At 34.9% G+C, this 72,089-nt stretch overlaps 5 protein-coding genes across 5 annotated transcripts; 3 read left to right on the top strand and 2 right to left on the bottom strand.

Annotated features, from left to right (window-relative positions):
* Nucleotides 1–66: 66 nt before the first annotated feature.
* LOC145087308 (Transducin/WD40 repeat-like superfamily protein) lies at nucleotides 67–4,419 on the bottom strand. Its single transcript, XM_079025245.1, has 11 exons — nucleotides 4,218–4,419; nucleotides 4,021–4,112; nucleotides 3,283–3,383; nucleotides 3,102–3,202; nucleotides 2,940–3,006; nucleotides 2,770–2,869; nucleotides 2,579–2,692; nucleotides 2,356–2,493; nucleotides 2,171–2,255; nucleotides 1,534–1,583; nucleotides 67–429 (listed from the first exon to the last, which is right to left on the bottom strand). The coding sequence occupies exons 1-11, from the start codon at nucleotides 4,222–4,224 to the stop codon at nucleotides 286–288; spliced, it is 999 nt and encodes a 332-aa protein (XP_078881371.1). The 5' UTR covers nucleotides 4,225–4,419; the 3' UTR covers nucleotides 67–285.
* A 143-nt stretch (nucleotides 4,420–4,562) lies between these two features.
* On the bottom strand, nucleotides 4,563–5,960 carry LOC145087309 (WEB family protein At1g75720-like). The gene is made up of 2 exons (XM_079025246.1): nucleotides 5,760–5,960; nucleotides 4,563–5,308 (listed from the first exon to the last, which is right to left on the bottom strand). Exons 1-2 carry the CDS (start codon nucleotides 5,898–5,900, stop codon nucleotides 4,829–4,831), a joined length of 621 nt encoding a protein of 206 aa, XP_078881372.1. The 5' UTR covers nucleotides 5,901–5,960; the 3' UTR covers nucleotides 4,563–4,828.
* Nucleotides 5,961–36,868: 30,908 nt separating this feature from the next.
* On the top strand, nucleotides 36,869–51,805 carry LOC145087307 (uncharacterized). Its single transcript, XM_079025243.1, has 25 exons — nucleotides 36,869–37,230; nucleotides 37,764–38,530; nucleotides 38,623–38,748; nucleotides 38,844–38,929; nucleotides 39,016–39,124; nucleotides 39,297–39,392; nucleotides 39,466–39,528; nucleotides 39,647–39,706; nucleotides 39,842–39,910; nucleotides 40,087–40,168; nucleotides 40,265–41,649; nucleotides 41,728–43,065; nucleotides 43,165–43,423; nucleotides 43,527–43,749; nucleotides 43,827–44,169; nucleotides 44,286–44,435; nucleotides 44,515–44,736; nucleotides 44,822–45,718; nucleotides 45,798–46,819; nucleotides 46,930–49,213; nucleotides 49,303–49,740; nucleotides 49,833–50,264; nucleotides 50,341–51,171; nucleotides 51,251–51,460; nucleotides 51,548–51,805. Exons 1-25 carry the CDS (start codon nucleotides 37,173–37,175, stop codon nucleotides 51,665–51,667), a joined length of 11,670 nt encoding a protein of 3,889 aa, XP_078881369.1. The 5' UTR covers nucleotides 36,869–37,172; the 3' UTR covers nucleotides 51,668–51,805.
* A 3,810-nt stretch (nucleotides 51,806–55,615) lies between these two features.
* Nucleotides 55,616–57,541, top strand: LOC145090568 (uncharacterized). Its single transcript, XM_079028718.1, has 5 exons — nucleotides 55,616–55,715; nucleotides 56,288–56,520; nucleotides 56,661–56,800; nucleotides 56,913–56,959; nucleotides 57,308–57,541. The coding sequence occupies exons 2-5, from the start codon at nucleotides 56,319–56,321 to the stop codon at nucleotides 57,396–57,398; spliced, it is 480 nt and encodes a 159-aa protein (XP_078884844.1). The 5' UTR covers nucleotides 55,616–55,715; nucleotides 56,288–56,318; the 3' UTR covers nucleotides 57,399–57,541.
* Nucleotides 57,542–66,277: 8,736 nt separating this feature from the next.
* Nucleotides 66,278–69,733, top strand: LOC145087306 (calcium-dependent protein kinase 28-like). The gene is made up of 12 exons (XM_079025242.1): nucleotides 66,278–66,820; nucleotides 66,991–67,121; nucleotides 67,227–67,268; nucleotides 67,531–67,642; nucleotides 67,716–67,794; nucleotides 67,905–68,074; nucleotides 68,149–68,275; nucleotides 68,383–68,498; nucleotides 68,572–68,679; nucleotides 68,764–68,826; nucleotides 68,942–69,115; nucleotides 69,209–69,733. Exons 1-12 carry the CDS (start codon nucleotides 66,425–66,427, stop codon nucleotides 69,437–69,439), a joined length of 1,749 nt encoding a protein of 582 aa, XP_078881368.1. The 5' UTR covers nucleotides 66,278–66,424; the 3' UTR covers nucleotides 69,440–69,733.
* Nucleotides 69,734–72,089: the final 2,356 nt, after the last annotated feature.

The following is a 72,089-nucleotide window of genomic DNA, read 5'->3' as shown; positions in this document are numbered from 1 at the left end:
GTTATCTAGTAATAAACTGGAGAAACTTGATGGCGTCACATTTGAAAGCCTTTTAAACCAAAGCTCTTGTATATAAAAAAAGAATTACCATTTTCATATAAACTTAAAGTACAAGTACACGTATGACTCCTTCCTGCCTTTTCTACCTTCACTTTGTCTACCCTTACGTAAGGTTAAAAAACATCGAGTGCAGTACGCTGTATCTTTTTTTTTTCTTTTTACAATCATAATATCTTTATGATTTTTTTAATAATTCACAAAGTCACACACGCTCAAATTTATGTACTACTTTCTTCCAATATAAGCTGCCAATTTTGATAAGTCCGGGATCCAAAACGACAATTCAGAAGAACCAGTAACAAACATTAGACTACCAGGAGCCCATTTTATTACCGGGGGGTTGTTTTCGGTGCTCAGCCAACTAGCCACCTGTAAATTACCGTAAAATTAAGTCTCATTAACTGTATGTTTCCAATGTGGACTGAACTCCTTCTTAAATACTAGTGTAACAGGTTTGGGTCTGATTTATATCTCATATGATGCTAGCCTTCTAGACTATTGGCTCTAGGTTAATTGAAGTGAAAGTGCACCAATATTAATATACCATTTTCGTAAGTTTGAAAAACAATTTTAACCATCATGTTGGGTTTAGCTCTTAAAATAACCATTTTACGTATAAATATTCCACAATTTTTGCAAGTGTCGCGGTTTCCCAAGTATTGTTTTTTTTTTGGGGATTTGTGTGAATAAAATGGTTTTTTATGGGATGAAGTGCTAAAATGACCAAAATAGGTGCTTAGTCTAACGACCATTTTTTGAACATTTATCACAAAATAACCGTCCATTTTAATTATTAAAAAATTTAAAAAAATTTAAAAAAAAAAAAAAAAAAAAAAAGACTTGCCGAAAATACTTTATGAATGATTCCCACTTCCCGCCACGAAACAAACTTTTTAGCAAAATCCCTTTTTTTTTGTGAAATTCATTTTTCTTTGATGATTTTTTCTGGCGGAAATTACCTTTTTTGCAGATATCTCATTTGTTTCTGAAATTCCTTTTTTTGCTCAATTCTAGTGGTAGACCATTCATGAGGTACTTTCGCAAAAAACAAAAAGTAATTTTGCAAAATCCTTTTTCTTGTAAAATTGATGGTTAGTTTGTGATAATTATTCAAAAGGTGCTCGATCACCTCCCGGTTGGTCATTTTAGTGATTATCCTTTTTTTTTAATATTTACGTTGTATACTCTTGTTAATAAAGATGATGAGTGTCCAAAACCCCCCAATAAACTACTTTTTTGTTTTATCAATTCTGAATTTTATGAAATTCCAGGAGATGGTTTTGCATTAAGTTAGGGCATAAAACCACGGTTTAATCATGGCAACGAGATAACACAGAATCCTGGACTGCAGCAATATGAAGTCTGAATTATACTTTTCCTTTCTAAGCTCAATTTTTTATATTATTATTATTTTCAAATTATGGGAGAGTGTGGAGAGAAGGTGCAATTTTTAAAAGAGTTAGTGAGTCATACTTCTTTGCCACTCCGAATGCTCCAAGCATAGACACTACCATCACCTGAACCTGCAAAACCAACAGTCTGATTAGTCCCTCCGACCTTGTAAAGTACAAGACATAACAAAATAGGTTGTACTGTGTTTGACATACAGTGGAACGGGATTGATGTTAGTAGGACAAAAGTAGCAATTTTTTGTCACACCTAAAAAAAGTGGAACAAGGTGGGGCATGGATTCGTTCTCGGTCTCTCATTTGTACAAAAGACGTAAATACCCTTCTCATCCTCATCATCAAAAATAGCCCTAGAAAACTTGTCTAATCCCGTCCAGTCTAGTCCCATTTAACAAACACAGCCGAAGGCTGTGTTTGTTATACATGGGACATGGGACTGGACGAGACAGTCTTTCTAGTGCTATTTCCGATAATGAGAATGAGAAGGGCATTTACGTCTTTTGCACAAACGAGAGATCGAGAACAAATCCATGTCCAATCTTGTTCCACTTTTTTTGGGTGTGTGACAAAAAATTGCAACTTTTGTCCTTCTAACATCAATCCCAGTACACTACATGTCATGTCAAACACAGTACAACCTGTTTTGTCCTGTCTAGTCCTTATGTAACAAAAGGGATGCTCTTGTAGAACTTCTGAACTACCTGATATAACAAACATTCCCTCGGGACTAAAAGAGGCCTCCAAGGTGGAATCACTTGACACAGGCTTTACATTATACGTGCCCAACTGCACAAAATATAAAAAATCTCATCAGTAAAACATCCACAATAGTTATAACTAGAAAGTGAAATAATCAATAACATTTCGATATAGTAAAGATACTCACAAGTGTGCCACGAAAAGAATCAAGCACATGAATCCGGCCATCTTTAGTTGTCAAAAGCATAAGTCTACCATCATTACTAAATTTCACAACATTTGCATCAGATACATCTCCACCAACAGAGAATATTTCATAAGGACCCTTCAAGAGACAAAAACTTAAGTCAATTACTCATCACTTCAAAATTTTAATTTCACAAAACAAAATACAACTTCCAATTATTAACCTTTTCATAGTTCCGAGAATCAAACATCCTTATAGATCCTCCAAAAGCAACTGCAAATACAAGCCCTTGATCATCATAAGCTGTAGCTGGTCTTCCTTTCACACGTAAAAGTCCCTAAATCCAAATCTTTAATCAGCATCAATCACATACATACATATATACATACATACATACATATACATTAAGACAACCTGACATTTATCAGCTCTTTGATCCCAAAGAAGAACAGTTCTATCAAGAGAGCCAGATATAAAACATTCTGTTCGAGCACATAAACTAAGAGATACAACCCTGGAAGAAACACCAACACAAAATATTGAGTAATATAATAAAAAAATTACATGAAAATAAAATGGCATACCTGTCATGATGACCTTTAAAGTAGCGCAAATATTTGTTGTCATGCAAGGAAAGAAGGCGTAAAGATTCTGCATTAGCGAATGAAATAAAGATAAATACTAGTAATTAGTAAATTGCACACCTGTAAAAACAATAATGATATAGAAATTATAGATATACTAACCATCCCATCCATTCTTAGAGGAGTATATAACAGTTGTGGGGTGTGAAGTGAAGGAAACTAGGTCAACACCATATTTTTTGCTATTGATTGTCTTTAAACATCTGTGAATGAGAGATTATTCAATGCAAATAAAAGAAACAGAAAATCAAGAAAGTTTATAGACATAAAACATATGACATACGTTGCATTAGATACATCATAGAGGCGAATGGATTCATCATCACTAGCAGTCACCAAATAATTTGATGTCCTGTGAAAATCCATTGAACTTATTCTACCATTCTGCAAGAAATGAAGGTTTTGTTTCAGTGTTTTGCTTAAAGGACATGAAAAAATGTAGTGCAAGTTTATGACCATAAATGAACTTATGTATCGAGAAAGTGTCATGGAAAACAGAAGCTACATACAACAATCATGATAACAAAAATGAAAACCACATTAAGCACACCTCAAAAGCAATAACCAGTTTCCTATATGAGTCTCAGCATGGCAACAGAAAAAAAGAATATGGAAAACAACGCATATAAACTTCAATTGCAATACAAATTCAGGAGGTTGAAAATGCATTCATTGATATGATTATATTGAACACAGTAATATGATAACACAGTTGCTGATATATGATAATATAGATGAAGATATGGTAGGTGTTTTTGCAATAGAAGTTTGACCCCCCCCCCCCCCCAAACACACACACACAGACACACAATTTTGTGTGAATTTCAACTACATGTTGCAGATGAAATGAAGCAGGCATTGAGCTATATATAGGTCTCAGTTATGGCATTGATTACGAATTGTAAATTAGTAAGGGCTCCAATCTCAACGCTATAATACTACATTCGTCGGAAAAGGCAAATTGCGTGAATTAACCATAGTTTTTTAGTTAGAAATGAAATCTATAGGGAGAGAGGTGTACATAATCACGGAAGGCCATGCCTACTTCCATGCTCTGAATGATTTCTTCTGTGAGCTCCAATGATACCTTGTCTTCTCCATCTGTTTGTCCACCTACACACAATACGAAGACGATCATACAACCCATTCCATCATCATTTCATCAACTAGACACTACTATCATGTTCAAGTTCAAACAAATTCGATTAAATTACTCACCTGCCATGGACAAGCTTCTTATGGAAAAGCGATCGGAATACCTCTATTCTCGACCTGAATTTTCTCAAAACATATAACGACGTCTTCAATTTTCGAAAACGAGGGCTATAGACGGAACAAGGGTTTTATCCGCCGGATTCCACCGTGTCGCCGTCGTTTGACGTCTCCTCCGTGGTTTGGAAAAAGTAGATGGGTCAAGTCGATAGCTTCATTTCTTGATTCAGATAGTTAAGGCTTCAGCCCATGTAAAATGTAGCCCAATAAAGTCTAAGAATTCACACTCTGTATAATGACCATAAGTGTGACTATTTTTATTGTTATTGACAACAAGATAATAAATGCATGTAAAATTTCTAGCAATGGTATTATATTAATTTTCATAAATTTCCAATACATTACAAAATGGGAATTGACATAGAACTCAAAGAGAATGAAAGAAAACATTCTGGTTGATTGGTTTGATTCGTCTCATTTTTGATTTTGCTTTGTAAATTCCAACATTTCTTATACGAGACCTACAAATGATAGAAAATAAATCAAACCAAATCGATTTTTCAAGTTGAAGTAACAAACTTGGGTGGAAAATCTTAATTTGACAACTTTCTTCTTGATCACCCTCTTTTGGAGAAAATCCCACTAAGTAATGGAATTAGGGTCTTCTTTTTAGCTTTCTTGGTCTTTAAGGGGGAAGGATTTATCTCTTGCATTTTTGGCACTTCAACAATCACTTTGGTTGGTGGAGAATCATCAAACTTAACCAAATTGTTTTGTTTGGATTCAAACAAATGTTGATCATCATGTGGTTCATTTTTGACATTTGTCGATGGTTTCATAGGAGTTGGTATTAGGTTTTCCATGAATTTGATCTCTTCTGTTTCAAGGTTAATGGGTGTTTGATAATTTGGATTGGATCCTCTTGTTGACTTTAGTTGGTCGAGTTCTGATTTTGTCTCTTCAAGTTGTTGTTTAAGCGATGTAAGATAACAAGTCATTAAATTTGGCTCGTCTTTTGCCTTTTCTAAGGTTTGTTTTACTTCTCCGAGTCCGACTTTTGTTCGTTGTTGGTTGTTTTCCCTTTCTACACTTTCCATCTATAAAAAAAATTATTATTCACAGCAATTATAACTTCCCAATTCAATGAATCATATAATGATCTGGCCAAGATACATTACTAATTCAAGTAAAATAAGTTTTGTACTATAAAAACAATTACATATCCAAGGATTAATTGTACTTACAGGTTTGCAAGTTACAATGTCAACCATTTTTTACTTGTTAACTTAACCTTTGGCAGATCAAGAAAATGATTTTATACAAGTCTTGTATTTATATTACACCCATATTTGTTTAAAAATGATATATAAAATGTCGACCTTTTGCTATTATGCAATAGTGAGCACAAAATAATCAAATAAAGTAAAATGACAAAAGATGTTTTTGAAGTACTTCAACAAATTACGTAGTTTAAGAAACATAATGCACAATTAGAATAAAAATACGAGAAAAAAAAACATATTTTTTTAATTTAGGGAACAAGAGTACCTCTTTGAGTTTGTGGGCGTAAACCTCGCCGACTAAAACCTTTTCTCCAAACAAAGAAACAGCCTCTTTTACTGAATTGAATGGTTTTCGTGTATCAATTTCCACCCTCCCTCTCACCACTAATCCCTCCTTCATGTCCATCTTCTGAAACTCAAGTTTTAGTGTTGTATAAACCTTAAAACAACATGCATGCAAAACACACAATACAAGATGTTTCATAAAATCAATGAGATAGTGAGAGACTTATAAGAGAGAAAAAAGATTAAATTAACTATGAGCATTTCTTGGCTTCCACTACACTAGAATTCTGTTAATTGAAGTTGATGTTTTTGTTTTTGGTTGTTGCACCATCTTATTCTTACTAATCATTTATATAATAATGTGATATAACTAAAATGTAACACATTTGAAAGGGAAATCAGACCCCCCTAATCTGTCCACCAGCTTGGTCCTTGGTCATTTATTTTTAATAATAATTATTATATGATACTTTTATATTAAAATAATCATCAGCGATAAAGTATATTGAAATAATTATTAATAAGAAATTATATTAAAATAATCGAAATAATAGTATATTTTATTTTAATTTTCTGGATTTCAGTTTTTAGCATAAGATTTTTTATTTGTAATACAACGTGTGTTTTTATAGATACTCAACATGGTATATTGCACAACGATAATGAAATGTAAATAGATTTTTATAGGGAAAAATAATACAATACATTATCATTATAAACAAAAATAAAAATATATATTAAATAGTCTATATTTGTTGCAAAATGAGCATATATAGTTATTTATAGCATTTCTAATAGGAACTTTTAATATCTTATTATGTTATAAACTAGTATATTATAAGATTAACAAATCAAAATAACATAAAAAAAAGTATTACATTCCTAATGTATTGTTAAATTTTTTAATTCAAATTAATTTCCAAATTTTATTATTCCTTAATGGAAAATTAAAAGTTTAAGCTCTTTAAAATATGAGATTTATATCAAATGAAATAAAAATAATAATAATAATAATAATAATAATAATAATAATAATAATAATAATAAATACTAAGAAAATGACATGTTATGCTTAAAAATATGACATTTAACATATTTAGGTTTCATGATAGATAGATTATTGTTAACTTTTTATATTAATTAATTATTACCATTTGTATGGTTGTAAATAAACCAAACATTTGATGAACCATTAGACAAAACGTTTGTTTATGTTTGTTTGTTATATAAACAAACAAACATGAACATGACTTTTTGTTTGTTTCGTTAAACAAACAAACATAAACAATGTTCTCGTTCGTTCAGTTATGTCCGTAAACGTTCGTTTATATTTGTTTGTAAACGTTCATTTACTTTTGTTCGAGAATATATTTGGATTAAGATCATATTTCATCTTTATATTTGAGGTCTTTCATGATTTTGGATGTTTTGTATTCTAGGATTTACATATAACTCTTTTAATTATGTATGATTACATGTTTGAATATTTATGTTATTTGTGTTTGTTTATGCTTGTTTGTTTATATTTGTTTGACATCTTAATAAACAAACATAAACAGTGTAATTTTTAAACAAACAAATACAAACAAGAAAATATGTTTGTTTATTGTTCGTGTTCGTTTGTTAGTTTGGTTAAATTTAAACAAACAACAAGAACAAGTTTTGTTTGTGTTCGTTTGGTTTGTTTACATCCCTAACCATTTGAACTTGTATTTATCGATGATAGTTTGAAGAAGAAAGCAATGGAGAATCAAGCATCGGGTTAAAGAGGATGTTCGAAGGGAGTCTGAAAGGCATTAAAAAACATTCTTTCAATAAGGCGAAATCATGACACATGTATTAAAAAACGATGAAGAAAGAGCAATGATCACCCTCGAGAGAGTCGAAAGAAATATAACTTTGAAAATCCATATAATGGTGCTCGGGTTGGTAAGCCCCATAATTGGTGCCCAAATGTGTGAACCTCCATAGAATGGTGCTTATGGTGTTATACCCAATGATTGGTAGATAAAGGTATAAACCTCCATATAATTGTTCTTAGGGTGTTATTCTATATGATTGGTGCCTAAAGGTGTAGATCTCCATAAAATTATGATCGGGGTGTTATTCCTTATGATTGGTTCCTAGTGGCATGGAGTTCCTTAAAATGGTGTTTGGAGTGTTATCCCCCATGATTGGTGCCTAGAGGTGTGAACCTCCATAAAATGGCGTATGGGTGTGTACTCCCCAATTGTTTACACTACATGGAAATCTTATGTGTTGCTGATGTTAGGAGAGATATAGGCCGCTGGGAGTAAGGATGACTTCAATGCCAAGAAAAACAGTGAAGATATCCAAGATATTTGATAGAGAAACGAGTGACACGTGTAGTAAGGAAGTGGGTGAGAAAGGCAAGATTATTGCTGGTGATAACTGTTGAGTTTTGGTCCTAAGAACATCCTATGTGCTCATACAAACCCTAATGCTTGGATCTAGGTTTCTCTATTGTACATGCAAGTTATCCAAGACTATAAACCCTAATTCTAGCATTCAAGTAATCATATTAACATGAGAATAGGTTTAAGATGTTACCTTGATTGTTATATAGCAATAAAAATCTCAAATCTCCTTGTATTGACTTTAGAAAGCTTAGAGTCACGAATGTCACTCCTCTAATGGTTCACAAACACCATAAGCAAGAGGATGAAGAGGAGAGAGGATGGAGGCTGCCCAAAAACGTCTACAAACCCTAGAGAAGTCTTGTCCACGTTTTTGGGTCATAAGGGATCCATATATATATGAGGCAATTAGGGTCATCTAACAAGGAAACCCTAATTGGATGCTTAAGCCTTAAGCAACCCATGGACTCCTTTAATTAGGGCCTTGGATGATTTCCTTATGGGCTTCCCATATAATTCGTCCACTCCTTAATTTAAGGCAATCCATGGCCCAAATTGCAATTATCTTATAATTACAATTTCAGTCCCTTAATTTTAATTAATCTCTTTTAGTCACAAAACTAATTACCAATTAATTATTGACTAATATTAATTAAAAAATATGATTTCTCCTTTAATATATTATTCCCATAATATATTAATAAATCATATTTAATCATTTCTCTCCATAATTCATCTTATCAAGTTGCTTTGGTGAAGGCAACCCAAAAGGACCATGCACCATCGGGTCAAGTACATACCAAAATAGTTATGGACTTAGAAACTAATCCAACAGTCTCCCACTTGGATAATTCTAATAACTATTCTGCGTATGACTTCAGATCCTGATCTGCAATCGTAGCTTTCCAAAGCCGCTGTCAACTCTGATCCTATCAGATACGCGTGTCCTTAGATAAGGGATCATATATTCCTCCATTCTAGATATCATATGAGACATGATTTCAAATCATTCTCTTTGTACTATATCTCGACTTCCGATTTATGACGACTGACTAATTGAACAAATCAAATTAGCCCTAGCCCGGCCGAGCATTTACGTTTGTCATCACTAAATCATCGAGGGGGCTCAAAGATATCGCTTTTATCCTACCTTGGATAAAAGGAACGGATAAACTTTGATACAATGCTTGCTTGCACTTACTCACCGAATCACACACAACAATATGTTTTATAACACCAAGTTACTAGTGTGTTTACATATTATCAATGTGTAACCGATTTGCAAGATACAACTCACACATCTCGGTTTCAAGAATATAAGATGTTATCGTCTCGCCAATCACTCGTGATACAATTCATGGAGTGATCCAAGTGAGCGTGGGTTTGATCTAATGCTCAAATCATATTCATAAGCACTCATGAACATTGCAGCAAACATTTGCTCATGTCTAATACTCTTTTAGACAATCCACGCACCAATTCACGACAGTCTTCTTTCATATCTACTTCCAACATATGAACGACTGTGGCCCGTTCGAATAATTCGATTATTCTTAATAAATTCAATTATTCTGGAAGTCAAAACATGTAAATGTGAAACACAAGAATAATACTAATCCCATATGGCCTCAAACCTTTGAGTATAAATAAAACTCTTTTTATTTATCACCATATCGATTACTCATTATTTGTCGTTTCGGGTAATCAACTTCTTACTTGAATTATTACACTTGTCCCATGCTCTTAGCATGCACACAATGTTTACCTATGGTTCTTACTTTTGTGAAATAGATCAAATTGAACACATTTCCAATCATTCTTATTTCACAACTCCAAATCTTTTTTCATAAGTGTGGGAATATCAAATTCTTGTTACTTATAATATATGATAGATTCTAACATTCTATGCAATGATCCTTTCGTAATGTCACTGCACCAAAGTCACAAAGACTATTGCCAATGATATTACAAAGTCCTCTATCGGACATTGTTACAAGACAATTCCTTAGATGTGATGTCTCTCACTCAAAGTACATTCCTTTGAACATCCTTTTGCATAAAAGTTTCTAATCTATACATAGATTTTCAATATTCAATTCCCAATATGGACACGCTTCCATATTTTCCATATGACAACTCATTCTTAATAGAATCTTATCTATTCGTAAAGATGTCGGTATGGTCCATCCAATATGGAAACATTTCCATAATTTCCATATGACAACTCATTCTTAATAGAATCTTTTCTATTAATAATAATGTCAATATAGTCCATTCAATACCATGCTTCCAACTACTCACAAGCAACGAATCCTCGTCGAACTTTGGATTGTCCTTTGATAGTTGTTTAATTATTTTAGTCAAAACCGATTCTAGTCCTTTTTCCCTCTAAATGCGATAGACATTTGGAAAATTTTAGAATGGTCAAATATTAAAGCATTTGCAATCGATCCTATACCCGAAGCGTATGAGACACGACGCATAATGTTTTATTTGCTATGTTCTCAAAATTCGAATTGTGAAGAGGAATGTCGTAATCATAATCGGAATTTTAAGAACACACTATGTACCCTTGACTAAATTTATTAACATTTCTCAACCTAATCCTTTAGATTTGAAATGAAGCATAATATTCTCTCCCTTAATTATAGCAAAACAACTTTACAAGCCTAACGACTTTGCAAGGTATAACTCTTGTTTTCTATAATTAATATTGCCAACTTGCAATACGTGCCTTAATAATCATACAATCATAACATTTATGCTCCCACTATCATGATGATTATTATAAAACATAACACTTATGCTCCCACTAGCTTTGACATGTATTCAGAAACAGCTTAACTTTCAGAAAAACAATGTTTATTGAATTTCTTAAGTTCATGTTTCTAATACTTAGTGCTTTGATAATCTTTTATCAAGGCTTAGTGAACTTATACACCTTTGCCTTAGATAGTTCATATGTGTGTCTAAACAATTAAGACTAATTGCCAAACCTCACAATTCAAATCATGGAAAGGGATACCATAACCATAATCGAATTCGAGAATGCAATTTTACAATCACTATCTTCTTAAAATATTTCTTAGTGAAAGCATTTCTTCACAATCATTTTCATGAAGGAGGAAATCTTATGACACTTAGATTTAAACGGTGTATTTGTTCCTATCCGTGTGAATTTGTCAAAAGCAAAGTTTACGACAAATTCAAACTCATATGGATCGAACTTTCTTAATCTCGATTTCTTGCCTTATGGTAGCACAGCTGCCCACCATGTCTTCCAAGTAGTTAAGCAGCTCACCTTTTCTTATCAATGTACTTTCCATTGATCAAGGTCCTTGCCTTTTATGCATTCAAATGAGAACTCACGGGACTCACATGCATAACTAACTTGATTGGATTGGCACAGAAACAAAATAATGTCAACACGATAGGTTGTAAACCTCAACTCGTGTTCTATTGATGATCGATAAGGTTTATTTTATTTGTTCTTGAAACCTTTCAAGACCATTAAGACTCCCACTTACTCCTTGACATATAAGATTCTCTTGTCAATAACCATTTCTTGACAAACAAATATTCAAGAGTTAGTGTAGTTTTTATCAAAACACTTCATAAATTAGTTCAAGTTGGTCTTTGTCTTATCCAAGACATTACAACTTTCCACATTTTGATGAATGTTATAAACCTTTCTAATTCTTATCACTCAATGTCACAATCTTAACTCTAAGACTTGTTTTGGAACGAAGTATGATTGACTTCTTGATTTAACCATTTCTTCAATTCTTGATTCCTCTTCTTAAACATACAATTGTACTAATACTCACTTAGAGGATCAATTGAGATATGGTTCTTAATCATTAAGACCTATCATAAAGCATAAAAGGTACTATCCCTTCTTCTTAGAATGGAGAAACTTTTATCTTTCTGCCTACTTGATTTTTCTTATTCGTTCTGCTATTGATTTAAACTTTTTCAATCAATTCATAATTACAATTAATCTTGTAAGTATAATCATATTTACTAAACCTTTAGTAAATCATGACGAATATCATTGTTACTCTTATGGTGGACTTGATCAACACGCAACTTTGTGTGCTCGATCTCCTAGTCCTTCACTTGACACTTTGTCAATGAATTAGTCTAATTTCCAAATATGAAATTTCTCATTCATCGTGCAACCAAGTTGCATGATTCCAAGTTTCTGTCTAATTGAAACTTGGGCGATGAGAAACTCTCCTTATTTGGTAAATTCTCGACATTTCCACAAATAATATAATTAAGAATCAAATCCATTATTGCTAATAATAGAAACATTCAAACATCAATTTTTCATATACGCCATTGCAAGGATAAATAAATAATATAAAATCAAAATTTATTTTATTGCGGAAAAATTTATCCTTACAATGCAATTCATTGAAAAACTATGCTAATACATCTTTCTTAGCAATCTAATTCTAACTCTAAGTAGCAGCTCGAGAATCTAATCTTCAAGTAATGCGATCGAAATCCATTCCTTCACGGTTAGATTCTGCTCACTTCTTCCCTTAAGCTTCCTCTCTTTTTCTTTGATCCTACAAAACATCAATTGTAATCTTATCACATTGTGTATTAAGAATCTAGAATAGGAGCTTAAAAAAGTTAGTTAATGGATTTTACCTAAAGCAGAGCCATACGTTTTGACTCTCCCATCTCTTAGATCTCTTAGGTAAATAGGGCACCTTCGTCTCCAATGCCCCTTCTCTTGGCAATAAAAGCAAATTGACTCTTTTGGAACAAGACATGGAACCAGTTCAGACATTGCCTTTCTCTTATGATCAAACTTTTCGATCATAGCATGTCTTTCTTTGCCATTGTCTATATCCATAGAGGTCTTGAAGGCAGATTCACCAATTAACTTTGCTTTTCTATTGCACCAAACCATTGTTGATTCAGCAGCAATAAGCATATAGGTGAGATCTATAAGGGTCACGTCGTGGTTCATCATATAGTACTCTCTTACGAACTCACTATACGAGTTAGGAAGTGACTGAAGAACCCAGTCAACATCCATCTCCTCACAGACAATGGATCCCAACATTCTTAACCTATCAATGGGTGACTTCATCCCTAGGACGTGTGCACACACCGACTTTCCTTCTCCATTTCGTCTTTTTGTTCTCATTTAACATATAATAATAGTAAAATACTTCTATCTATTTATGTTTACTTGCCAAAAGGGCTTGAGTGAGCTTGAACTTTTCAAGCCTTTAAACTTGTGGGTTAGGGAGAATAATTGGAGGAGGTGGAGGAAGAGAAGCATGATCTCTTGTTCCTCGATCAAATCATGGAATATCATCTTCATGCGGAATGTTTGTTCCACGGGATTTGGGAAGACCATAGTTGTCATACTTTGACATCTACAAAACGGGAGAAAACAAATTCAAGTTAGTTGATTGATTGAGTCCTTAATAAATCACCCAAATGAGATATTAAGGCTAGGACCCAACACAATACGCTACAACCTAGAAAAGGGATGTCGTAATCTAGTTGCAGAATATTTGAAGGTAAGTGAATGACGATTCACTAATTTCCACCATGAAAAACGAAAAATAAATTTAAGTTTTAAATCTATGAAAACTCCTAGATCCTTTGAGATTCATTGAACTTTTTAATGGCATGTTTAAATCTCGATATGTCCCTCTAGTTTGTGACTGGGATGCCGAGGATCACAAAGCGGGTGTGAATAACCATGCAAACTTACATGGTGCCCTCACATGTTACAGTCACCTATTCGATGTGCCGATAAACCACACACGCTCCACCGAACTATTACAAACATTGAGTCACCCTTTGCTACCTTTGCTTATAACCATTTAGTGTGCCGGTTAACCACACACGCTCCACTAACGTCTTCGCAAGGGCACAAAGTGTAATTTCATGGAATTGCATCAATTCACTTTTGCCTAAGTAACTAAGATTGGGAATTTGTAAAACATTTAGTTACTTTTGTACTTCATTATACTTATAATGGAAGGTTTTGTCCTATCCTACCTGTTCGGCTAACGACCCTCCACTAGTCAAGAGTGCGGTGGGTAAGAGTAGATACCCATTCAATCGCCATTTTATAGGCAATTTCCTTAAACAACCCTTATAGACCAGCTTCGTGAATGAGGTCTACTAACGGTAAGACTGACTTTTACTCATACATATATATAATGTTAGACTTTTAATGTTATATATAGTATAGGGTGTATTTTACACTTTTAAAATGCTAGGATGTCAAATTTAACAATTATACTTTTAATTCAATTAAATTGTAAACCTAAACTTTTATGGATTTATTAAACCTCTTTTAATTATACACCTTAATTAATTAATAAAACCATAAAGGTGTGATTTGAACTTTTCAAAACAATACCAGGCTTTTAGAATTTAACATTCCTAAATTAAACCTTTTAATCAACTTTTAAATTCCAAAACTTGAGGGCAAGTTTTGAAACATTTCAAAACATTTAGGTTTAGAATTTAAATATACATCAAAATTAAACTTTTAATCAAAATTTAAATTCCAAAACTTGAGAGCAAATTTTGAAACCTTTTCAAAACATTAGGGTTTCAACTATTTAAATTTCAAAACTAAACTTTTGAGTTTAAATTTAAACTATAAAACCTAAAGGGGAAAAATTGAAACTTTTCATAACACAAAGATCAAATAACAAATAATATAAATTAAACAATTAATTTCATCATTATCTATATTTGACCTAATTTTCAATTTCTTGCAAAATAAGTTACCCAATTAATACAAATAATCCAATCTTTATCATATAAGGAAGTTATTATCGAATCAATTGGTAATTATCTTGTGTTTTGGCAAGGATATTCTTTAAGAAACAATAAAATTCGTATTTTATAGGTTTGAAACGAATATGGTAATTATCCTTAAGCAAAACAGCAACAAAATCCGAAATTTCCTCTGTCTGACGCTTCGACTCGCCGAGTCAGGTCGAACAGTAAGCCAGAATTTGATTTTCAGCTACATAATGCATCAATACAATAGAAACCAATCAAGGCTCTGATACCACTGATGGGTTTTGGCTATAAGAACATCCTATGTGCTCATACAAACCCTAATGTTTGGATCTAGGTTTCTCTATTGTACATGCAATTTATCCAAGACTATAAACCCTAGATCTAGCATATGATAATCAATATAACATATAATTAGGGTTTAGATCATACCTTGATTGTTATGTAGCAATAACAATCTCAAATCCTCCTTGTATTGACTTTAGAAAGCTTAGAGTCACAAATGTCACTCCTCTAATGGTTCACAAACACCAAGAGCAAGAGGATGAAGAGAAGAAGAGAAGGAGGCTCTCAAAAACGTGTGGAAACCCTAGACCATTAGTTCACCACGTTTTTGAAGCATAAGGGTTCTATATATAGCGAGGCTATTAGGGTTATCTAACAAGGAAACCCTAATTTGGATGCTTAAGCCCTAAGCAACCCATGGACTCCTTTCCTTAAAGGCCTTGGACGATTTCCAATGGGTTTCCCCATAGAATTCGTCCAACCTTATAATATAAGGCAATCCATAGCCTAATTGCAATTATCTTATAATTACAATTCCAGTCCCTTAAGTTTAATTAATCTCTTTTAGCCACAAACTTAATTCTTATTAATTCTTGACTAATATTAATTAAACAATATGATTTCTCCTTTAATATATTATTCTCATAATATATTAATAAATCATATTTAATCCTTTCTCTCCATAATTCATCCTATCAAGTTGCTTTGGTGAAGGCAACCCAAAAGGACCATGCACCATCGGGTCAAGTACATACCAAAATAGTTATGGACTTAGACACTAATCCAACAGTAAATGTGCGTCGTCTATAGACGACGTGCAAAAGCGTGTCGCCTCTCATTATGACAGGGCCTTCCTTTACATGCATTTGCGCGTCGTCTGAGCGTTTTACGACACACATTGCGCGTTGTAAAAGGCTGTTTTTCTAGTAGTTCTCGTCGAGTCCAGCCGATAGCATTTGCCACTATAAGAGATAATGACTTGACATGGATATTCCACCATGTCATAGCTCGGTCCACGAAGGTGCAAGCGGCAAATTTTACCTTGCTCCCTTCCGGACAGAAGCAGATCTCAAAGATCGACTCTGTTTTCTTGAACCTTTGCGAGAGGGCAATGATTCCGCTAGTTCCATTAAAGGCCCTGGGTTTGCAGCTGGTGAAGTCTTTATACGAGCACTCCCTAGCATGTACTGGAGCATCGCCCTGAGCAGACTGGGTAGCTGCAGCACCACCACTAGTTCCACTATTGTTGAATTGCGCTAAGGCCGCCGTAATAGCCGCAGATACTGCCGCTTGGAGGGCTGCAGAATCGTATTGTGGAGGAGATGGTGGTTGACTTGGAGTTATTGGAATAATACGCCTCGCTGATCGACGAGGAGGCATCTTGTAGATATAAGATCACAAAGATGAAGATATTGATAATAATTTAATAGAGAGAATGATGAGAGTGACTCATGGACTAACTCTCCATAGCTCAACAACACAATGAAAGTATGATTGAATGTAGATCTAGTACTTGGAAAGATGAAAGCACTTGGATATTAATTTATATGAGATTAGATATTTGTGAATAATATTGGTATAACAGATGTAGCAAGTTCGGGAAAAATGACCTAGGAGTAGGTCCTACAGCACACCAAGATAGGAAAATTTTGACAGAACTAAGACCTAACAAGACTTAACAAGTTCAAAGTCTTATCATAGATAGGAAACTAAAACTAGAGTTTTTACATCGAATTAAGTTATATCCAAAAGATAAAGTTGAGTAGGCTCTATCTACGACGAGAACCACTGGAATGAGTCCTTGATTCTGACAGACGGCGCTCCATGTCTCTCATGCGCCTTTCATACGTTGCTTGACGAGCTCGAAGTTCCCTGACTTCAGCTTGGGTTGCAGTAAGATCTCTCTGCAGGGCCGTATTCTAGTTCTGAGTCCTTTCATAAGCAGACTCTAGATGAAGAATGTGTATGGTATTGACTCCCGCATCGGCATCAACTTCCATGATTCGGTTGATGGCCACTCTACCCTGCTCATCATTACAAGCAATCCTGCGGACCAGAATAGGCAGGACTCTGTCCGCTGAGCCTCTCCCGCTCAAGTTATAGAAGCTTCGATCCCCGTTGTAAGGTAAGGGTTGACCCTGTTCATGGCTCCATCTGTTCAAGTTTGTTGCCTACAGAGGTGTGGGGCCTTAAAATGTTGGACGGGGGTTAGGGTTCGGGATTTAAACCACTGGGGGTAGGTTATTGACTTCGGGTTCGGAGTCAGAATCCTCTGAAAAGTTCTCTGCGAAGTCATCATCCAAAGGGATTGGATGATTTTCTTCTGGCTCTGCATCGAGCCATCCTCCGTTACCTTGGTTGGGAAAGTACGAGTCGCCGTGGGGATGGAATCCAACCATGTTATCTACGCGAGAATAGGGATAAAAGAAATAATTAATAGACATACTAATTAAGGTATTTATAGGATGATCTTTATCAGTTACTTCAATACTTGCATCGTGCATACCAGTCACATGAAATCAAAATAGGATAGACCTTCGAATAAGTGACCCTAACTCCAAATCCTCAACCAAAAAAGGAACATGAAATAAAGCAAAGATCACAGATTCTAAGTCTATGACACCTTAATCACATATAACCTTAGCGTATCCACCAAGCAACTATTGACCTACAAATAAAGACCTTTAGTTCTCAAATAAGAATTATAGTAACACAAAATACTCCTATAGTATTTTAAGTTTATGTTATGTTCTAATGTTTTCATTGTAGTAGTGTTGGTAAGTTTTTAGACTTATTGCAACATCACAACCATTCCTAGGCACATGCTAATCACTTCTTGGAAAGATATAGTTGATCAGGCTATATCACTCCCATATATGATTATATGTCCCTAAGCCTACTTGTGCTTTCCAACAACTGCAATACTTTTGTTCTGTCTCAGTGACACTGATTTTAGTATGAATGCAAGTATGTATATATACTTAGTTAAATATTTTATTATTTAAAAGTATAAACTCTTGGTCAGAGTATTTTAATCCTGTTGTGTTTATAGTTTGTATATCTTTTATGGTTTGATATACTCGATCCACTATAAACAATGCTCTGATACCAATCTGTCACACCCCAGAACCTGAACGGCAGAAACGTTCGGGGGCGGAGGACGTCATGTACAGTATCACAACAGTACATAATAGTAAACAAGCAACAACATCAATAATTGCATTAATAATATAATTTTAATACAAGTGTGTTATGTATAGTTTCTAAGACACCAACAGTACATAATACTTGATTCTTCTTATTCGTCTGCTATTGATTTAAACTTTTTCAATCAATTCAGAATTACACTTAATCTTATAAGTATAATCATATTTTCTAAACCTTTAGTAAATCATGACGAATATCTTTGTTACTCTTATGGTGGACTTGATCAACACGCAACTTTGTGTACTCGATCTCCTAGTCCTTCACTTGACACTTTGTCAATGAATTAGTCTAATTTCCAAAATATGAAAATTTTCATTCATCGTGCAACCAAGTTGCATGATTCCAAATTTCTGTCCAATTGAAACTTGGGCGATGAGAAACTCTCCCTATTTGGTAAATTCTCGACATTTCCACAAATAACATAATAAGAACCAAATCCATTATTGCTAATAATAGAAACATTCAAACATCAATTTTTCATATACGCCATTGAAAGGATAAATAAATAATATAAAATCAAAATTTATTTTATTGCGGAAAAAAATTGTCCTTACAATGCAATTCATTGAAAAACTATGCTAATACATCTTTCTTAGCAATCTAATTCTAACTCTAAGTAGTAGCTCAAGAATCTAATCTTCGAGAAATGCGATCGAAATCCATTCCTTCACAGTTAGATTCTGCTCACTTCTTCCCTTAAGCTTCCTTTCTTTTCTTCGATCCTACAAACATCAATTGTAATCTTATCACATTATGTATTAAGAATCTAGAATAGAAGCTTAAAAGAGTTAGTTAATGGATTTTACCTATATTAGAGCCATACGTTTCGACTCTCCCATCTCTTAGATCTCTTAGGTAACTGGGGCAGCTTCGTCTCCAATGCCCTTTCTCTTGGCAATAAAAGCAAATTGACTCTTTTGGAACATGACATGGAACTACTTCAGACATTGCCTTTCTCTTATGATCAAACTTTTCGATCATAACATGTCTTTCGTTGCCATTGTCTATATCCATAGAGGTCTTGAAGGCAGATTCACCAATTAACTTTGCTTTTCTATTGCACCAAACCATTGTTGATTCAGCAGCAATAAGCATATATGTGAGATCTATAAGGGTCACGTCGTGGTTCATCATATAGTACTCTCTTACGAACTCACTATACGAGTTAGGAAGTGACTGAAGAACCCAATCAACAGCCATCTCCCCACAGACAACGGATCCCAACATTCTTAACCTATCAATGTGTGACTTCATCCCTAGGACGTGTGCACACACCGACTTTCCTTCTTTTGTTTACTTGCCAAAAGGGCTTGAGTGATCTTGAACTTTTCAAGCCTTCGTACTTGTGGGTTAGGGAGAATAATTGGAGGAGGTGGAGGAAATGAAGCATGATTTCTTGTTCCTCGATCGAATCGTGGAATATCGTCTTCATGTGGAATGCTTGTTCCACGGGATTTGAGAAGACCATAGTTGTCAAACTTTGACATTTACAAAACGGGAGAAAATAAATTTAAGTTAGTTGATTGATTGAGTCCTTAGTAAATCACCCAAATGAGATACTAAGGCTAGGACCCAACATAATATTCTACAACTCGGGAGAGGGATGTCGTAACCCAAATTGCAGAACATTTGAAGGTAAGTGAATGACGATTCACTAATTTCCACCATGAAAAACGAAAAAGAAATTTAACTTTTAAATCTATGAAAACGCCTAGATCCTATGAGATTCATTAAACATTTCAATGACATGTTTAAATCTCGATATGCCCCTCTTGTTTGTGACTGGGATGTCGAGGATCACAAAGTGGGTGTGAATAACCATGCAAACTTACATGGTGCCCTCACATGTTACAGTCACCTATTCGATGTGCCGGTAAACCACACACGCTCCACCGAAATATGACAAACATTGAGCCACCTTTTGCTACCTTTGCTTATAACCATTTAGCGTGTCGGTTAACCACACACGCTCCACTAACGTCTTCGCAAGGGCACAAAGTGTAATTTCATGGAATCGCATCAATTCACTTTTTCCTAAGTAACTAAGATTTGGAATTTGTAAAACATTTAGTTACTTTTATACTTCACTATACTTATAATGGAAGGTTTCGTCCTATCCTACCCGTTCGGCTAAGGACCCTCCACTAGTCAAGAGTGTGGTGGGTAAGAGTGGATACCCATTCAATCGCCATTTTATAGGCAATTTCCTTAAACACCCCTTATAGACCAGCTTCGTGAATGAGGCCTACTAACGGTAAGACTGACTTTTACTCATACATATATATATATATATATATATATATATATATATATATATATATATAATGTTAGACTTTTAATGTTATATATATATATATATATATATATATATATATATATATATATATATATATATATAGGGTGTATTTTACACTTTTAAAATACTAGGTGGTCTACTTTAACAATTATACTTTTAATTCAATTAAATTGTAAACCTAAACTTTTATGGATTTATTAAACCTCTTTTAATTATACACCTTAATTAATTAATAAAACCATAAGGGTGTGATTTGAACTTTTCAAAACAATGCTAGGCTTTTAGAATTTAACATTCCTAATTAAACCTTTAATCAACTTTTAAATTCCAAAACTTGAGGGCAAGTTTTGAAACATTTCAAAACATTAGGGTTTAGAATTTAAATATACATAAAAAATTAAACTATTAATCAAAATTTAAATTCCAAAACTTGAGGGCAAGTTTTGAAACCTTTTTCAAAACATTAGGGTTTCAACTATTTAAATTTCAAAACAACAAAACTTTTGAGGTCAAATTTAAACTATAAAACCTAAAGGGGAAAATATGAAACATTTCATAACACAAGGATCAAATAACAAATAATCTAAATTAACAATTAATCACATAATTATCCATATTTGATTTATTTAATGATTTTTTGCAAAACAATTTACCAATTTAATTAAAATAATTAATCAATTATCACATAAGGAAACAAATATTTTATTAATTGATAAATATCTTCAATTAGATCAAGAATATAGTCATATATATCAAAAAATCGGATTTATATTGATCTAATATGATAAGGCAACTATCCTTAAGCAAAAAGAGCAAGAAATCCCGACTTTCCCTCCTTCTGACCAGCCGACTCGTCGAGTCAGCATGGACTCGTCGAGTTTATCATGAACTCGGCGAGTTCATCTAAAAAACTCGGCAAGTTCAGCCCCCAGAAACACAAAAATTGAATTTTTTTGACATACAAAGCATCAATACAATAGAAACCAATCTAGGCTCTGATACCACTGTTGGGTTTTGGTCCTAAGAACATCCTATGTGCTCATACAAACCCTAATGCTTGGATCTAGGTTTCTCTATTGTACATGCAAGTTATCCAAGACTATAAACCCTAATTCTAGCATTCAAGTAATCATATTAACATGAGAATAGGTTTAAGATGTTACCTTGATTGTTATATAGCAATAACAATCTCAAATCTCCTTGTATTGACTTTAGAAAGCTTAGAGTCACAAATGTCACTCCTCTAATGGTTCACAAACACCATAAGCAAGAGGATGAAGAGGAGAGAGGATGGAGGCTGCCCAAAAACGTCTACAAACCCTAGAGAAGTCTTGTCCACATTTTTGGGTCATAAGGGATCCATATATAGGAGGCAATTAGGGTCATCTAACAAGGAAACCCTAATTGGATGCTTAAGCCCTAAGCAACCCATGGACTCCTTTAATTAGGGCCTTGGACGATTTCCTTATGGGCTTCCCATAGAATTCATCTACTCCTTAATTTAAGGCAATCCATGGCCCAAATTGCAATTATCTTATAATTACAATTCCAGTCCCTTAATTTTAATTAATCTCTTTTAGTCACAAAACTAATTACCAATTAATTATTGACTAATATTAATTAAACAATATGATTTCTCCTTTAATATATTATTCCCATAATATATTAATAAATCATATTTAATCATTTCTCTCCATAATTCATCCTATCAAGTTGCTTTGGTGAAGGCAACCCAAAAGGACCATGCACCATCGGGTCAAGTACATACCAAAATAGTTATGGACTTAGACATTAATCCAACAATAACAATGTCATCTATATAGACCATGAAGTAACATGTGACATCGTCATGATTGTAGATAAAAAGAGAAGCATCAGCCAGTTACTTACAAAAGCAAAGTTAAGCAGAAAATGTACAAGTTCCATGTACCAAGCTCTGGGATCTTGTTTGAGACCATACAATGATTTTCTGAGTTTGCAAGTGTGATTTGGAAAATGAGGATACACATAGTCGGGTGGTTGACACATAAATACTTCTTCATGTTGAGTGTCATTGTAACATCCCGAAAATCAAGGGTAAAATTTTTATTTTTATTATAATCAAACACTAATGTAACTTTATCCAAACGTTTAAAAACATTACAAAATAAAACAATTATCAGAGTTCATTCCCAAATTCACATATTGCGGAAAACATAGGTGTGTGCGTTGCGATCAAGTCGGGCCCTTCCCTTTCGAACCGGAAGTACCTGAAACCATAAACCACAAACTGTAAGCACAAATTTTAGTGAGTTCCCCAAATACCACATACCAAACATATCAAACGAGCCATACATATCATACATAACCAATCAATCAATAAAAGTGCTATGTGTCAACCATAGTCTTGCCATTATGCCACGAGCCGCCTCGTGGTCTTCCTTGCCAGGCCGGGGGCCAAACCCCTGGGTCTTACAAACAAGTGTCAGGAGCCACTTCCGGGTCTTCCATGCAAGCATCACAAAGACAACTAACATAGAAAGTACACTTAACTAATTAACTGCCAGAGTTCAGACTCTGGTCTTGCATACAATTTGTCAGGAGCCGGCTCCTGGTCTTTCATACAAAATGCCAAGGGATACCCCCCCGAGGTCTTCCTACCATACATAAATCAAATGGGCAGACATTGGTGCCTTAAACCCATACAACAGTGAGGAGACTCACATCTAATGCAGAAGCTCACTGAAAGAAATCCCTAGTTGTTGCCCTGACGACTTCCCGAGCTATCAATACGAAAATAACACCTAATTAGCAATTGGGTTCCAAACTATGATCCATAATTCATACTTGGGGTAAAATGACCATTTCATCCCTGGCCCAACTTAAAGCAAAATTAAGGCCCAAAACCCAAAACCAAAAAGGCCCATAACTAAATGTTCCACAAAGGCCCACTAATGGCCCAATTTTCCATATTGGGCTCAACCCCTATATGTGCCTTATCCTAAACCCAATAATTCACTTAGTCCAATAGTTAATCTTAGATGGCCCAAAAGGCCCAAAGTAACAAAGCCCAAAAGACACCACGAGGCTCAAGCCCAATGGGCCTACTAAGGCCCAAAACCACAATCATAGACCCAAAAATGCAAACCCAATAAATCACTTCAGATTTTAATGAAAAACCCCACTTCACGAAATAAGTCCGGACTCAGCCCAAAGATGTGAGGCCCAAAAACACAATAGGCCCAAAGCCCACACCGAACACGGGGCGTATGCTCAGCTACGCTGGGCGTACTCGATGAACCCTGGTCGCGACTTCAAATCAATACGTTAAGCGTATGGCCAGTTACAAGGGGCATAACCTGACATAATCCATAATTGATTTTCTGACTTAACCACTTAAGCCCTTTACACCCAAACTTCAGGGAACCTTAAAATAAAGCTTTGAATACATAAAGTCAACACATTTATGCATTTGCATGACTCTATGGGACCTAACAACCATCTCAATCTATTAAGACCCATTCAAATCCAACTAGAACATGCATGGACCATTCTTAAACATCAAGCAAGCATTTTTATGAACCAGAGACATTAGAAGAGGCAATATCTATCACTCCAAGCTCTTGGAGTGGCTCAAACTCACAATAAGAACTTAATACACCATAAAAACCCTTAATCTTGCCCTAAACTCAAACTAGCATAAGAAGAAGTCAAGATAAGAACTTTATACCTTGAATAAGCTGGAAATGAAGCCAAAAGTCTAGATCTAAAAGTCTTCCTTTGAACTACAAGCTAGCACCAAACACCCTTTTCTTGAAAATGAGCAAGAACACACCAAAATGTACACTTAGATCTCTCAAACACTCAAAATGAGATTAAGGTTTTTGAATGAGGCTAGAAGGCAATGGAGGCTGAGAAATGAAAGAGCCTTGAGCTCATAAAGGTGTTTAAATAGTGCCCGAACCCTAAAAATTAGGGTTTGGCACTTTGCTCATCACGTTGGGCATGCCCCCAGCTTACGTTGGGCGTACTCACCTAGGCACGTGCCTTTAGCCATGCACGCATGGGACTGAAATGCAAGCCTTTTCCATTAAGGGCAATTTCTGCCAATATCTTCAAATTGCTATACCTTCCTTATATTAGGTCCGTTTCCAACGAGCCTTATATCCACGGAAAGGTGGCAATAAGACCTACACTTGTAACAACACACCCAATCCTTAAAACTTTCCGAACAAAACCCAAAATCCATAAAAGACCGAGTTATCAAATTACGATTATACCCTTGGCCTCCAAAGACATCATTGAACACTTGGATCACTTAAACCATGACACCCACATCTGAACATGGCCAAATCCTTTCTTCCCCAAGGCCCTAAGCCTCATGACAACTGATGATTGGGCCGCAGCCCCGAGTAATGAAGCAAATCCAAAACTGAGTGTTACAATCATGTAGGAAGGCATTGTTTACGTCTAATTATTTGAGTTGCCAGTTTTTGGATAGAGCAATGGATATGATAGTACGAATGGTAATAATTTTAGTAACGGGACTAAAGGTCTCAAAGTAGTATTTACCAAATAAGTAAAGAAATCCTTTAGCAACTAGGTGTGCTTTGTATTTGTCAATGGTACCATCTAGGTTTCTTTTGACACGGAAAACCCATTTACAGCCAATAGTTTTTTGATAGCTTTGAGGAACAAGTTCCCAAGTGTCATTTTGCATTAAAGCATTAAATTCATGATCCATGGCTTGATGCCACATGGGATCTTTCATGGCTTGGTTGTGTATGGTAAGTTTAAGAGTGATAGATATAGGATGGAAAGGGGTAGTGTTGACAAAAATAAGGTTAAAATATTTAAGTTATGGTTTGTGAGCTCGTTTTGGAGGTGAATATGGTGGTTTTGGAAAAGGGGAACACATTGGGAGTAGGGGTAGGAAGATGGGCTCCAAGGAGTAGAAAGGAATGAGTAAGGGGAGGAGAAGTATGGTGGTTAGGTGTGATGTCAGATGTTAAAGTGGGAGTGAGAGAATGATATGGAGGAAGAAGATAGGTAGGTGGGTTGGTGTGATGTGGATGGGTAAATATGTAGTCACTGGTGAAGAGGGGGTGGTTGGTGTATACGAAGGCGTCAAAATAGAATATGTGGGTATGCAATTGGGGTGAAATTAATGAGCCATGGGTAGGGTTAATGAGTGTGAATGGTCATCAAATGGAAATTTGTCTTATATGAATTGGACATGACATGAGTGATATAGGCAACTTGTAGTTAGATCAAGACACTTGTAAGCAGATTCGGATGTGGAGTAGCTAAAGATGCATGGTAAGGAGTGTGGTTGAAGTTTGGAGGTAGTGTATCATTTGAGCCAAACGGTTTACGTTTAGAGTAGGTTGGTTGTTAATGAAAAAGCATTTGATAAGGGCTTTTGTTTTCAAGGGTAGTGGTATGGTAGACGATTTATACAATAAACTGCAATTTGGAAAACATGGGACCACTTTGCAATGGAAGTTGGGCATAATGGAGAAGAGTCATGTCAGTTTCAACCACATGTCTGTGACATCTTTCGGTTATCCCATTTTTCTCAGGAGTATGTAGTGGGGTAGTACAATGAGAAATACCGTAACATCCCAAAAATCATGGTAAAAAATTTCATTCTTCAAAAACCATAAGCCATACAAAACAATATTTCCAAGACATGGTCATAAAATCAAATTATCTAGAAACATCTCTCAACATAAATCCAAGGATGATGTGTACGATAACGCATACGCCTTTCCCCGGTCATCTGGTGTACCTGAAACCATGAAACCAAATTGCAAGCCAGAGCTTAGTGGGATCCCCCAATGTACCATACACAATAGAATATAAACAATGCACGCTCTTCGGGCCCATAGTATAAGATTGGATTGCCCCTGAGACCATAGTATCCCAAATGGATTACCCCTAGCCTAGGGGTGATCGCGGTTCGCTTTGAAACCGTGAAACCGGCCAAACCGGTCATCAGTTTGGTTTTACGGTTTGTATTTTTCTTAACGGTTTGGTTTGCGGTTTCGAACTTTTCAAACCATAAAGAACGGTTTGGCTTATGGTTTTTACAATTTCAAACCGTATAAAAACCGAACCGGATCGTATCTATATATTAATTAATTTTTTTATATGTAATTGTATTTTGTTGTATTATATATTAATTTTTATATATAAATAATAAAATTTAAAACCCACAAGCCCACAACATTTAATTATCACAGCCCAATCCTAATTTATTCTGTGAAGCCCAATCCCAAGTCCAAGAGGTGTTTCTCTTACCCTAATCCCAAAAGACGCGTTGTCTCAAACTCAGAAAGACAGAAACTCAAATTCCTTTCCCTTTCGGCAGTTTTAATAGGTTAATAGTGCAATTTTTTTTACTAAATTAGTTTAATGGACTCGACTAAAATGGACCTAAAAATCGCAAACCGTGAAACCAAACAGGAGCCAACCATTAGTAACGGTTTGGTTTGGTTCGGTTTTAAAATTTCAACGGTTCGGCTTTGTTTTTTGCTTGACAAAAACTGTTACTAACGGTTTGACTTCGGTTTGACCTAAAAACTGAACAAAGCGGACCGTGAACACCCTACCCTGGCCCACAGTCTCCCAACTGGGTTACCCTAGTCCACAGCCTCCCGACTGGATTGCCCCGGGTTTGTTAGCCTACATTACAAAGCATTACCGCCTCAACCCAACTGCACTATGTCAACATATGCAACAGATAAACAATAAACTTAAGTACAGGTAATAATACGTATCTACCAATCTAACATATTAATAGGTCATAGCAACATCCTTTACATAATGATACATAACACAATGTAGTGGGTCGATATTGGTACCTTCGACCCACGAGTACAGTGAGGATAACGAAGGTGTGGTTGCCTTGACCAAGGAACCGAGGGATCATGACAGATCCAGGCATATTGATAGAAAATATGATTTCATTAGACATCGGGTAGAATAGGGACTCTTCGTAGTAAAGAGGGTACCGTCAGAGGAGAACCTAACAAACCCCCTTACGAAGGGACCAAGTAGGGTTAAGCACTTGCAACACGCTAGGAGCATTGAGTTGAAGGAAGATATTGGTTTTAGTGATTAGCTAGCTTTTAGAAACTTGCAATAGATAAATTGTAATTAACAGTTGATGATTAAATAAATGAATTTTATTTATAAGTAAAGTTACTGTCTTGTGTTAATTATCTACTATTGTTTCACTTTGCATGTTTTGACTTCCTAAATAATAAGATTATTTAAAACTATCCATAGTCGATCTTATGTTGGAAGTAAGTATGAAAGAAGATTGTAAAGAATTGGCTTGTAGACTGTCTAAAGCGTTTAGACATGGCAAAAGTTTGTTGCAACGTTCATGAGTGCTTTTGAAATATGATTTGAGTATTGGATTAAACTCGCGCTCACATGAATCACTTCATGGAATTTAATCATGAGTGATTGTGAGACGATAATATCATATAGTCTTTAAACCTAGATATATGAGTTGTTGTTTGCGAGTTGGTTGTGCATTGATAATGCGTAAACGCATCAGTAACTTGATGTTATAAAACGTATTGTTGTGTATGAGTTAACGAGTAAATAATATAAGCATATAAGTCGAAGTTTATTTGTTCCTTTTACCCTAAGAGGTTAAAAGCGATATCTTGGGCCCCTCGATGATTTTGTTTTGACTTACGTGTCGGGCCCAGTCAGGACTTAATTGATGTGTTCAATTAAGTTATATGTCAGACAAATCAAATATCGAGAAAACAAACTGCTGGACAGTAAGTATGAATATGTTCCATGTATTTGTCCACACGATATCTTGAGAACGGAGGACTATACGATCCCTTATCTAAAGGACGTGTCAGAGTTCGACATCGGCTTTTGAGAGTTGCGATTGCTAATCGGATTTTGAAGTCGTACTTGCATTTATAGTTATTAGAGTTATCCAAGTGGGAGACTGTTGGATTAGGTGTCTAAGCTCATAACTATAATTGGTATGTACTTGAGCCGATGGTAGCATGGTCCGTTTGAGTTGCCTTCACCAAAACAACTAGATGGATAATGGAGAAAGATGATAGATGTGATTTATTAATATATTATGAGAATAATATATTAAAAGAGAAATCATATTATTTAATTAATATTGGTCAATATTTAATTTAGAATTAATTTTGTGGTCAAAATAGGTTAATTGAACTAAGGGGACTGATATTGTAATTATAAGATAATTACAAAATGGGCTGAGGATCTCTTGGATAAGAGGTGGATGAAATCTTATGGAAGCCCATAAGGATTTCGTCTAAGGCTAGGTGTTCTGGAAGATTCCTATGGGATGCTTAGGGCCTAAGCAACCAAATTATGTATTTGAATGAAACCCTAATTCTTCAGTTATATAAAGGACCCCCTGGGCACCTCAAATCGGCTACCTGAAACCCTAGAAAGATCCTAGAGCCGGTTTTGAGCCTCCTCCTCTCTTTCATATTCTCCAACTTGCTTCTTGGTGTTTATAATCGATTAAAGGTATTACATTTGTGATACTAAGCTCTCAAAGGCAAGGATCTTCAAGCTACAATTGAAAGGTAACATTCTTACTTGTTTGATTATGTTGATTTCGATTTCTATATGATAAATTCGGGTTTACAAGCTTTGGATGATTGTTGTATGTACAATTAGAAAAACCTAGATCCAAAGCTTTAGGGTTTGCATGTGCACCATAGGATTGATGTTTTGCTAAAAAACCCAACAATATTAATAGTATATAAGTAAGTTTTGCTTATATAAAACATTCATATGTTTCCATGGTGGTAAATGAATTTTGTAGGATGTGAAGAATGATATAGAAAAAAAAATGAGAATATGAAGCTCTATTTTGGGAAATTTTCAACTTCTAACTAATTGGTTATTTCTTTATATCTTAAGCTTATTTACAATTTTTCTAGGACATGTTAAATGCTATATAGAAAAAGAAAAAAAAATTGAGAATATGAAGCTCTATTTTGGAAAATTTCAAATTCCAACTAATCGATTATTTCTTTACACTGTAAGCTTATTTTTTAAGTTTAATATTAGTAACAAAATATAGTACATGTATTGATGGTGTTTCATTTTATTTATATTATATATTTTCAGTATATAATGCATATATATATATATATATATATATATATATATATATATATATATATATGTTATTAGATATGTCGTTGATGTCGATTATACTACTGTGTTGCAAACATTAGAAAAATATTGAAACTAAAAATATAATCGACCTCAAAAACATGATTATGATATTTTGTTAACGTTTTGTGACTTTATTATTGATAAATAATGTATATTATTCTGATGATATACTTCAATTTGCATTTAAATTATATCCAAAATCTATAGGTTCATATTTCATTTATAAATGTTTTTCTTTATCAAATTATATTAATCCAACGTAACGTACGGGTATACGTCTAGTTGACTATAATGAGACGAAAATGACCATATAAGCAACTACATATTTAATTTTCCGTCATAAATTTATCGAAATAAAAGGTTTGTTGATTTTTGGTAGATTAAAAATGCATAAAAGGACGACTTTTTTTTTTCAAAATAACAGTCAAAATTTCTTTTGTAACTATTAACCCAACATAAACGGTAATACAATAAAACAAAAATATTAACTATTAACTCACCATAAACTAGTAACATAAAAAACAAGAGTATTGCTAAGGTTTTGTTTAAGAAAGAGAAAATGACGCAACGACCCTACTATATATTTTGACTTTATACTTTTAGTCCCTAAAGTTTTTTTTTTTTCGTGCCCTTTAAGAGAACACAGTTGATGTCGACCTGCTTTTTTGGTCACCGTGACCTAATATATCAGGTTAAAGCTGATATGGGTTATGATTTGGAGTTTTTTAATAAAAAAATTAGGTCCACACACACACACAAACACACACACACACACACACATATATATATATATATATATATATATATATATCCCTATACTAATAAAAGAGTAGTCATTTTGCCATGTGTCATTATATTAGACCTCTTAATTAATATGATGCCACTTGTCAATCTATTAATTCTTCATTTTAAATTTATTAGACCTCCTAATTAATGTGATGTTATTTGTCAATGTATTTATTCTTCATTTTAAATTTTAAATTTTATATTATTGTTTTCATTAATTCACAAATAAAAAATGTCTAATATATATTAAAAATTAATTATATATATTTATTTAAATCAACGATTATAATTTCACAAAACTAATAAAAATATATCGTAATTAATAATTTATTTAAAATAATTAATTATTAATTTTGAGGTTTTACTATAAAATTTCAATTAATTTTATAACCATGGTTTCCACGGGTTATAAACTAGTATATATATATATATATATATATATATATATATATATATATATATATATATATATATATATCTCCTTGAAAGCTAACTGGGTAAATGAAGAAACCTGCTAAAATTTTCCCCTTCCTAATCAAATGGTGATATACACGAAAATGTGAAAAACTTGTTTCTTCCTTTTTGAATCTATCCACCACAAACTCCACCTTATATCCCCACACTACTTAGATTAATCAAACACCTAAAAACACCACCGCCACAACCTCCCTCTCATTCTTGGACTTGTGCCACCATAGAGCCACCGTTGCCACCATCTTGTTCCCCACCAGAACTCACCTACACCCACCATAATTGTCGCTGTCAGAGCTCCTTTATCAGCAACTTACAACCCCTTTTTCCTTCACCATCGAGAGGCACCACCCTCTCCATTCCCCTTCGTTTTTTTTCTGTTAATCAGAGCAAAATCTAAGTGTCAACCACCGCCTCCAGCCACCTGTTGTTGTTGTTTGCTTTGCTTAAGATCAACTGCTTGTCCATCCTTTCCCTTTCGTGTCGAGCTCACCGAAAACGAAGCAGCGGAAGCCGCCAGAGCAGCCCCTGCCAACACGTTGCCGCTGCTGTGAACCATCGCCAACACCAACTGCTGCTTCCGTCGACCCTATCTGGCCAACTATCACTCTCGCTCAAGGGTATTTTCTCCTCCTCCATTTTTGTTTCGTTCATTCAAGATCAGGAAGTGGGTCTCCAATTTCGTTCAAGCAATCTGTAAATACGATTTACGAATGAAGAAGATACATTGTACAAACTTAATTAGATTGCCCCGGGTTTGTTAGCCTACATTACAAAGCATTACCGCCTCAACCCAACTGCACTATGTCAACATATGCAACAGATAAACAATAAACTTAAGTACAGGTAATAATACGTATCTACCAATCTAACATATTAATAGGTCATAGCAACATCCTTTACATAATGATACATAACACAATGTAGTGGGTCGATATTGGTACCTTCGACCCACGAGTACAGTGAGGATAACGAAGGTGTGGTTGCCTTGACCAAGGAACCGAGGGATCATGACAGATCCAGGCATATTGATAGAAAATATGATTTCATTAGACATCGGGTAGAATAGGGACTCTTCGTAGTAAAGAGGGTACCGTCAGAGGAGAACCTAACAAACCCCCTTACGAAGGGACCAAGTAGGGTTAAGCACTTGCAACACGCTAGGAGCATTGAGTTGAAGGAAGATATTGGTTTTAGTGATTAGCTAGCTTTTAGAAACTTGCAATAGATAAATTGTAATTAACAGTTGATGATTAAATAAATGAATTTTATTTATAAGTAAAGTTACTGTCTTGTGTTAATTATCTACTATTGTTTCACTTTGCATGTTTTGACTTCCTAAATAATAAGATTATTTAAAACTATCCATAGTCGATCTTATGTTGGAAGTAAGTATGAAAGAAGATTGTAAAGAATTGGCTTGTAGACTGTCTAAAGCGTTTAGACATGGCAAAAGTTTGTTGCAACGTTCATGAGTGCTTTTGAAATATGATTTGAGTATTGGATTAAACTCGCGCTCACATGAATCACTTCATGGAATTTAATCATGAGTGATTGTGAGACGATAATATCATATAGTCTTTAAACCTAGATATATGAGTTGTTGTTTGCGAGTTGGTTGTGCATTGATAATGCGTAAACGCATCAGTAACTTGATGTTATAAAACGTATTGTTGTGTATGAGTTAACGAGTAAATAATATAAGCATATAAGTCGAAGTTTATTTGTTCCTTTTACCCTAAGAGGTTAAAAGCGATATCTTGGGCCCCTCGATGATTTTGTTTTGACTTACGTGTCGGGCCCAGTCAGGACTTAATTGATGTGTTCAATTAAGTTATATGTCAGACAAATCAAATATCGAGAAAACAAACTGCTGGACAGTAAGTATGAATATGTTCCATGTATTTGTCCACACGATATCTTGAGAACGGAGGACTATACGATCCCTTATCTAAAGGACGTGTCAGAGTTCGACATCGGCTTTTGAGAGTTGCGATTGCTAATCGGATTTTGAAGTCGTACTTGCATTTATAGTTATTAGAGTTATCCAAGTGGGAGACTGTTGGATTAGGTGTCTAAGCTCATAACTATAATTGGTATGTACTTGAGCCGATGGTAGCATGGTCCGTTTGAGTTGCCTTCACCAAAACAACTAGATGGATAATGGAGAAAGATGATAGATGTGATTTATTAATATATTATGAGAATAATATATTAAAAGAGAAATCATATTATTTAATTAATATTGGTCAATATTTAATTTAGAATTAATTTTGTGGTCAAAATAGGTTAATTGAACTAAGGGGACTGATATTGTAATTATAAGATAATTACAAAATGGGCTGAGGATCTCTTGGATAAGAGGTGGATGAAATCTTATGGAAGCCCATAAGGATTTCGTCTAAGGCTAGGTGTTCTGGAAGATTCCTATGGGATGCTTAGGGCCTAAGCAACCAAATTATGTATTTGAATGAAACCCTAATTCTTCAGTTATATAAAGGACCCCCTGGGCACCTCAAATCGGCTACCTGAAACCCTAGAAAGATCCTAGAGCCGGTTTTGAGCCTCCTCCTCTCTTTCATATTCTCCAACTTGCTTCTTGGTGTTTATAATCGATTAAAGGTATTACATTTGTGATACTAAGCTCTCAAAGGCAAGGATCTTCAAGCTACAATTGAAAGGTAACATTCTTACTTGTTTGATTATGTTGATTTCGATTTCTATATGATAAATTCGGGTTTACAAGCTTTGGATGATTGTTGTATGTACAATTAGAAAAACCTAGATCCAAAGCTTTAGGGTTTGCATGTGCACCATAGGATTGATGTTTTGCTAAAAAACCCAACAATATTAATAGTATATAAGTAAGTTTTGCTTATATAAAACATTCATATGTTTCCATGGTGGTAAATGAATTTTGTAGGATGTGAAGAATGATATAGAAAAAAAAATGAGAATATGAAGCTCTATTTTGGGAAATTTTCAACTTCTAACTAATTGGTTATTTCTTTATATCTTAAGCTTATTTACAATTTTTCTAGGACATGTTAAATGCTATATAGAAAAAGAAAAAAAAATTGAGAATATGAAGCTCTATTTTGGAAAATTTCAAATTCCAACTAATCGATTATTTCTTTACACTGTAAGCTTATTTTTTAAGTTTAATATTAGTAACAAAATATAGTACATGTATTGATGGTGTTTCATTTTATTTATATTATATATTTTCAGTATATAATGCATATATATATATATATATATATATATATATATATATATATATATATATATATATATGTTATTAGATATGTCGTTGATGTCGATTATACTACTGTGTTGCAAACATTAGAAAAATATTGAAACTAAAAATATAATCGACCTCAAAAACATGATTATGATATTTTGTTAACGTTTTGTGACTTTATTATTGATAAATAATGTATATTATTCTGATGATATACTTCAATTTGCATTTAAATTATATCCAAAATCTATAGGTTCATATTTCATTTATAAATGTTTTTCTTTATCAAATTATATTAATCCAACGTAACGTACGGGTATACGTCTAGTTGACTATAATGAGACGAAAATGACCATATAAGCAACTACATATTTAATTTTCCGTCATAAATTTATCGAAATAAAAGGTTTGTTGATTTTTGGTAGATTAAAAATGCATAAAAGGACGACTTTTTTTTTTCAAAATAACAGTCAAAATTTCTTTTGTAACTATTAACCCAACATAAACGGTAATACAATAAAACAAAAATATTAACTATTAACTCACCATAAACTAGTAACATAAAAAACAAGAGTATTGCTAAGGTTTTGTTTAAGAAAGAGAAAATGACGCAACGACCCTACTATATATTTTGACTTTATACTTTTAGTCCCTAAAGTTTTTTTTTTTTCGTGCCCTTTAAGAGAACACAGTTGATGTCGACCTGCTTTTTTGGTCACCGTGACCTAATATATCAGGTTAAAGCTGATATGGGTTATGATTTGGAGTTTTTTAATAAAAAAATTAGGTCCACACACACACACAAACACACACACACACACACACATATATATATATATATATATATATATATATATATATATCCCTATACTAATAAAAGAGTAGTCATTTTGCCATGTGTCATTATATTAGACCTCTTAATTAATATGATGCCACTTGTCAATCTATTAATTCTTCATTTTAAATTTATTAGACCTCCTAATTAATGTGATGTTATTTGTCAATGTATTTATTCTTCATTTTAAATTTTAAATTTTATATTATTGTTTTCATTAATTCACAAATAAAAAATGTCTAATATATATTAAAAATTAATTATATATATTTATTTAAATCAACGATTATAATTTCACAAAACTAATAAAAATATATCGTAATTAATAATTTATTTAAAATAATTAATTATTAATTTTGAGGTTTTACTATAAAATTTCAATTAATTTTATAACCATGGTTTCCACGGGTTATAAACTAGTATATATATATATATATATATATATATATATATATATATATATATATATATATATATATATATATCTCCTTGAAAGCTAACTGGGTAAATGAAGAAACCTGCTAAAATTTTCCCCTTCCTAATCAAATGGTGATATACACGAAAATGTGAAAAACTTGTTTCTTCCTTTTTGAATCTATCCACCACAAACTCCACCTTATATCCCCACACTACTTAGATTAATCAAACACCTAAAAACACCACCGCCACAACCTCCCTCTCATTCTTGGACTTGTGCCACCATAGAGCCACCGTTGCCACCATCTTGTTCCCCACCAGAACTCACCTACACCCACCATAATTGTCGCTGTCAGAGCTCCTTTATCAGCAACTTACAACCCCTTTTTCCTTCACCATCGAGAGGCACCACCCTCTCCATTCCCCTTCGTTTTTTTTCTGTTAATCAGAGCAAAATCTAAGTGTCAACCACCGCCTCCAGCCACCTGTTGTTGTTGTTTGCTTTGCTTAAGATCAACTGCTTGTCCATCCTTTCCCTTTCGTGTCGAGCTCACCGAAAACGAAGCAGCGGAAGCCGCCAGAGCAGCCCCTGCCAACACGTTGCCGCTGCTGTGAACCATCGCCAACACCAACTGCTGCTTCCGTCGACCCTATCTGGCCAACTATCACTCTCGCTCAAGGGTATTTTCTCCTCCTCCATTTTTGTTTCGTTCATTCAAGATCAGGAAGTGGGTCTCCAATTTCGTTCAAGCAATCTGTAAATACGATTTACGAATGAAGAAGATACATTGTACAAACTTAATTACATTTAAATTAAATATAACCCTAAAGTTTCTGACTTGTACGACTTTGGCCCCTCTTTCGAAATCAGTCAGATGTCTATGTGGCAAAGGGGTAACTCGGTTACCCCTTCATTTTGTCAAAAGTGACCAAATCGACCTGACAAAAAATAGTTTGTTCTCTTAAAAGGTATGAAAAAAACTTTAGGAACTATAAGGATAATATTGAAATACATAATAGGGTTGTTGCGTCATTTTCCCTTGAAGAAAAGTGCCCGAGTTACAAAAGTAATAAGTTTAAGGTACAAACTTAGAAAGCCTTCAAAAAGAAAGGACCTCTTATGCAAATTCCTCCCGAAATTTCAATACTATTTACAACCCCGTCGAAATCTAAACTTAGTTCGTTCTATAAATTTCGCGAGTGCATATGAAGTGTGTACGAGGTGGGCGAGAGCGAGACCTGCTTGAATGATCACGTAAATCAAGCCTCGGTTTCTAACCCAGCTCTTCTGATCAGTAGAATCAAGTTTCTAATTCCTTAAATTCACCCAGCAAAGCCCTAAATTTTGTACAGTTCTAATAAGTAGCAAGTAGAGAAGCAAAATTTCGCAGAAATTTAGCCCTAGAATCAGCAGGTTCAAGTTCAAGTTCAACTAGAAACGTTGTTTGGCGTTCGCTTCGAAATTTAATCAGAGCAAAACTAGGGTTCATCCAGTCATGAGTCCTATTCAGAATTTCGAGCAGCATTCTCGCCATCTCATGGAACCCGACATCCGTATGCATTCTACTTTACTTCTACACGCGCACACGAACACGAACACATTTTCGTTGTTGATATCAGTGAACTCTTTGTAAATTCTCTATTTTCGAACATCAGTTCTGTATGTGTATGGTAATTTTCGCTGATCATATCAAGCAGGGGTTCTCTCCACAACAAATTTATCGAGATAGCTTTTGTTTTGATGATTTTCTAGTGTAATAGCGCAACACTAGGAAGGATGAGATTAAATGAATATTTATTATCATAGTCTTGCTAAGAGGTTGAATTGCTATATAGGATAATCGTCATATGAACTCTATTGGTGGTCTTTAGAACTGTATTTGTTGGCAAGAAGATACTCTAGAAATCGATACCCAGTCTTTCACCCCAGCCAACCACATTTATGATTTTTGAACTAGAACACAACAAATTTTGTGTCATTATAGGTCTTCCTTCTAGATTTTTTTTACCTGTAATAAACTAGGATGCTGAAATATCAAAGCTTTTTGTTGTTTGGTCATTGATTATTGCTTTTCTTTCTGGGACAGCTATTCAAAACAGGCTTCAAATGGCGATGGAGGTCCGGGATAGTTTAGAGATAACACACACAGGGGAATACTTGAACTTCTTGAAGTGTTACTTCCGCCCCTTTTCTGGGATTCTCTATCAGATAACAAAGCCACAGTTTACTGACAACCCTGAGCATAAGCTGCGAAACATTATCATTGAAATCCTCAATCGCCTTCCTCACAGTGAGGTCCTTAGGCCTTTTGTTCAAGAGCTATTAAAAGTTGCAATGCATGTCCTTACCACTGACAATGAGGAAAACGGCTTGATTTGCATTCGCATCATTTTCGATCTTTTGAGGAACTTCAGACCAACCCAAGAAACTGAAGTGCAGCCTTTCCTTGACTTTGTGTGCAAAATTTACCAAAACTTTAGACTCACAGTTAGCCATTTTTTTGAAAGTGGGGCAGTTGTAGCTCCAGCAATGCCACCACCATCATCAATGTCAGCATTACCTTCCCTTGGCAATGAAGATGTTAAGCCCATGGAGATTTCTGATCAAGTTGGATCTTCCAGTGCCACAAGCACGGGGGCTGGGCAGCTTAATCCAAGTACTAGATCTTTCAAGATTGTGACAGAGAGTCCTTTGGTGGTTATGTTTCTGTTTCAGTTGTATAACCGCCTTGTCCAGACTAATATACCTCAGTTGTTGCCTTTGATGGTGGCTGCTATCTCAGTCCCAGGTCCTGAAAAGGTTCCACCTCATTTGAAGACCCACTTCACTGAGCTAAAAGGGGCTCAAGTTAAGGTAATTTTTATCAAGATCATTCTTTTATCATCCTTTTAAGTTTTAAATCATATTTGAAGATTATACATTTATACCCTATCTTGTTCTTGCAGACTGTCTCTTTCCTGACTTACCTTTTGAAGAGCTTTGCTGATTATATTAGGCCACATGAAGAAAGCATTTGTAAAAGCATTGTGAACCTGCTTGTTACTTGTTCAGACTCCGTTTCCATTAGAAAGGTGATAGATACTATGATACTAGATTTGTATATCCTTAGTTACCTATTCTGCCCATGTATGTAAAGTGGCTTATATAATTTACTTATTATGTGCAGGAATTGTTGATAGCATTAAAACATGTTCTTGGAACGGATTTTAAACGGGGTTTATTTCCTCTGATTGATACACTATTGGAAGAGAGGTAACATTGATATTATCTACATGGTTATCTTGCTAACTTCAATATAATGTCAAAAAAATCATTTGAGAATTTGTGAACTATGTTAGGGTTCTTGTGGGAATTGGCCGGGCTTGTTTTGAGACACTAAGGCCATTGGCTTATAGTCTCTTGGCAGAAATCGTTCATCATGTTCGTGGAGATCTCTCATTGTCACAGGTTTGAAAAGCTTTCTCTGAATTTCATCCCATACTTAGATATCTATTATTAGATATTCTATCAAGTGTCGTCTTTCAAATATCATAGATTACTTTTACTTCTATCAGCAAACTCAGACTTAAATCTCTCCTAACCTTCTTTTTGATATGTTCTCTTATCATCTTGATGCCAGCTGTCACGGATTATCTACCTATTCTCGAGTAATATGCACGACGCTTCATTATCTCTCAGCATCCACACCACATGTGCACGCTTAATGTTGAATCTGGTACAACTTTGATCTCTCTGTTTAAAGTGTCAAGAAAATTCCATCCCCTTATTCTCTGTGCTCTTTTTGTTAGGTGGAGCCAATTTTTGAGAAAGGTGTTGATCTGCCATCCATGGATGAAGCCAGGATTTTGTTGGTAAGTTTTTATGTGGCTTCTTTACTTCTTTCTGGAGATGCAACTACTTTCATTGGCAATTTGAAGATTGTACTCTTCCTTTCAGAATAAGGATAACCAATTGTTATTTCATGTGTAGGGGAGGATATTGGATGCTTTCGTTGGGAAATTTAGCACCTTTAAGCGTAGTATTCCTCAGGTATATGGCTACTTAACAAAAAAATAAATGAAAAAAAAGATAACACTCATGTGAGACATCTATATCAGTTGATTTTTCCCTTTTATATAACTCTTTCATCTTTCCACTAATTGCTTCGATTTTTTTTTATAACAGCTCCTGGAAGATGGAGACGAAGGAAAGGATCGGTCCACCTTAAAGTCAAAACTTGAGCTGCCAGTGCAGGTTATTATCTCAGTTAACTCAACCTTAAAAATCTGACTACTGATTTTATACTTTTTGGCATATTGTGTTATATAAATATGGGACTTATGATACATATATATATATATATATATATATATATATATATATATATTTAGCATACTGACACTAGAGTAAACATATAAACTATTTGGCAGGCTGTTTTAAACATTCAGGTTCCTGTAGAACATTCCAAAGAAGTCAGTGACTGTAAACATCTGATCAAGACCTTGGTTATGGGTAAATATATTTTTTTTCCATAATGTCTTTTAATAATTTTCTCTAATGATATCATACCAGTAAAATTCTTAATTTCTTATTTTGTTTTATTACCAGGAATGAAAACAATAATCTGGAGCATCACACATGCACATCTACCTCGATCACAGGTTTCACCTTCCACTCATGGGACACCACCACAGATGCTTCCAACAACCCCACCTAATTCATCCACAGGCCAACCATTCAAAGGTCTGAGAGAAGAAGAGGTATGGAGAGCTTCTGGTGTCTTGAAGAGTGGGGTCCGCTGCTTGGCTCTCTTCAGAGAAAAAGACGAAGAGAGAGAAATGATCCATCTCTTCTCCCAAATCTTAGCCATCATGGAGCCTCGAGACCTGATGGACATGTTCTCCTTATGCATGCCAGAACTTTTCGAATGCATGATATCCAACACACAGCTCGTGCATATCTTTTCAACTCTCTTACAAGCACCTAAAGTATTCAGACCATTTGCAGATGTCTTGGTTAACTTCCTTGTAAGCAGCAAACTCGATGTCTTAAAGCATCCAGACTCCCCTGCTGCAAAACTCGTTTTACATCTTTTCCGGTTTCTATTTGGTGCTGTAGCCAAAGCTCCTGCAGATTGTGAACGTATTTTACAGCCTCATGTCCCTGTTATTGTAGATGCATGCATGCGAAATGCAAGTGAAGTTGAACGTCCACTTGGCTACTTACAACTTCTTCGCACAATGTTTCGTGCCTTAGGCGGGGGTAAATTTGAACTTTTGTTACGAGACTTGATTCCTACATTACAACCGTGTTTAAACATGCTGTTAGCAATGCTTGAGGGGCCCACAGCTGAAGAAATGAAAGACCTTTTGTTGGAGCTTTGCTTAACACTCCCTGCTCGGTTAAGCTCATTGTTACCTCACCTTCCTAGATTGATGAAACCGCTTGTAATGTGTCTTAATGGAAGCGATGAGTTAGTGAGTTTAGGGTTGAGAACACTTGAGTTTTGGATTGATAGCTTAAATCCTGACTTTTTGGAACCGAGTATGGCAAATGTGATGTCTGAAGTGATTTTAGCATTATGGTCTCACTTAAGGCCTGCACCTTACCCATGGGGTGGTAAATCGTTACAACTACTTGGAAAGTTAGGTGGGAGGAATAGACGGTTTCTCAAAGAGCCTTTAGCACTTGAGTGTAAGGAGAATCCTGAACATGGACTTCGTTTGATTCTTACTTTTGAGCCTGAAACCCCGTTTTTGGTACCTCTGGATCGATGTATTAATCTTGCTATAGCAGCTGTTATGAACAAGAACAGTTCCATGGATGCTTTTTATCGGAAACAAGCTTTGAAGTTTCTAAGGGTTTGCTTGTCATCACAGCTTGATTTGCCAGGTCGTGTGAATGATGATGGATTAATATCTAGACACTTATCGACTGTTTTGGTCTCATCGGTTGACCCATCTTGGAGAAGATCTGAGGCATCTGATGTAAAGGTTAGTTTAGTTGCAAATTCCATTTTCATTTGTGTATAAAAACACTTTCATTTCGATACTTATAAAATTTCCTTGCAGACTGACTTGGGGGTGAAGACCAAAACACAACTCATGGCTGAAAAATCCGTATTCAAGATTCTTCTGATGACAATCATTGCTGCTAGTTCAGAGCCTGATTTAGTCGACCCAAAGGACGAATACGTCTCAAATGTTTGTCGACATTTCGCCATCATATTCCACTTAGAAAGTTCTTCCCAAAACGCCCCTGTTTCCGCCATTCCTCTCGGTGGTCCTTTACTCTCATCAAACACAAGTAACAGTCTAAAACCAAGAAACGGAAACAGTTCCAATCTAAAAGAGCTCGACCCTCTGATCTTCCTAGATGCCCTAGTGGAAGTGCTAGCAGATGAAAACAGACTCCATGCAAAAGCTGCTCTTAACGCGCTAAACGTGTTCTCAGAAACCCTTCTCTTACTAGCCCGCTCCAAACACGCTGATGTCATCATGTCAAGAACGGGTCCCGGTACTCCTATGATTGTCTCTAGTCCTTCCATGAGTCCAGTTTATTCACCTCCTCCTAGTGTCAGAGTCCCAATATTTGATCAGTTACTACCTCGTTTACTACACTGTTGTTATGGAAGTTCATGGCAAGCTCAAATGGGTGGTGTTATTGGTCTTGGTGCTTTAGTGGGAAAGGTGACAGTTGAAACTTTATGTGTTTTTCAAGTGCGTGTAGTACGTGGACTTGTGTTTGTTCTCAAAAGACTCCCGATTTATGCTGCAAAAGAATTGGAGGAAACTAGTCAGGTACTCACTCAAGTGCTTAGAGTGGTGAATAATGTTGATGAAGCAAACAGTGAAGCGCGGAGACAAAGTTTTCAAGGAGTGGTTGAGTTTCTTGCCTCAGAGTTATTAAGTACAAATGCAACTGTGAAAGTCAGTAAAATAGTACAATCATGTTTGGCTCTTTTAGCTAGTAGAACCGGTAGTGAAGTGTCCGAGTTGCTTGAACCGTTGTATCAGAATTTGCTTCAGTCTCTTCTAATGCGTCCTTTGAGGTCAAAAAACGTTGACCAACAAGTTGGGACTGTGACAGCTTTGAATTTTTGTCTTGCCTTGAGACCACCTCTTCTTAAGTTGACTCCTGAATTAGTCAACTTTCTTCAAGAGACATTACAGATTGCTGAAGCTGATGAGACTGTGTGGGTTGCTAAGTTTATGAACCCAAAAGTTGCCATGTCATTGACTAAACTCCGTACAGCTTGCATTGAACTGCTGTGTACAGCAATGGCATGGGCAGATTTCAAGACTCAAAATCACTCTGAGCTAAGGGCAAAAATCATTTCCATGTTTTTTAAGTCCTTAACAAGCAGGACCTCTGAAATTGTAGCTGTTGCTAAAGAGGGTTTGCGACAGGTTCTTTTCTTTTCTTTCACTTGACAATTGACATCTTAATTTTATAAAAAAAAAGACTAAACAATTCACTTTTACCTTCTGTTTGGTGTGGGCGATTAGGTAATTTTGCAGCAACGAATGCCTAAAGAGCTTCTACAGAGCAGCCTGAGGCCTATACTAGTTAACCTAGCACATACCAAGAACCTCAGTATGCCTCTTTTGCAAGGTCTGGCCCGTTTACTGGAGCTTTTATCCAATTGGTTTAATGTGGCATTGGGAGGCAAACTTTTGGAGCATCTAAAAAGATGGTTGGAACCAGAAAAGCTTCAACAGATTCAAAAATCTTGGAAAAGTGGCGAAGAACCAAAAATAGCAGCTGGTGGGTTATGTTTTTTTTAATACTGAAGCTCTCTTTTGAAATAAAACAAAAAATCAATACTAATACATAAATACTGAATTCACTTCTATTGACTTTAATGCAGCTATCATCGAGCTTTTTCACTTACTACCGAATGCAGCTGGGAAGTTCCTTGATGAACTTGTAACCTTGACTATTGATTTAGAAGGAGCCCTGCCACCTGGCCAGTTTTATAGTGAGATCAACAGTCCTTATCGTCTCCCACTTACAAAGTTCTTAAATCGTTACCCACAAGCTGCTGTTGATTATTTTCTTGCCCGATTATGCGAACCAAAATATTTCCGCAGGTAATTTTCATATAGTTTTTTCTTTGCGTATCTGTTGAATTCTTATTTAACTTTGTATCTTTTTGAGAATGATTCAGGTTAATGTACATCATAAGATCGGATGGTGGCCAGCCCTTAAGAGAAGAGCTTGCCAAGTCACCAGAAAAGATACTCTCAAGTGCATTCCCTGAGTTCATTCCCAAAACTGAGGCATCAGAAACTCCATTAGGGGGTGATGACAACAACACTCAACCTCAAGCTGCCCCAAGTGTACTACCAGATGCTTATTTCCAGGGTCTTGCTCTTATAAAAACATTGGTCAAACTCATGCCTGGCTGGTTACAGAGTAACCGTATTGTGTTTGATTCATTGGTTCTTTTGTGGAAGTCACCTGCAAGGATAACTCGCCTTCAGAATAAGCAGGAACAAAGTTTGGTGCAGGTGAGTATGATGGGCATTTTGGTAGCTTACTATAAACCAAACTTCTTCTACCTTGTTTTCTAGCTGTCATTTAATGTGTGAGATTCTGCTTTCTTCTTTATCATAAAAAAATACAGGTGAAAGAGAGCAAATGGCTGGTCAAATGTTTCTTGAACTATTTACGCCATGATAAGACAGAAGTCAATGTGCTGTTTGAAATCTTATCGATCTTTTTGTATCATACGCGCATTGATTTTACCTTTCTGAAGGAGTTTTATATCATTGAGGTAATGTTTAATCACTTTATGAACACAAAATTTTATGCTTGCAAATTGTCAACTTTTAATTGGTGTCATTTTGGTTTAGGTGGCTGAGGGGTATCAACCGAGTATGAAGAAGACCCTCCTTTTGCACTTCTTAAACATCTTCCAATCAAAACAAATGGGTCATGATCATGTGGTTGTCATCATGCAAATGCTGATTCTTCCAATGCTTGCTCATGCATTTCAGAATGAACAAACATGGGAGGTTATAGATACTGCTATCATCAAAACAATTGTTGACAAGCTTCTCGACCCTCCAGAAGAGGTGAACTATATTTTCCTTCATACATTATCGTTGCTAAATATTGTCTATGCTTTTAATTTTCTGATACAAATGATGGTATGCATAGGTCTCTGCTGAGTATGATGAGCCTCTGAGAATCGAGCTACTACAACTTGCTACATTACTTCTCAAGCATCTCCAGACCGACCTTGTTCATCATAGGAAAGAACTCATTAAATTTGGGTGGAATCACCTCAAACGTGAAGATAGTGCTAGTAAGCAGTGGGCCTTTGTGAACGTGTGCCACTTCTTGGAGGCCTATCAAGCTCCAGAAAAGATTATACTGCAGGTGTTTGTTGCCCTTCTCAGAACTTGCCAGCCAGAGAACAAAATGTTGGTCAAACAAGCCCTTGACATATTAATGCCAGCTCTTCCTCGAAGATTGCCACTTGGCGATAATTCCCGTATGCCAATCTGGATACGCTACACAAAAAAGATTCTCGTGGAAGAAGGCCACTCAATTCCAAATCTTATCCACATTTTCCAGCTCATCGTTCGCCATTCAGATCTTTTCTACAGTTGTAGGGCCCAGTTTGTACCTCAAATGGTCAACTCTCTCAGTCGCCTTGGTTTACCATACAACACCACTTCAGAAAACCGGCGTCTTGCAATTGAACTTGCAGGGTTGGTAGTCAACTGGGAGAGACAAAGACAAAATGAGATGAAAATAGTCAATGATGAAGGCACAAGTCAGAATAATGATGGATCAAACCTTGGCAACACTAATGCTGACACCAAGCGTCCAATGGATGGACCTGGAACAGCTGGACCGGGACCCGCATTTCCTGACGATCCAACTAAGCGATTAAAAGTCGAGCCTGGTCTTCAATCTCTCGGTGTCATGTCGCCAGGTGGCCCCTCTTCAATTCCAAATATAGAAACACCTGGATCCGCTGGACAACCAGATGAGGAGTTTAAACCTAATGCTGCAATGGAGGAAATGATAATCAATTTTCTAATAAGAGTAAGCATTATTAGTTTTTATAACTCAGATAACATAAAGTTTTGCAAACAGTTCTGTTGAATATGGTTTTTGTTAACAGGTGGCATTGGTGATAGAGCCGAAAGACAAGGAAGCAAGTCTCATGTATAAGCAAGCTCTAGAGCTTTTATCACAAGCTCTAGAGGTGTGGCCGAATGCTAATGTTAAATTCAATTACTTAGAGAAGCTTCTAAGCAGCATTCCACCAACTCAATCAAAAGACCCTTCAACAGCTCTAGCACAGGGTTTGGATGTCATGAATAAAGTCTTGGAAAAACAACCACATTTGTTCATCCGTAACAATATCATTCATATTTCTCAAATTCTCGAACCCTGTTTCAAGTACAAAATGCTAGATGCTGGAAAGTCGTTGTGTTCTTTGTTGAAGATGGTTTTTGTAGCTTTCCCTTCAGAAGCTTCTAGCACCCCACAGGATGTGAAAGCATTGTACCAAAAAGTTGAGGAGCTTATACAGAAGCATCTTGCATCTGTTGCAGCTCCTCAGACAGCTGGCGAAGATAACTCTGCTTCAATGATTAGCTTTGTGTTGTACATCATACAAACATTAGCAGAAGTACAAAAGAACGTAATCGACCCATTCAACTTGGGTCGTGTTCTTCAACGTCTAGCACGTGATTTAGCATCTGCACCTGGGTCTTATTCAAGACAGGGTCAAAGAACAGATCCAGATTCTGCAGTGAGTTCTTCTCGCCAAGGTGCTGATGTTGGAGTGGTGGTTGCCAATCTTAAATCTGTTTTAAAACTCATTGGTGAAAGGGTCATGCTTGTACCTGACTTCAAAAAGTCCATAACTCAGATTCTAAATTCTTTGCTGTCTGAGAAAGGAACTGAACATACAGTGTTGTTATGCATCCTTGATGTGATTAAAGGATGGATTGACAAAGATTTTGGCATATCTGGAATGGCTTCGAATTCTGTTTCTTTTCTTTCTCCAAAGGAAGTCGTATCTTTTCTTCAAAAGCTTTCACAGGTTGATAAACAGAACTTTTCTCCAACCTCTCTTGAAGAATGGGACAAGAAGTATCTCGACCTTCTCTATGGGCTTTGTGCTGATGCAAATAAGTAAGCATTTATTTTGGATTTAAATAAGTAAAGCATCTTTGTGATTTGCTTTTTTTTATTTATTTATATATAAAGTCAAAAGTTTAAATCATGATCTCACTGATTCACAGGTATCCAATTTCCTTGCGACAAGAAGTGTTTCAGAAGGTGGAGAGGCAGTTTTTACTAGGTTTAAGAGCGAAAGATCCTGAAATGAGGATGAAGTTTTTCTCCCTTTACCACGAATCTCTTCAGAAGACACTCTTCACCCGTTTGCAATATATTATTCAAGTTCAAGACTGGGAAGCTTTGAGTGATGTCTTCTGGCTAAAACAAGGCCTTGATCTTCTTCTTGCCATTTTAGTCGAGAATAAACCTATTACACTTCCTCCAAATTCTGCCAAGGTTACTTCTCTTCTGGCTGCAGGCTCTCTTCCAGAACATTCCGGACCACAACCTATGGTTACTGACACATCCGAGGTGTCAGAAGATAACACTCCGTTAACTGTAGATGCCCTTGTTTCAAAACATGCCAAGTTTATGAGTGAAATGAGCCGACTTCAGGTAGGTGATCTTGTGATTCCATTAAGAGAGCTTGCTCATACGGATGCAAATGTCGCATATCATTTATGGGTGTTGGTGTTTCCGATTGTTTGGGTAACTTTATGCAAAGATGAACAAGTAAAACTTGCAAAACCAATAATCTCTCTTTTATCAAAAGACTACCATAAGAAGCAACAAGGTAACAGGCCAAATGTCGTGCAAGCTCTTCTAGAAGGACTCCAGTTAAGCCACCCGCAACCTCGAATGCCTAGCGAACTCATCAAATACATCGGTAAAACCTACAACGCATGGCACATCGCGCTAAACCTTCTAGAAAGTCACGTGATGTTGTTCCTTAATGAAACAAAATGCTCTGAATCTCTCGCTGAACTTTACCGTTTGTTAAATGAAGAAGATATGAGATACGGATTATGGAAGAAACGTTCAATCACAGCTGAAACTAGGGTTGGGTTATCACTTGTTCAACATGGTTACTGGCAACGTGCGCAAAGTCTATTTTACCAAGCTATGGTTAAGGCAACCCAAGGTACTTACAACAACACTGTACCCAAAGCTGAAATGTGTTTGTGGGAAGAACAATGGTTGTACTGTGCGAGTCAACTCAGTCAATGGGATGTGTTGGCGGATTTCGGTAAACTCGTTGATAATTACGATATCTTACTCGATAGTCTCTGGAAGCAACCGGATTGGGCGTATTTAAAAGATCATGTAATCCCAAAAGCTCAAGTTGAAGAAACACCAAAGCTTCGTATAATCCAAGCGTATTTTTCCCTACATGAGAAAAATTCAAACGGTGTTGGTGATGCTGAGAACATTGTAGGAAAAGGTGTCGACCTTGCTTTGGAACAATGGTGGCAGTTACCCGAGATGTCAATTCATGCGAGAATCCCTCTTTTACAACAATTCCAACAGTTAGTCGAGGTTCAAGAATCGGCTAGGGTTCTAGTGGATATAGCAAATGGGAACAAACTTTCTGCAAGCTCTTCTGTTGGTGTACACGGAAGTCTATATGCTGATTTAAAGGACATTCTAGAAACATGGCGACTCAGAACTCCAAACGAATGGGATAATTTGTCTGTTTGGTATGACTTGCTTCAATGGAGAAACGAAATGTATAATTCAGTGATTGAAGCGTTTAAAGAGTTTGCAACCACAAATTCTCAACTTCATCATCTCGGGTATCGTGACAAGGCATGGAATGTGAACAAACTTGCCCATATTGCCCGTAAGCAGAGTCTTCATGATGTTTGCGTGTCTGTTTTGGAAAAAATGTATGGGCATTCCACTATGGAAGTACAAGAAGCTTTTGTGAAAATCAGGGAACAGGCGAAAGCGTATTTGGAAATGAAGGGGGAACTTACAAGTGGTTTGAATCTAATCAACAGTACTAATCTCGAATACTTTCCTGTGAAACACAAAGCGGAAATCTTCCGTATCAAAGGAGATTTTTTGTTGAAACTACACGATTGTGAAGGGGCGAATCTTTCGTATTCGAATGCGATTAGTCTTTTCAAAAACCTCCCGAAAGGGTGGATAAGCTGGGGGAACTACTGTGACATGGCGTTCAAGGAGACACATGATGAGATTTGGTTGGAATACGCAGTGAGTTGTTTTCTTCAAGGAATCAAATTCGGAATCCCCAATTCCAGAAGCCATTTAGCTCGTGTACTCTACCTTCTCAGTTTCGACACTCCAAATGAACCTGTGGGAAGAGCTTTTGACAAATACGTTGACCAAATCCCACATTGGGTCTGGCTTTCTTGGATCCCACAGCTTTTACTCTCTTTACAAAGATCTGAAGCCCCACATTGCAAACTCGTGTTACTAAAAGTTGCTACCGTATACCCTCAGGTACATATAAAACTCATTCTACTGATCTACTCTATTATAATTTATATCAATTAAACTAATTCTTTCTCTTACCTTTTTGAACTTTTTAGGCTTTGTATTACTGGCTGCGAACGTATTTACTCGAAAGACGTGATGTGGCGAACAAATCTGAATTTGGTAGAATGGCAATGCAACAGCAACAGCAAAGAATGCAACAAAACATGGCTGGACCTTCTTCAAACTCAGAAAACCAGATTCCTCAAGGAAGTCAGTCAGCAGGTGGTGGTGGTGTTCAATCCCATGATGGAGGAGGCAACTCTCAAGGTCAAGAACCTGAAAGAACATCAGTTCCTGAAGGCAATGTGCTAGGAGGAAACGAACAAAATCTCCAACAAAACCCTTCAGCCATGACTGAAGGTGGTCAGAATGCTATAAGGCGGAACTATGCCATGGGGTTGGTGGCTTCTGCCGCCAGTGCATTCGATGCTGCAAAAGATATCATGGAGGCACTCAGAAGCAAGCACACAAACTTAGCCAGTGAACTCGAGGTAAAAACAAAAAAAAAAACAAAAACGAATCTCTTCTACTTTTGTATTTGAATTTGATGTTAATTCTCATTATTACCCTTGTAATATCACAGAGTTTGCTAACGGAGATTGGTTCGAGATTTGTGACACTACCTGAAGAGCGATTACTAGCTGTTGTTAATGCTCTGTTACATCGTTGCTACAAGTATCCTACTGCTACAACAGCAGAGGTTCCTCAGTCTCTTAAAAAGGAGCTTTCGGGTGTTTGTAGGGCTTGTTTTTCAGCAGATGCTGTTAACAAACATGTTGAGTTTGTGAGAGAATACAAGCAGGATTTTGAACGCGATCTTGATCCAGAAAGCACTGCTACATTTCCAGCTACTTTATCTGATCTGACTGAAAGGTTAAAGCACTGGAAAAACATTCTTCAGAGTAATGTCGAAGATCGGTTCCCTGCTGTTTTGAAATTGGAAGAAGAGAGCAGAGTGTTGCGTGACTTCCATGTTGTTGAAGTCGAGGTTCCAGGACAGTACTTCACAGATCAAGTAAGTAAAAATATAATAGAAAATGTGAAATTTGCATCTTTTTACAGTTGATAATTGTGTCAATTTTTGTCTACAGGAAGTTGCACCTGATCACACTGTGAAGCTAGACAGGGTCGGAGCCGATATTCCAATCGTACGCAGACACGGAAGCAGTTTCCGTCGTTTGACTCTCATAGGCTCAGACGGGTCTCAGCGCCACTTCATCGTCCAAACATCTCTCACTCCAAACGCACGAAGCGACGAAAGAATCTTACAGCTTTTCCGTGTCATGAACCGCATGTTCGACAAACACAAAGAATCCCGCCGTCGCCACATCAGCATCCACACCCCAATCATCATCCCTGTCTGGTCTCAGGTTCGAATGGTGGAAGATGACTTGACATACAGCACCTTTCTAGAAGTCTATGAAAACCACTGTTCTAGAAACAACAAAGAAGCCGACCAACCAATTGCGTACTTTAAGGAACAGTTAAACCAAGCGATCTCGGGTCAAATATCACCGGAAGCTGTAGTGGATCTCCGTCTCCAAGCGTACACCCACATCACAAAAGACTATGTTTTTGACAATATATTCTCGCAGTACATGTACAAAACGCTTCTGAGTGGGAATCACATGTGGGCTTTCAAGAAGCAGTTTGCGATACAGCTGGCACTCTCGAGTTTCACTTCTTTCATGTTGCAAATAGGCGGAAGGTCTCCTAACAAGATTCTATTTGCAAAAAACACCGGGAAAATCTTTCAAACGGATTTCCATCCGGCTTATGACGCCAACGGTATGATCGAGTTCAACGAACCGGTTCCTTTCCGGTTGACAAGAAATTTGCAGATGTTTTTCTCTCATTTTGGTGTTGAAGGGTTGATCGTGTCTGCCATGTGTGCAGCTGCTCAAGCTGTTGTTTCCCCCAAGGTTAGTTAAACCCTGACTGTGACTGTGACTGTGATTGTGATTGTGAGTGTGAGGTTTGACTTTTATAATAATAATGCAGCAAAGTCAACATCTGTGGCATCATTTAGCCATGTTTTTCCGTGATGAATTGCTGTCATGGTCATGGAGGAGGCCACTTGGAATGCCATTGGCACCGGTTGTTGGTGGGGGGAGTTTGAACCCTGTTGAGTTTAGACAAAAGATTACTACAAATGTGGAGCATGTGATTCAGCGGATCAATGGAATTGCACCTCAGTTCATTTCAGAAGAGGTATGTTAATGTTTCTACCCTTTTTTGTATTTTTATTGTATATATATTTATTGGAGGGATTTTTGATTTTTGATGTTTGATGTTTAGGAGGAGAATTCGGTGGACCCACCGCAGTCGGTGCAAAGAGGTGTGACTGAACTTGTGGAAGCTGCACTTACTCCAAGAAACTTGTGCATGATGGATCCAACGTGGCATCCATGGTTTTGAATTTAGGATGGAGGGCTGTAATCTAATCTCGTATATAATAAAGCCTTCTGTACATATGCAACTAAAAACCCTTTGTTAGGGCTCATCTTACTTAACTCTATTATGATTGACTAATCTCAACAACACAATAGTTTTCTACATTCATGAGCATGCTATGTCGTTACTTACCTTATTATAGTTTCATGATAAAGTGATAAACTATGCTTACAGATTTTCCAAAATATGGTTAATTATTTATGCTATAGAATTGGTTTATGAAGTGCTACTTTGCTCAAGATTTGAGTTTAGGTTTGCAAACTAGTTGGTTAGGCTCGAACTTAAATTGATTACTTGAAAAAAAATGTTATAATGCAAGTAAAAAGCCCTTATAACACCACAATTGGAATTTGAATCATTTATGGTGGATGGAATCATGAATTGAATGGTTGGCTTAGACGTAATATTGTTTTTAACTTGTCAAATTAATTTCATTGATGATTTTAAGGTCGTTAGAATCAATCTAGTTGAGTTAATTTGTGATTATGTCTCAATTGTTGCTTCTTTTAAGTTTGTTGAGTTCCTAGTCATCTAATCTTCAATAGATTGATGTGAATAATCATGTTTACCTATCTTTATCTATTCTAGAAGTTTCGTAATCATTATCAAGTGTTTAAGAGTCTATTGGAACCATTCTTAAAACATTAAGACCCTACACAAAGTATAATGGCCAAATGGGTAAAAATCAACATTTTTGGCATTCTAAGTTGTACAGGGTTGGGCCGAGCAGGCTTGAGCTTTAGAAAACTTTGTAATTTGAGTTGGTACCTATATATGAGTATTTTGGTCATCTTGTGACCTTTAATCCATACTTATTAGGTGATGTAAAGGAGGTATAAATAAAGAAAATTGAACCTTAAAGAGTTGGGTATCATAGCATTTGGCTAAGGTGAGTTTTTTGAGAGTAAAAGTGGAATATACTTACTTTGATAATTGATTCTCAATTTTGATGTATTAATATTATATGATGGTTTTTGGTTTTATATAATATATTATGATCATGCTTGCTTTGTGTGTACCAATGGTACTTGTTTGCATTCATGAAACTCTTTTTGTGATATTTATTGTTTTAAGAAATTCTATGCATAGTTAGAAATGATTTTTGGAGCACCCTTCTATGTGCATTCATATTAGGATTGGGTTGATTTGAGTGGACAAATAACTTTGAGATCCCTTATTTGTAGAATACCCATCTAAAGAGTCATGGGCATGATTCTAGAAAATCCTCATGTGCACAAGCATGGTGTGCTACCCCTTGTGACATTATCTGATGGCATACATTGCCTAATTTGTAGAATGGATAAAATATGAGAGTGTGTGCTATGTGCTCACTATTCATGAGTCCAATTTTGGATGCCATAAATCGTTGAGACTTTAGTCTATGAGATTGATTCAGGTTGGGGTATATGTATATGCATCATCATTTTTGTTTGTTTGCAGAGTTATCCCATTTTATCCTATTGAATCTTTTTTTGAAACGGCAAATATAACCTAAACTACATCTTAAAACCACCTATGTTCATGACGAGACTTGAACCCTCAACCTCAAGGAGGGAGAATAATGCTCATCTTAGGGAGGAGGGAGTCCTTCTCTCTCAACCCACTTCCACATCAAATTTTACCTTTTCTTTCTCTTCCATCTTTTCCAACCTACAACACATGAAAACCCTATTTTTTCTCAACCCACCTAACTCATTCAATTTTTAATTTTAAAATAAACATAAACTAATAAAAATTATTCAAATTAATTCATAAAATTGAAAATTTATTTATAAAAACAAAATATTAGTTATATTTGATATTATTATACTTTTGTAAATTAAAAAAAATGTTATATATATATATATATATATATATATATATATATATATATATATATATATATATAGAGAGAGAGAGAGAGAGAGAGAGAGAGAGAGAGAGAATGAAAAAAAAGCACATGTTATCATCACATGCATGAAGACAATTGAAGACAAACTTAAACTCGTAAATTCATGGGTTGGTAAGCTTGTTGAGATGATGAAATGCAACAAACCGGTGGAATCCAGTTTTGAAGGGGACGTAAGCTAGCGGTACCGTCGGTACCTCCCTAAACCGCCGACAAACTTAACTTGGACTCCGCCCTCCCTTAGAAATGAGAGTCATTCCTTCTCAACCCATTGTCATATCAGTTTTTATCTTTTCTCTCTTCCATCTTTATGGAAACCCTATCTTTCTCACCCATCAAACCCATTCAATATTTAATTTTAAAATAAACATAAACTAATAAAAATTATTCAAATTAATTCATAAAATTGAAAATTTATTTGTAAAAACAAAATATTAGTTATGTTTGATATTATTATACTTTTGTAAAATAAAAAAATGTTATATATATATATATATATATATATATATATATATATATATATATATATATATAGAGAGAGAGAGAGAGAGAGAGAGAGAGAGAGAGAGAGAGAGAGAGAGTGAAAAAAAGGCTCGTGTTATCATCATATGCATGAAGACAAACTTAAACTTTATAAGTTCATGGGTTGGTAAGCCTCTTGAGATAATGAAATGCAACAAACCGCTAGAACCTATTTTTGAAGGGGACGTAAGCCGACGGTACCGCCGGTACCTCCCTAAACTGCCGTCAAACTTAACTTGGACTCCGCCCACCCTTAGTAGCTAAGTTCACTAACTACAATTCTCCGTCAAGCTGCATGCTCTTGTTCATTATTTCCCTATCAAATACATTATTAATAAGGCAACAATTGTGTTGGATTCCACGTTTCCACCAAATTGGTATCAATAAAACATGGATTATATTTCTTGTATCGGGTCCTTTCAATATACTATCCCCCATTAACTTGGATTGTATTTAATCATCTAATTTATACTAATAAATTAATTAGATGTAAAGTAATCAAAAATTACCTAATACATGTGCCTTAGTAAAGAAAACCCCAATATTTTCACCTTGATTGGACTCCATATTTTTGACTTATATGTGTGTATTACTATTACACGCGTATAAGGCTTGTATATATATTTGAAAGCATTCTTAGGTTTATAAAGCTGGTGAATGTATGTATACGTCTTTGTTTCTTTAATGCTTCCAATCTCAATTTACACGTTATAGACTTCAATCATGGAAGATCAAATTATGGACTCGTTTGCGACCTCAAGACCTTGAATTCAAAAGGTGGGCCCCAACACCAACTAGAAGCATCTTTGGCTTATGAAAGTGTTCTTGGATTGTATTCATTAAACTCTTATTTTATGTTCAAATTATATAATTACAAACAGTTGTAGTAGATTAATACCCAATTGGCATATATCTTGGCATATGAGATTGGTAAATGACTTAAGAGGGTAAACAATTCCAAATTTTGTTCATATTTGATATTTTTTTTATACAGCCATTAAAATCTTATTTTGTACAGCACATGAAATTATTTGGATTATCATTAATACTTGTTGAAATGGAGTTTGGCTCTTAAAAGTAGGGTGAGGTGTTGATCAAGATGACAAAAATACACAACCCTAAATGAGATTGAGACGAATTCGATTTCATGTTTATGTCTTATCAAGTATAAAAACACGTCGTTTGTATCGTGTTCATATTAAAACTTCAACACAAATTGAAATAGTATTAATATGTGTTTGTTGAATTTTATAAGATTAACTATGAACTAATTTGAAATAGTATTAAAACTATAAAAAGATAGCCTAATATTCTAAAATGTTTTAGAAAACCCGGCGACAAAAAATCAAAACCAACAATTATTTACACCGGGTTTCTTCCTTAAAAAGTTATGGCTGATGTGGCTAAATGAGTCCGGATAGGATGCTGAGTAGGATCTAATTTATGTAATAAACTAATAAAGACGGTAAAAATCAGTCATTTATCATTTGTACTGTGCGAAAGGTAAAAAACCCTAGTTCGTGTTTTCTCTTGAGAATGGGACGACGCAGTGTGGAACGCGGGAAGCACTGAAATCAAAACGAGAACGTAATCGATCAGAAGGTGTTGAAAGCCGAACGACTTCCTTAATCTACGATAAGTATTTCGTTTTTCTTTTTGGGTTTCAATCGGGATGAAGAACGATTTCAGAAGCTGTTTTCGGGTTCCAAATCGCGATTTTCTTTGTATTTAAACCATTTTCCTGTGCACATTTTAACACATTGCGTTTTTCTTAGTTATTTAACCATTTCATGTGTAAAAAACAGAACAACTGGATATAATAAGAAGTAATTGTCTAGTTCCTGATGAAAATGACTAGTTATTTGTTCCTGGTAGCAGCCAACAAGATCCAGTTACTTTGGATTGAATTGAATGTGTATTAGGGGGATATATTTTGTAACAACTATGGTCTGGTTTTTGTTTTGTTTGATGTAAATCCTAGGGAAAACTATTACACTCATTTGTGGTTCCTTAATAGCATTGAACTTGATAATTTGTTGAATGGAGGTTTTTCTAAGATGCAATCTGAGTTCACAAAGAATTGTTGATAGCGTTTTGCACATTTTTTGGCATTGCAAATGAAACAGTGATGGATTTTAACATATATGTTGCCATTGGAAATGGAATGTTAGCAGACTCTTGCACATTCATCAACGAGATTAGAAGATGGCAGAAGGAGGCGAAAAAGTGAAAGAGGCAAACCCTAACTCCAAAGATGGTGATATGGAAGCTGAAATACAGCGTTTAAAAGATGAAGGTTTTTTCAGAATGGGCAAAGCATGCACAGGGTGTTTGCTCTATTCCTCATTCCTAAGAAGATTCAATTCCGGTAACCCTGTTTGCCTCGGCTTCTCCCGTACTGAAATTGGTACTCTCTTTCTCTCTCCCTTCCTCTCTCTCATCGTGAATGCTTTGGAATTCAGATTATTGGTCTGTAAATCATAGAATTGTGAATGATTTCAAAGTTGAACATACATTTAATGAATTAATTTGAACTTTTATGATTAGTTCCTGGCAATTACTATGGAAAACCAGAGATGGACGCTACAGAAGGCTTTCATTTCATATACGCTTGTCTTGGTGAGTCCCTGTTTGTAGATGATATGCAGCATCAAAGGGAGGCGCCAATCTGTATTGCTGGATACCAGGTTCTCTCTCTCTCTCTCTCTCTCACACACACACACACACACACACACAAATTGGATATGGATAAGTGGATAACAAGTTCTCTTACAACACAATCAACTGTTTAATTTTCAGGCTTACTATGTTAGAGAAAAAGCCACTGATTCTGATGCCTTTAGCAGGCAAGTTTTTGTGTTATGTATCTATTTATTCAATAAATGTTGCATTTTAAATTTAATAAAGAAGATAGATTACATTTTTGGTCTCTGAGTTTCTTCAAAACTTTCTGTTTTGGTCGAAAGTACTTTTCTTCTTCAGTTTTGGTGTGGTGTGAGTCCCTAATCTCTGAAGGCACCACAATTGCAAAAGAAGTAACTGTTTTTGAGCAAACTCAGAGACCAAAACTGAAGTTTTGAATAAACCTAAGGGACCAAAAATGCAAATTACTCGTTTTATGACAAACCCATATCAGGTTATCTCGATGAAAAGTGATGGGTTCTTTTTGATTTTTTTTAATAAATAAAAAACAGGTTTAAAAGAAATGCAAATGTAGCTGCATCAGAAGTAGCGCAGAATGTGCGGAAAGTTGGGAAACGAATCAAGGAAAAAATTGACAAATGATGTAAAAAGTTACATTGGTTTTGTTAATATGCAACATCCTAGTGCTACTACTATTTTTGTACATCTACTGGCTACTCATATAAAAAAACCAAAAGTAGGATTGAGTCGCTATAAAATTTGAAAATAATGGTTTTCCTTGGTTTTATCATTGCGAAGATAGTCTCATTTCAAAGAGTTTCTCGCTGGGCCTTTTACGATCCATTTGCAAATAGAGGGCTTTGACCCCACTCACTCACCAATGGTTCCGTGTTATCATTTAATAAATTTATATGTAAGAACCATGAACTACCATATAATAATTCTACCATATAATAATAATTACCAATGTTCGTAATCGAATATATATATATATATATATATATATATATATATATATATATATATATATATATATATATATATATATATATATAACCGATCTCTTTTTTTTTTCTCTCTCTCTCTATATATATGTGTGTGTGTGTTTCTATGGTTCTAGATTGATCTTCATACATCTTTTATATAGTCCATGCAAAGTAAGGCATTTTGATTAAAATATTTTAAAATATTTCTAGCATTTAGAAGCATAGGAGATAAAGCATAGAGGTTGACAAGCAACCCCATACTTTAATATTTTTGGCCATAACTCTTGAAAAGAGGATGCTTTTTTAAATTTATAAACTCTAAGTTTATAAAATATAAACTTTGTTTTTAGGTAAAAGACTAAAGAATTCAATTAGTCCAAAATATTATGCATGACTTATTAATTCATACCACATTAAATAATAACTAGTTATACTCTCTTATAATTATTATTTTTACAAAACAATAATTATTCCCTAATTAAAATACAAGAATTGATATTATTTATTAATAATCATATTTATAATAAATATACAAAATGTGCCAACTTGATAAAGGTGTGACCCTATATGATCATATATTATTAGCAATATCACTCCATAATGATTTTTGGGCATATAGATTCAACATGTTTACCAATCGTTGCCAATTGATCACATAGGGCATGAAATTTTCAACCAAACTCTACAAAAGAGGATGAACCCTTGATGATCTGTCGAAGTTGATCACGTAGATTCTAAATGCGCTCGACGTAGGAGTTGCTGTAAGCATCTTCTAAGGCCAACCAGATGTCGTGTGTAGAGGACATACCAACAATTTCGGAGAAAACTTCTTTAGATTGGGAGGCTTGAAGGAGAATAACAACCCTTTGATTAGCGGATTTCCAAGCAGCAAAATCAGGGCTTGGAGTCGATTTGCCATTAATGATTAATGTAGGCGACGACGCATAGGAGGTGCCATCAACGAAGGGCAACAAGTTCTGATAAGAGAGAAGGGGAAGAATTTGATTCTTCCACAACAAGTAGTTTGAAGGTGTGAGACGATTGGAGATGAGATGTAGAACTGTATTCATGGAGATGAGGGAATCAGAAGATGAACTAGCCATGAAGAAGATGAAGATGAGAAAAAAAGAACGGAAGAGGGGAAGAGGATCGGTTAACGCTCTGATACCATATGAGCGTAACTCACAAAAACTATCTTATGCCCAATTAGGCAGGGAGAAATTGAATAAATAGAATAAAAAATTACAAATACACCATTGGATAAATACAAAAAGACACAACTAGCTAATATTTTCTAATAAATTCCACGTAAGTTTCAACTCTACATATATACAAACTAGGAAAGGGAGGAAGATCTGGTGAAAGAGAGAAGCAGACGAGGAACAATGGTGATGACGTGGTGCATGGTCATCGGGAACCAATAAAGAGAAGAAGGTAGGCGACATAGGTAAGGGGTGGCAACGGATGTGGGTTCCGACAACGGATTGTGGTGACTTGGTCGTTGAAACTGTTGTCGTTGTTGAAGTTATTGTCGACAATGGAGGGAAAACATCAAATGAGCTGTTTTCAATGGAGAGACAAAGAAACATGAAGCTCCATGAAGGAGCCATGGCTTTAGAACATTTTCTTAATAGTTTATAGAAAGGATCCCTCACATATTAAAAAAAAGAGGCATTTTTGTCATTTTACACCCATTTAATGGATTTCCATTGACATAACTACTTTAGAACATACGGTATGGGCACGAGAAGTGATGCTTTTGCTGATGTGACATCTCATAACATGGTCATAAAAACATGAACACCATTTCCCCCTCGGTGTTATGACATATTTTGTTGGCGTTATGACATATTGAAACAGAAACATTGATTGACTGCACATTTATTCTCTCTCTATTTTTCTGTTCTTAACCTCTTCATAACATGGTAATAACATCATAAACACCATTTCTCCCTTGGTGTTATAACACCACCTCAACGGTCCTATACCTAATGCTCTTAGAGACCATAAATGCAACTTTTGTAAACCACAATGCCAGCCATATAAAAAATTAGACTAAAAATTAAGATAGGCGTAAACCACAAGGACCAAAACTGTAATTTTCTATTGTATTTATAGTTTGGTCGATGCATAATGAAAAAGATACATGAAAAATCTTTTGCTAATCATAATAGGGTTTTGCATTATCAAGGAGATTAGGGAGTGAAACAGATGTCAGAAGTAGGCGAACAAGTAAAAGGGGCAAACGAAGGAAACCCTAACTCCAAAGATGTGATGTTCAAGCTGAAATATAGCGTTTACAAGAGGAAATCTTTTTAAGAATCGACAAATCATGTGTAGGATGTTTGCTCTATTCATCATTGCTTAGTAGATTCAATTCCGGTAACCATGATTTGTGTCGGCTTCTCCATTCCCGAAATAAGTTCTCTCTCTCTCTCTCTCTCTCATACATACACAAATTGGATATGGATAACAACCAACAAGTTCTCTTACAACACAATCAACTATTTAATTTGCAGGCTTGCTATGTTAGAGAAAAAGTCACCAATGCTAACTCAGATGGTTCCTTTAGGGCATCTCCAACCCACCCCCAAACTCTATTTATTCCCCCATTCTTTTCCAACCCTACCCCATTTTCACCTCCATTTTTGGAGATATGAATAGTATTCCCCCATATATGGGGGAATACTATTCATATCTCCAAAAATGGAGGTGAAGTTTGGTTGTCAATTTTAGTCCCTCTCATTTTTATTTTATATATTTCTAGTTTATTTTATCTACTAATAATAATTTAAATACAGTATTTAATATTTATAATATAATGTTATATACTAATTTATATTAATTAATCATAAATATAGAGTTTAATTAGTAGATGAGTGTATTTGACAATATATATAAGTTATAAAAATGGAATATTCCAAGAATATACTTTTTGAGGTAAAAAATGGGGTAGAAAATGGAGTAGGGTTGGAGATGAAACACTGTTTACTCTATTTTTTACTCCATTTATGGGGAAAAAAATAAAGATGGGTTGGAGATGGTCTTAGCAGACAAGTTTTTGTGTCTATTTCATGCATTGAGTAAATTGCATTTTTGGTCTATGAGTTTGTTCAAAAGTTTCTGGTTTGGTCCAAAATAGTTTTCTTCTTCAGTTTTGGTGCCTATTTTCAACTGTTGTAAGGATCAATCAGGGCATCAGGCACCGCAATTACAAAAGAAGTAACTTTAAAGAATACTGTTTTTTGAGCAAACTCATGGACAAAAGTTCAAAATAGGCATCAAAATTGAAAAAGGAAACTATTTGGGTCCAGAACTGTAATTTTTGAATAAACTAAGGGACCAAAAATGTAATTTTCTCATTTGATGTGAAACACATTTCAAATTATCTCAAGTGATGGGTTTGATTATCTTTCTACTAATTTATTGTTTTCTTAAAAAAAAAACAGATTTAAAAGAAATGCAAATGTAGCTAAATCAGGTGTTGCAAAGAATGTGCGCGAAGTTGGGAAACAAATGAAGGAAATAATTGATGATATTTTGCATCCTTCTCGAAGACCGCCAAAGTAAAAAAAATGGACATATTATTTTTACCATGATAATTACAAAAATTAGTTCCATATGCTTACTTTTGTAGATGCAAAAAATTTAGAATTGCAGAAATTAGTTCCATGTTTACTTTTGTAGATATTTTGAATCTGGATGAGAATTTAGAATTTTGTTGTTAAACCAAGATACATGAACGACAACTGAACAAACCAATTTTGGCTGTTATTCTCATGCTGCTTTTGAAGTAAATTTCACTTTGATATCATATGTCACGTAATGCTTTTGTGGATCAAAATCAACCTGTCACAATTTAAAGTTTCTACTCCATAAGGTCGATGACTTGATATAACACGAGAGGTGCACAAAACCCGAATCTGATCCGATCCGGTTTCGCTTCCGTCATCATCAATCTGGTTTGCCTTTAATCCGATCCTGTTTTAAACCGGTTTTGACTGGTTTCCAATGGAAGATACAAATCGGTTTGATCTAGTTTTTGTTGGGTTAGAACTAGGGATGAGCAATAGGCCAGACCCAGACCAGCTCGTAGACCGAAAACCGGAAGACCAAATATCATGAATTGCCTTACCCGAAAACCAGATCGTTTTTTGGTGTATCGGGTTCGGGTTTGGTTTGGTCCTGTTTCAGGTAGTAAACTGGGTTTCGGGTTTTGGACCGAATTAGACTTTAGCAATGTTGTTTACGGTTTCTGTCCGGTCTTGTGTCGGGTACCAAATTGGATTTCATATCTTTCTTGTTTATGTTTTCGAGTTTTGTTTGTCGTGTTACTCTCTAGTCTCTAGTAGGGGTGTGCAACAAACCGCACACACCGCACCGCATAATACGGTTTTCAATGTTCGCGGTGCGGTTTGTAGTTTTTGTAAACCGCAATATATAGTGCAGTTTGCGGTTTATGATTACTAAACTACGGTATAAACCGCACCGCATTTTATATATATATATATATATATATATATATATATATATATATATATATATATATATATATATATATATATATATATATATATATATATATATAATTTTAAGAACCATTCAATCATTCAGAATATCAAGTTATATTTCAAAAACGTTTTGTGATTCATCATAAATTTTATACTTAAAAATGGCATCATTGCAATTTTATAATTAAGAATGTATTAGTTCGCATGTATAAACATTCTAAACTCTTTTTTGAATTAAAACCATTCTAATTTCTTGAATTAAAAACATTATATTTAATATTAACAAATGTATTCTATGAATTTTTTCATTTCACTTCACGATTGGTACATAAAGAAAAAATAATTGTAGATTTTAAACATCATGTGTCCTTGATTAAGCACTACATGGACCAAAAAAATTAGTTTTTCTAATTATGTTTTTTTAGATAGTAAGCAACACATAAATATAAAAAAAACTAAAAAAATATTCTCCAACCACGAACCGCATTAAAACCGTCCGCACCGCAAAACGCGGTTTAGAACATTCGCGGTGCGGTTTGTGGTTTTCGTAAATCTCAAACCGCACATGCGGTGCGGTTTGCGGTTTTCACTCTAAACCGCACCAAACCGCACCGCGTACACCCCTAGACTCTCTAGTATATTATTTTAAACTATAATTTTACTATGTAACATCTACTATTCGTATCTTTGTTGTTCATACAATGCAACTAAAAAAATACATAAAAGATAAGTATTATTTGTGTCTTTTGTTCGAAAACATCCTGTAACAATTTTTTTTAATCGTAGGTGTATGTATAATTTTTACTTTTTGAGGAATGTTTGAATTCAATTAAATTCTTCCATTCTTAAAGTATGGAGGATTTAAACACGTTGTTTTCACGAATCATTAAGCAATTTTAAAGATAAGTATTATTAGTGGCTTTTGTTTGAATTCTAGATATATGTTGGGTTGGTGAGGTATTTAGTATTATAAAAAGTCATTTATGAGCTTGATATGGTATAATAATAACATTTTGATTAGTTTTTAACGAGATGAAATATTTTGAAGATTACATGTCTATAAGCTTTTCATGTAAGATAGTAAAGTAAAATGTAGAGATTTTAACTACGAATTTATAATGAAAACATGATATAAATGTATGTAATGTTAAATGAATTTCAAACATAATTTGATTGGATTATTAAAACACGTAACATTTTAGAAATCTTGCAATATAACATGAATTAATAATTCAATATCTAAATCTATATATTTTAAAATTATGATGATATTTATAAAAGAAATTAAGGTGAAAATGTTTTCTGATTTTGTCCGGGTTAAATCCCGTATTTCGGGTACGGTCCGGTCCAAACCCGAAACCTGATTATTGGTTAAAACAAAACCCGAAAACCGGTCACTAATATGAATACTCAGTCCGGTCTCAATTTTTTTCGGTCCGGTCCGGACCAACGGGTCGTATGTTCATCCCTGGTTTGAATGGATTTTTGAGCGGTTTTCAAACCGGTTTTTGGAAAATCCAGTTTACGATTTCTGGTATTAAATCCGATTTATAATGTAGGATTATGATCTGATTTACAATCTGGTTTTAAATATGATCCGATCCGATTTTGACCAAACTGGTTTTGACCCAATCCGGTTTCGGATTGGATCCAATTTTTGAATAGTGAAATCGGTTTTTGTATGCATCTCTATATAACAGACAATTTAAGTAAAAATATTGGTGTTAACTACATAAAAGAGAAAAATGGTTCTTATAACAAAAATGACAGACTTTTAATAATTCAAATTAGTGACATCAATATCATAAATGTTACAATGGAAAAATGTTATCTTAATTTAATACTTCTAATATTTAAAACTAATGATCTTTACCAGTGTATCATGTAAGCATATATATGACTATGACATTCAATAATTATGTAATAGTAAGTTTTTTTAAAGGAAAAATGGAGTCTTTAATTTACTGATGAATTATACACATAAACAAACTTGAATCCTAAGCCATATAGCTGAGGGCATCATGTCAACACTAGGGGTGTTGATCGGATAATATTTTTAGGTTTCGGATAATTCGAGTTTTTCATGTTAAAAAAAATTACCCGTTACCCGATCCAAATTAAGTTCGTGTAATTCAGGTAGTGGGTCGGGTTTGGATAATTCGGGTATTAACCGAAATATATAATTTTTTTTAAATGACACCTAAAAATAAATTTAATGAAATAAATATATCGTGCTCTATTAGTCTTGTTTATATAAACAAACGAGACATAAACGAAATTACTCAAACTTTGAACATTGATATTTTTTAGTCAATAATAATTGAGATATCAAGTAATCTTTTAACAGTTTAATCTAATCTAATAAGATGTTAAAAAAATAAATAATTAAAGATCTTAGTTTAAAAGTTTAAAATGTTTAAGGTAATTGTAGCCATAATTTTGTCATGTTATGAAATTTGATCAATATAATGAGTTTGTTAGTTGTAATAAAAACTATAATCTACAAAATAATTTAAAAAAATGTTTTTAATATTGTTGGTGTCATACTTCCATAATAAAGAGATTCATCTTTTACAATAATGATAGTTAGTTTAAGCATTAGCAAATACCTGCTACAAAGTACAAACTACGAAAGAAATTTTTTTTTTTTTAAAATAATTTGGGTATACCCGAAACCTAACAAACGTACCCTATACCCGGCCTGAAAAAAATCGGGTTACCCGAATACCTGAAAAAATTTACCCGATACTCGATATACCCGATACCCAAAAAAATCGGACGGATAATTCAGGTAACAGGTATTTCGATAGGGCTAGTCAACACTAACTAACATATATGTCATTTGGTATGAAAATCATGACTTTTAACCTCAAACTAATTGATGAAAAAAACCGAAACATTCAAGTTTTATATGTTATTCAAGTATTTCAATACCAAAAGGCTTGTAACCTAGAGATATTATATGTATTGAAAAGGCACCCATCCCCTAAGCGGTCAAGGGTTCACTTCTCATATGAATAAATGGTGTTGAATTAGGAGTATGACCGGTGGATATGTGTTGTTCTAAAATCATTCAAGTATTTTAATACAATTAAATGTGTTTTCGAAGTTAACCTTTGAAAGAAAAGAGACCCCAAACGTTACATCCTTTAAATGAGTTGCAACACCCGTCCTCCTCCATCGTCTCTAATCTTTACAAATATTTTTTTTTTCTTTTGCCTAATCTTTTTAGGTTTTGATTTGGTTTAGAAATCAGAAATGTTATATGAGAAGTTGAAATCGGCAAGGTTTGGCTTTTAAGCATCTCAAGAACACCATTTGCCTAATCTTGATAGTAGGGTTTTAGGTTTGATTTTGGTTGATTGTGGGTTTTGATTTGATTCCGTTTGTAGGTTTTGATTTGATTTGGTTTTAGTTTCTTTTGACTTGGTTAATTGGTCATGGTTTTCGAAGGTGACTGGTTGTGGTTGTTGGGACAAACTCATCATAGTTGTGAGAGTTGAAGAGTTACAAGAAACTCCATAATCGATTCCATTTTTATTATTTTAATTTATAAAAAGCAAAAAGTTAATAAATAAATTATAAAATAAGAGAAATTAAATATTCTTCTATTTTTTGTTTCTAAAAATCTTCCTATCCAATTAAATGATAACATATGTTACATTTAATATTTATTTATAATAATTTTGTTTGAGAGATTAAACCAAACCATAGTAAAAAAAAATTATAAATCATTTACGTAGATTACATTAAACGATAATTTATGTAATTTACTTTAACTTTAAATTTTAACCAAACACCAACACCAATGAATGTTAATAAAAAGAAGTTTACAAACGTGAGTGTCACATTCAAAATCATTTTTATTTCCTCGAGTAATTTTCATTGCAAAACAGATGATATCAAAAAAAATAGATGGACCAGATCAAGATGGGTCCCAATCTCAGTCTCCTTTTTTTTTTTTCGTGGGAAAGGTCTCCTTTGACCACCATCATCTCTCCTCCTTCCACCCGTTTACTTCACATTTTCTTAATAATTGTCCTATTCTCACTGTATATTCTCTACCTTATATGTATGCATTTAATAATCAACCTCAATGAATTTAATCTTTATTCCGACAAAACCCTTGTCAAATATGCGATTTTGATTCACTTTGGTTGAGTTCCAAGACATGGGTGCCTGTTTGTCAACCACCAAGATCAGTGGCTCCAACAGCACCACCCCCTCCAACGCCGATCACCGCCGGACAGCAACAGCCACCGGCAAGCATAATGAAGGTGGGTCTAATGTCAAATCCCATACACCCACAGAGATCCACAGGAATCAAAAACAAAAGCAGAAGACCCAGCAGCAGAATAATCATAAAAACAAGAGGAAAGAAAAGTCTACTTCAAGAAAAGGGGTGATTCCATGTGGGAAAACAACAGATTTTGGGTATCTAAAAGATTTTGATAGTCACTATTCAACTGGGAAATTGTTGGGTCATGGTCAATTTGGGTACACCTACGTTGCTATAGATAAATCTAATGGAGATCGTGTAGCTGTCAAGAAAATTGACAAAAATAAGGTAAAATTTGACGTTTTTCTTGTTTTCCGAAGGTGTCTTCAGTTCCTAAAATGAACAGATGTGTGTGATCCAAAGATCGGAGATCTTGAATTTGATAATTCGATTATTCTCGATGCAAGAGTTGACCAATTGTTTGACTCATGACTCTTTGGTATTCCATTTTTCCACAGATGATCCTTCCGATTGCTGTGGAAGATGTTAAGAGAGAAGTGAAGATATTGCAAGCCTTAAGTGGTCACGAAAATGTGGTTCAGTTTCATAACGCATATGAAGATAGCTCCTACGTATACATAGTTATGGAGTATGTCTTTTCAGTGCTTCAATTCCAATTGAATTCCGATTTAAATTTCGCAACTTTGGTTCTTGCTAATTTGCTGAAACTTGACCTTATGATTACCCTTTTCAGGTTATGTGAGGGTGGGGAGTTGCTGGACAGAATTTTAGGAAAGTAAGAACTCGTCACTATTCCCATCTCGTTAAAAGATGTTGACTTTTATGGTCAAGTCTACTAATCTTTAACTTTAAAAGTTATTTAGAATGTGTGATGAATTCGATACCCCCATTATGTGCATATTAGAAACACATCTCTTAGATGATAAGTAGGCATCGAGTTTTCAGTATAAAACTTAAAGGATTTCTATCAAATTATTAAGTTGAATGCTTAGTCCTTTTGACCACAAAAGTCAAAGCATGGTTTTTCTTTTATCCAGGAAAGATAGTCGTTACTCTGAGAAAGATGCAGCAATTGTTGTAAGGCAAATGCTTAAAGTCGCTGCTGAATGCCATTTACACGGTTTAGTACACCGTGACATGAAACCAGAGGTATAAAAACACAAATCCATTCTATCTTATATCAATGTTCAAAAAGACAATTTTAACCTTTTGTATTTTATAGAATTTTCTTTTCAAGTCGAAGAAAGACGATTCACACTTAAAGGCTACAGATTTCGGTCTATCCGACTTCATAAGGCCAGGTCAGTTTAATATCCTTTTTTTTTTTGGTACAAAAACAACTTTAAACTTTTTAAGAATGAGTGATTTTGGACATAATATAATATAATGTAATCTTTGTGTTTTTTTGTAGGAAGGAAGTTTACTGATATTGTTGGAAGTGCATACTATGTTGCACCTGAAGTATTGAAACGAAAATCAGGGCCTGAATCCGATGTTTGGAGTATAGGTGTGATCACATACATTTTACTTTGTGGGCGTCGCCCCTTTTGGGATAAAACTGAAGATGGGATTTTTAAAGAGGTATTTTTATTCAAAAATTTACATATTTTGTGATACATTTGTTAGTAATTTCCTAGATTATTACGAATTTATAGGTTTTAAAAAACAAACCTGATTTTAAACGCAAACCATGGCCAAACATAAGCGCGAGTGCTAAAGATTTGATCAAGAAATTGCTCGTCAAAGATCCTCGTGCAAGATTTACTGCTGCTCAAGCCCTATGTAAGCTTCTTTCTCGTTTTTTCTTATTTATTTATGGATAGAAAATCATCGGTTGTGTTTTATTTGTGAATTATATTTATATTTGGGTATATGGTGAACTTTTATAGCACACCCATGGGTTCGAGAAGATGGAAATGCTTCTGAAATTCCTCTTGACATTTCCGTTTTATCCAACATGCGCAAATTTGTGAAATACAGTCGCCTAAAACAGTTTGCTCTAAGAGTAAGTGTTTATCTTGCATTTAGTCGTTAGTGATCCCTAATAATTTCTTTTAAGAATCGATGTTTTTACACAGGCTTTAGCTAGCACGCTTGATGAAGAGGAGATATCGGATCTTAGAGATCAGTTTCATGCTATTGATATAGATAAAAATGGTGCTATTAGTCTCGAGGAAATGAGAGAGGTAACTTTGACCTCAAAAAGTCAAACTATATATTCTACTTGCTAACTCTTTACTGAAAGTGAAAAATCACTCTTTTTGTAACAGGCCCTTGCTAAAGATCTTCCATGGAAGATGAAAGACTCACGTGTTTCAGAGATTCTAGAAGCTGTAAGCCTGTCCTTTTGTAAATATAGTAGCGTCAATTGTCGAAGTTTGTTCGTTTGACCTCAAAAGTCAAAGTTTAGTTTAAATTTTCATGATTTGTAAATGTTGTGATATGCAGATAGATGGTAACACAGATGGGCTTGTAAATTTCACGGAATTTGTTGCAGCCACTCTCCATGTTCATCAATTGGAAGAACACAACTCTGAAAAATGGCAACATTTGTCAAAGGCTGCGTTTGAGAAATTTGATGTTGATAAAGACGGATATATAACTCCAGAAGAACTCAGAATGGTAAGCCATTGCATTTCAAAAATTAGATGCAAATTTTGACTTTTTAATCAAAAGTCAAACTTAAAAAAACCACCTTGTTATCCGCTTTTGTAGCATACGGGCTTAAAGGGTTCAGTTGATCCACTTTTGGAAGAGGCTGATATCGATAAAGATGGTAAAATTAGTTTGTTGGAGTTTCGTAGACTTTTAAGAACCGCAAGCATTAGTCCACGCCCACGGCCCAACCACCACCACAACAACAACAACAACAGTATCCAAATCCCATCAAGTCATGGGGTAGGGGTGAGGGTAGATGTAGACAGTCATACCAGTACCCAAGGGTAGAGAGACTGCTTCCATAAGCAATGTTACAAACATTTGCTAAGTAACATTTGCATAAGGTCAAGAGTTTCGGTTTTTCACTTTTGTCTATTTTATTTATAATAACAAATAGTTGGACTCGTGTTCGCACGAGAATTTGTATTTGTATGTAAAAAACATAGGTCATGTTGGTGTACAACTTTTTAAGTTTGTATAGTTTTCCTTTAGTTGTATAAAATAATGTTTTGAATAAGATGGATTATATGTAGTGTATGTTCTTATAAGAAGTTTGATATGAATCCATTTGACTCGTTTAAATCTTGTCACCAAGGAAAATAATGTTTTATAAATTATGATACTAGCTTCAACTTGTAGTAAATAGCATTAACAGGAAGGGTGATAAGGCTGCACGGTGTGGGTGCGGTCCCAGACCGCACCTTGTGCCACATAGACCTGGAACACCGCCTCCAGACCGCGGTCTGGTGCGGTCTTGGCCGCAGTGCGGCTAGGGAATACTGCGAATTTTGATTGGTCCTTGGGTGTTGACTGGCTTTTTGACCGTTGAATGGTCTTTGTGGTTAATTTTTTTTTTAAACTTTAGTACACACACACACACATATATATATATATATATATATATATATATATATATATATATATATATATATATATATATTATATCTTCAACATGTAATATGCATTAATTACTTTCTTAAAATAACTAAAATGATTGGTCCAGAATCAGTCATACATGCACACAATAGATAGTGAAAACAAAATAACCTAACCCTATATATATATATATATATATATATATATATATATATATATATATATATATATATATATATATATATATATATATATATATATATATATTACCATTCTACACAACATTTTTATACAACTTTTTATCATATCTTTATTCTTTTTTTTTCTATTTTTTATTGAAAAATGTCATCTTCCAAACGACCTAGCAAAGAAAAAACACCAGTCAGAAATATCAACACCTCACTACCTTCATTTGATCAACCGATTTTCTCACCCCCGTATTACCACTACGACGGTATGTTTCCGTATTTTTAAAATTATGTTTTTTTTACTAAAAAAATAAGTTTTATTAAATTAAAATAGGTAACAAAAAAACAAAAAAAAAATAAAAAAAAAACTAAAAGTGTGGCACCACTCCTTTGGTGTGGCAAGAAACCACACTTGAGTGGTAAAAAATAACATGGCGCTTATGTGGCGGGGGAGAGAGTGCGGTTTCGGTGTCACCACACCCTCCAGCCTAATGGTGAAAATATTATTTCATGTTGTTCCAAAATATTTGTTTTATATAATGATTTTTGTGTGTAAAAGCCAATCATTTTTTTTGTTTTTTTCTTCTAAAAAATGGATTCTTGAACTCTGTTTGTTGATGTTTGTTGATGATATCCGGTCTTAATTTAAAATTTAAATCAACCCAATTTTTTTTACTGAAATTGTTCTCAATCAACCCAATTTTTTTTTACTGAAAATTGAAATTTCATCTTTGTTCCGGATAGAACTTGAACCTACAAACTCATGACGGAAGGTATCTCATTATATTGCTACGACAAAGGTCTTTTGATACACATCTTGATATGTTAATGAATGTTATTTTAATATCAAATCATCAAATGTTTCAAGGACAATAAAATATGTTTACAACCAAATAATAATTTGAATACAATCAATTCATTATATTATACGTAATGAAATCCATTTTTATAAATATATAATACCTTTGATGTTGACTTTGAAAAAAAGGATATCTTAAAATAAAATGGTGTGGACACTTGACATTATGGACTCTTTAAACCACTGAACCAATATTTGGAGGCCAATAACTTATAGTGTAATGTATATGTTTTCTTTATCTCCATTGAATTTTCTTTTCAAGTCTTCAAACACTTAAAGGCTACAAATTTTTGTCTATCTATTTAATATTTGCAAGGCCATGTCAGTTTAACTTTTCTAACCATCCTATGAAATATGAATCAACATTTAAGTGAATACAAAAATAACATTAAAAAGAATGAGCGATTTTGGACAAAAGGAGCCAAGTTAAGTAGAATATTTATTTTTTGTATTTTTACTTCCATAATATATATGGTAAAGCATTCTTTCTTACAAAATAGGTTGGTTTTATTTTCATTTTTTGCAAGAATAGTTAATAAATTAGTTTTCAGTCATATGAAAAGTTATCATAATTAAATCTTTGTCCTTTCTTTAGGACAAAGAAAGGACTATAACATAATAATAGTGATAACATCTTTAGAAACCTTTTTGATTATTCTTCTTTTTTCAAAGTTAATAGTCCCTTTGACTTAAAAAGTCAACCAACAAATAACCTTGTTATCGGCTTTTGTAGCATACTAGGTTGAAGGGTTCGATTGATCCACTTTTGGAAGTGACTAGTATTGACAAATATGGTAAGGTTAGCATACCATAGCTTCTTAGATTGTTAAGAACCGCAAGCATCAGCCCATGGACAATCACGTACAAATTAACAGTAAAACAAGGTCAAAAGTTTGAGTTTTTTTTTCAATGTAGTCTATTTCTTTACAACGACGAGAAGTTTCACTCATTTTTACAAGGAAAAGAGAGGAACCTGTATTGTATGTAAATCATAGTTAGCAACTCATGGACACAA

The sequence above is a fragment of the Lactuca serriola genome, chromosome 2, assembly GCF_051521515.1.
Source record: "Lactuca serriola cultivar US96UC23 chromosome 2, Lser_US96UC23_V15, whole genome shotgun sequence".
Classification (NCBI taxonomy): domain Eukaryota; kingdom Viridiplantae; phylum Streptophyta; class Magnoliopsida; order Asterales; family Asteraceae; genus Lactuca; species Lactuca serriola.
The sequence above is the reverse complement of the archived record's forward strand: the minus strand, read 5'-3'. Positions and strand labels throughout refer to the sequence as shown.

Bases quoted from the DNA above. Each gene is read 5' to 3' on its own strand.
- LOC145087308 (XM_079025245.1), bottom strand. The intron at 3,203-3,282 runs GTATGTCATATG...TCTCATTCACAG, and splicing joins TATGATGTATCTAATGCAAC to ATGTTTAAAGACAATCAATA. The intron at 430-1,533 runs GTATGACTCACT...GGTAATTTACAG, and splicing joins GCATTCGGAGTGGCAAAGAA to GTGGCTAGTTGGCTGAGCAC.
- LOC145087309 (XM_079025246.1), bottom strand. From the start codon at position 5,900: ATGGACATGAAGGAGGGATTAGTGGTGAGAGGGAGGGTGGAAATTGAT. The intron at 5,309-5,759 runs GTACTCTTGTTC...TTTTTTTTATAG, and splicing joins ACGCCCACAAACTCAAAGAG to ATGGAAAGTGTAGAAAGGGA.
- LOC145087307 (XM_079025243.1), top strand. From the start codon at position 37,173: ATGAGTCCTATTCAGAATTTCGAGCAGCATTCTCGCCATCTCATGGAA. The intron at 39,707-39,841 runs GTATATGGCTAC...TTTTTATAACAG, and splicing joins TTAAGCGTAGTATTCCTCAG to CTCCTGGAAGATGGAGACGA. The intron at 39,911-40,086 runs GTTATTATCTCA...ACTATTTGGCAG, and splicing joins AACTTGAGCTGCCAGTGCAG to GCTGTTTTAAACATTCAGGT.
- LOC145090568 (XM_079028718.1), top strand. From the start codon at position 56,319: ATGGCAGAAGGAGGCGAAAAAGTGAAAGAGGCAAACCCTAACTCCAAA. The intron at 56,521-56,660 runs GTACTCTCTTTC...TTTTATGATTAG, and splicing joins CTTCTCCCGTACTGAAATTG to TTCCTGGCAATTACTATGGA. The intron at 56,801-56,912 runs GTTCTCTCTCTC...TTTAATTTTCAG, and splicing joins TCTGTATTGCTGGATACCAG to GCTTACTATGTTAGAGAAAA.
- LOC145087306 (XM_079025242.1), top strand. From the start codon at position 66,425: ATGGGTGCCTGTTTGTCAACCACCAAGATCAGTGGCTCCAACAGCACC. The intron at 67,643-67,715 runs GTATAAAAACAC...TGTATTTTATAG, and splicing joins ACCGTGACATGAAACCAGAG to AATTTTCTTTTCAAGTCGAA. The intron at 68,499-68,571 runs GTAAGTGTTTAT...GTTTTTACACAG, and splicing joins TAAAACAGTTTGCTCTAAGA to GCTTTAGCTAGCACGCTTGA.